General features: G+C 27.7%; 2 protein-coding genes across 10 annotated transcripts in view; one reads left to right on the top strand and one right to left on the bottom strand.

Moving 5' to 3' along the window:
- Positions 1-8264, top strand: part of LOC100208526 (sodium-independent sulfate anion transporter) — a 37942-nt gene extending 29678 nt beyond the window's left edge. For all 3 annotated transcript variants that reach the window (XM_065799773.1, XM_065799774.1, XM_065799775.1), the window contains exon 4: positions 7471-8264. In XM_065799773.1, coding sequence (XP_065655845.1) covers positions 7471-8243 — 773 coding nt within the window. In that variant the 3' untranslated portion in view covers positions 8244-8264. The remainder of the gene's footprint in view (positions 1-7470) is intronic.
- Positions 8265-33459: 25195 nt separating this feature from the next.
- On the bottom strand, positions 33460-59854 carry LOC100206072 (sodium-independent sulfate anion transporter). Of its 7 annotated transcripts, XM_065799768.1 has the most exons (6): positions 59672-59796; positions 45374-45446; positions 38184-39017; positions 37768-38059; positions 33701-34518; positions 33460-33592 (listed from the first exon to the last, which is right to left on the bottom strand). In XM_065799768.1, the coding sequence occupies exons 3-6, from the start codon at positions 39015-39017 to the stop codon at positions 33554-33556; spliced, it is 1983 nt and encodes a 660-aa protein (XP_065655840.1). In that variant the 5' UTR covers positions 45374-45446; positions 59672-59796; the 3' UTR covers positions 33460-33553. The 7 variants fall into 7 exon arrangements, with proteins under 7 accessions (XP_065655840.1, XP_065655838.1, XP_065655843.1 ...); XM_065799766.1 differs by lacking the exon at positions 45374-45446 and having other exon boundaries at positions 59672-59854; XM_065799771.1 differs by lacking the exons at positions 45374-45446; positions 59672-59796 and adding an exon at positions 56787-56887.
- Positions 59855-72089: the final 12235 nt, after the last annotated feature.

Below are 72089 nucleotides of genomic sequence, written 5' to 3'. Positions count from 1 at the left end.
TGTGAACACCTAAATCTCGTTTGCAATTTGTGGGTTTAATGTTTACTTTCATATTTTTTTCTAGATCATGAATATTACAACTATGGAATTTGTTGTTGTGTCCTAAGTGCATTACATAACATTTATCAATGTTAAATTTCATTCCCCATTTTTAAGACCAAGTACAAGAGCGTTGATGCCATTTTGTAATTCTTGCGCAGATTGAGTATTTTCAATAGAACGGAAGATTTTGGTATTGTCAGCGAAAAGAGTAGCTTTTGATTTGATTACTTTAGGAGTATCGTTGACATATATAATTAAAAGTAACGCTGAAAGGTCAGAGCCTTGGGGAACTCCACTTTTAACGGCTACCCAGTTTGAGTAATTACCATAAACAACAACTCTTTGTCTACGGTTTTTCAAAAAGTTTTTATCCAATATAGTATTGATCCATTTATACCATAAGCTATAAGTTTAGAAATAAGAAATTTATGTGGAATTTTGTCAAAGGCTTATTCAAAATTGATAAATGTTGTGAAATTGTTGATGAGAATATTATTATCAAGTGATGATGTCCAATAATTAATTACACTTAAAAGGTTAGTTAAGCAGGAATGATCTGGACGAAATTCATATTGGTATGGACTAAATAAGTTATTGTTAATCAGGTATGTCATAATATGATTTTTTATAATTTTTTCAAAGATTTTTATTGAACTACAAGTTATACTGATAGGTCTATAACTAAGTGATTTTGATCTGTCTCCTTTTTCAAATATGGGTGTAATTGTTGCGTCATTCCATATTTGGGGTATTGATTCACTTTCAAGGACTTTGTTAAAAATAGTAGATAGATGTTTAGACATTTGAAAGCAAGTTTTCTTAAATATTATTGGGTGTAATTCATCAGGGCCTTGTGATTTAGATGAGTTTAGACTTTTGAGGTATGTTTCGATAATTTCTGGACTTAGATCACTATTGTTTGTTAGTGGATTTACATTTTTATATTTTAGGTTCAATGATGGTATTGCTGATATTTTTTTGTTTGAAAAAATATTAGCAAAATAACTATTAAATAGATGAGCTTTATCTAGATCAGTAGTTGGAACAATGTTATTGAATTAGATGTCAGGGAATGCTTCTTTGTTTTTTCTTTTTGATTTGACATACAAGTAAAATGCTTTTAGATTTTGGTCTATGTCTCCAGCAAGTTTTTTTTCAAATTCAATAATTACTTTTTTGCACGTTACTTTTGTTTTGTTTCGTGAAATGCGGTACTCATTGTATGTTTCCTCATTTCTGTTCAATATATATTGACGATATTTCTCTCGTTTAAATTTTAGTCCATTGATTATTTGAAAGTCAATCCATTTTGAGCGTTATTAACATAAAACAATCTTAATCCTTTCAAATATCTTTTAATGTCTTTTTTTCAAATATAAACTCATTTCTTAGACCTCTTTCCTTTTCTCAGTGTTTTTAATAGACTAGTAGATGATATATATATATATATATATATATATATATATATATATATATATATATATATATATATATATATATATATATATATATATATATATATATATATATATATATATATAGTATATATATATATATAGTATATATATATGAGTAGATTTGGGACAGCGTGTCCAAATAATTCCATTTTTATACTCACTCACATTTTGCGTTTGGTCATGGAGGCAAATTTTTTTCATTTATGTCAAGTGCATAAAGAATACTTGAAAACAAAATGGAATGGAATTGCACTAGAAATAACGAGCAAAAGAGGTGTCATGATATTCATATGAACACCAAACGTCTGCAAAAGTTTATATCCGCCATGATGGGTAGCAAAAAAAATGTAAACGATACTAAACAATACTAAAAGTCGATCTGTTGAAATCGATTTAGTCTCTGCTTTGCTTACAATCATGCGATCATAGTGTTACGAGAGTCTTAATTTGGAAGCCAAAAAAAGATACGAAGAAAAATTATCAGTTCTAGAAATTATTTTTGATCCGTATTCTTTATCAGAAAAATACTGTGAACTTACTAATAACATATATTGGACAAATGGCCTAATCCAGCTTTTGCTAATATATATATTGCTACCTAATCAACTTTGCAAGTCAGTTTATTAGTCATAATTTAAAATCCTACAAAGGTCTTGAATGTTACAACTATGTAACCAGTGGTCTTGTTCACAACGTTCCTGTAAAGTTTATTCATGATGCAAGGTCTATTTATATAGTTACCAATCGTGTAAGACATGGTAAGAGCATTTTTGTTAAAACTCCAACAAGGATATGCGTTAGCGTTTAAATAGATAGTGAAGTGATAAATGTACATTGCACATAAATGAATGGTTTAGGCGAAGTCTGTTCTCATATTGGAGCAACATTTTATTGAACGTTAACATCTAATTTTCGAAATAATGATGATGCTTGTACATCTTAATTGCTTGGTTGATGCCAAACCTTAAGGAAGCTTGGTTGCTGCCAAACCTTAAGGAAGCTTGGTTGCTGCCAAACCTTAAGGAAGCTTGGTTGCTGCCAAACCTTAAGGAAGCTTGGTTGCTGCCAAACCTTAAGGAAGCTTGGTTGCTGCCAAACCTTAAGGAAGCTTGGTTGCTGCCAAACCTTAAGGAAGCTTGGTTGCTGCCAAACCTTAAGGAAGATTTTTATTTGCCACTTTCACAAATAAATTTTACAGATTTTATTCCAATTTTAAGTAAGACAGAAATTGGTAACTTTACAGTAAAATATTAGATAACGCAAGAGATGGTGTAGTTCTTTGTATAACTCCTGAATACAGTTATAAACATATACCTTTAGTTGCAAAACTAAATACAGTTGTTTTTAACTTTTACAAAGGAGAATATGAACAATTAAAATCATGAATTCGTGCAACTTTGAAATTATAATTTTTCAGATATAGAAATAAGTGAAGATGAAATATACTGATTTCAGATCATACAAAAACTCAATCTCAATCAAGTTTATGACTTAGAGCACGTGCAGGGGTTATAACAGCTAGTAAATTTAAAGCTTGTTGTCATTTTAATATAGCTATGCTTTCCAAAAATTTAATAATGCAAGTTCGTTATCCATCAAAAAATAAATTTATTATTAAAGCAATAAAATATAATTGTAATAATGAAATTGTAGCCAAAAATTATTTAAAACTGTATCTATAAACAACTCACAAACTCTTGGAGATTTTCGATTGTGGATTGCTTAGAACACGCAGATGGCCATACCTCAGAGCAACTCCTGATGGTATTATGAAATGTACATGCTTTCCTCATGAATACATAGTTGAGATCAAATGTCCATTGAAATGCACAAAAAGAAATATCTTTAAACTGGAAAATAACGATAAAGAGTTTTTGCATGGAAATAAATGACGGAAAACATTCTTTAAAAAGAACTCATTAATGTTATTATAAAGTTCGGCTACAAATGTTAATTTCAAATATTCTAACTTGTTATTTTATTTTGTATGATAGTGAAGCCAGTCTATTTGAAGTGAAGGCAGTCTAATTGAAAAATATTATGTTGATAAAGAATTTCTCACTAAAAAGTTAAACAACACAAGAGGTTTTTTTATCTTAACAATATTGCCTGAACCTCCTTGCCAAATGGTATTCTAGAACTCATAATACTTTTGTAAATATTGAGGCATTAAAGCAAAGTAGCAATTTTAAAATAATATGTACTTGTGATGAAACCAGAGAGAGTATTATAATTAAATGTTTTAATTTAAAAACTATTATAAAAACCTGTCTCATCTTAATTGTCTTGAACTCACAAGCAAACTAATTGGAAAATGGTATTGCCCATATTGTTGCCACAAGAAGACCAGAGTTAAAAAAAAGTAGTTTCAAATGAATAAATAAATACAATTCTTCATTTATGTATGTTTATATAATAAAATAAAGTATAATTTAGTTAACATATTCCATAAAAATATTATTTAGTAAAACATATTAACATATTCCATCAACTGATTAGTTTATTTGAAAGTATTCCTTGCAAAATTGTGACCTCTTTTCTTAAGAACCCAATCAAATGTTTAACGTGTATTCGTAGACAGACAATTTTTTGTTTCCAATCAACTTCTATTTGTGATAACTGAGACTTTCCTTGAGAAAAAGCAGGAAGTTTTAGTTCTAGACAATAAAAACCAACAAAATCTGACATGATGTGTTATTAACTTCAATAGGTATACTATCATTACTTTTACCAACTTTTTATAGAAAAGAAAAGTCAATTTGATTTTTATCATTATGTTTTCTTCCTAAAAAAAAACAACGTATATATATATTATATATATATGTGTGTGTGTGTGTGTGTGTGTGTGTGTGTGTGTGTGTGTGTGTGTGTGTGTGTGTGTGTGTAAATAAATGAGTGCTCTTTTGTTTATGCATTATTTAAACATTTAATAAAAACACGCAAGAAGGCTTGACTTACCAGTAATAAAATGTGCATCGCAAAATATAAGCTAACTCCAAATTTACAGTATGGTGCGCAAAAACTTTTCACCATTTTTACATTTGTTTACATCTTTTTGCCACCCATCATGGCGCATGTAAACTTTTGCGGACGTTCGGCGCTCATATGAATATCATGAATAATTCCATAACATGGTTTCTAAGGGCGTTGCTAAGACTAAAAATCCATACCAACGTTAAGATAAATTGAAATCAATTTCTTACTTTTTATTTTTTTAAATTTCGATGAAAAATTAAGATTCTGTGATAAAATTTGATCTTAAAGCAATTATAATTAAAAGAATTAAAATTTTAAGATTTTCACCTTTTTAATTGTACGTTATTATTCGTGATATCTCTAAAAATAACAATACATGTTTCGACTATTTTATAGTCATCTTCAGTTGCATTTAAAAAAATTAATTTTATGTACAAATATTCTACAGTAATAAAATATAAATTTCAATTTTTTATTGATTACGACAAAATAGGCAATAGAAAAAAAAGATACAATTAAAAAGATATTAAATTATTCAACAAAAGGCTAACATCATCGAATATATAATAAACTTTATCTTTCTGGTTCACAACCTGCTTGCGTTTCTCGAAATTTTGTCTCTCGAAATGCATAATTTATGTCCTGAAAATCCGAACATAAGTTTCAAACCTATCGTTTCGTCAAGCAAGTTTTTAAAAGATTTACTGTCACTTTTAAAAGATTTACTGTCAATTTTAAAATTAACAAAACTGATTTAAGAAACTCTTCATCTATGCAACATCGCAATCGCATATTCACTTTAAAAAAATTTAGAAAAATGGCTAAAATCATAAAATGGAGTCAAGCCAGTATTTTACAAACGTTATGATAATGACATTTTTGCCGCATTCCCATCAGAAAATGATGCTTTCCATTTTCTTGATCCATTCATTCATTTTCCATTTGTTCAGTCTTACTCATATTTCATAAGGTAAGTATTCAGATCTTCATACTTCCTTTAGTAGTTTCATCTTTTTTTCACACAAGGTTAATTTAACTAAATACTTAATTGATAGAACCTTTAAAATTAATAATTTATAAAAAAATATTTTTTTTATAATTTGATAAAAATTTATTTTTAAATAAGCTTGGTTTTTATTATGGCATGAGTAACTTTTTTAACATTCTCAAAAACAGCATGTATCCAACTTGGTTTATAAATAAAATTTATGATTCTTGTATTACCAATTTCTACTAATCAATACAAATCCAAAAACCAAGCACTCATGAAAAACTACTTCTTAAGGTTAGTAATATATCTGATCAAACCAAAAAGAGTTAAAACTCTATCATTAAAAAACATTGTAAACCTATAAACTTTAACTTAATTTTTACCTCTTTTAAAATTTTTAATGTGTTTATGCCAAAGGATTCTCTTTCTGTAGAGTTCAAATCATACGTTGTTTATAGATTTGTGTGCGCAGGATTTAGTTCCTGTTATATAGACGAAACTTCTCGCCACCTCAAAACACGAATGGTTGAACACTACAGGACAGACAAAAACTTATGCATATACAAACATCTCCATACGAACAATAGTTGTTTTAATAATTATAATAATGACTGAACTCATTACTATTATATCGAGAAACATGTTTCTCGATATTGGATTCTGCCTCCAATAAATTCGAGCTTAAGATTAAGGAAAGTTTGTTCATTGAATGGAAAAATCCAGATATGAACAAACAGTTAAACCAATATAAGATAGCACTTTTCACATAATACTTACCATTTTTTTAGCCGTTAACCTTTTATTAAACAATTTAATATCTTTTTAATTGTATTTTTTGCTACTATTTTGTCGTAATTAATAAAAACTGTAATTTATATTTTATTACCGTAGAACATTTGTATATAAAATTAAATAAATTTTTTTAACCCAACTGAAGATGTACTATAAAATAGTCGAAACATGTATTGTTATTTTATTCGTTTTAAAAAAAATTGTTTTTATTAATAAATGGAAAAAAAAATGTCTTATTTCTCAATTGTTTTATTTATATATATATATATATATATATATATATATATATATATATATATATATATATATATATATATATATATATATATATATATATATAAATTAGTAAAAACACTTGTCTAATTTTTAGTTGTCTTTAACAGCATGTTTCTCCATCAGTAGGTTCATTAGGAAGCTTTTTTGACTTCGATTTCACTTAAAGTAATTTTAAATTTAAAAATTTTTGAGTGCAACAAACTAGAAATAAAGAAACTGTTAAATATTTCACTTCACGGTAAAAAATGGCTTCCTGATGAACCTACTGATGGAAAAACATGCTGTTGAAAACAACTAAAAATTAGACAAGTGTTATTACTAATTTATATATATATATATATATATATATATATATATATATATATATATATATATATATATATATATATATATATATATATATATATATATATTTATTATATACAGTGCCGGTTTTAGCACTACCAGCGCTCTGGGCGAGATTTCTACGGCGCCCCTAGCTCAATTTAACCCCATTGAAAAGAAAAGGCAAAGGGTAAAATAACCAATTAGTTTCGCCCCTTTATATTCGGCGCCCTGGACCATCGCCCAACCAGGCCCTACCCTAACGCCGCCACTGATTATATATATATATATATATATATATATATATATATATATATATATATATATATATATATATATATATATATATATATATATATATATATATATATATATATAAACTTCATGGGTTTGGGGAGTGTGGTCTGCAAATATCTAAACAATTCTTAATGAGGTACGATAAAAATGATAAATATCTAAAATAACAACAACGAATGCATTTGTCAATTACGCATATGTAGATTATATAGAATACATAAATATTTTTTTTTACAACTTAATATCATGGTATTATTTTTATATATTAAACTTTTTTATTCGTTTTTTTATGTTTAAAACATTTAAATATTTTAGGAGCATTTTCGTTTATCGTGGTGATAATTGCACTCGAGCTGTTGACCCCAGCACTTTCATATATACCAAAGTCTGCGTTAGCTGCAATGATAATAATGGCAGTTATAACAATGGTAGAAACCCGTGTTTTAAAAAGCATATGGAAACTATCCAAATGGGATTTATTTCCCTTCTTTACAACATTTTGGTTGTGTTTTTATAACTTAGAGTATGGCATACTTGCGGGAACTGGAATTTCGTTGATATATGTAATTGCAAGAGAAGCGTTTCCTAAATATTGCGTTAATAAGGACGAACAAAACAACTCTATTACTATATTGTTAAAAACAAACTTAAGCTACCCTGGTTCAGAGACCTTAAACCGAAAAATTCACTCCATAGTTCGTAAGAATGACGGAATTCAAAACATTTATCTCGACTTGTCCAACACTTCGTATCTTGACTTTTCAGTACTTAAAGCGTTTGAAACATTACAAAATGAACTGTCTGAATTGTCAATAAAACTTTGTTTTATAGGAGTCACAAAAGAATCTCTTCGAAAACAATTAGAGTTTGCTGGATTGACATGTGAACTAGAAGAACAAACAGAATTGCAGCAAATTAAACAAGAGGAAGGAGTTCATAGGCGACCAACAGTTTCACAACCAGTTTTGTTATGTCAAGACACAACACCCCAAAAAGAAGAGGAAAATCATGAAAAAACTGAAACAACAGAAGTTTTTACCTTGCCGTCAATAATTACTGTGGATAGCATACATTTTAAGGATCAATAAAATGATAAATAAATAATAATAATAATAAAATAATAAATCAATAAAATAATCAACTTTTTAAGTAATTAAATCGAAACTTTTTTTTGTTGTTTATAAAATTTTGTACTTTGACTTTTTTATTAAGAAAATTATTTTTATTCTCACAAGAGTTTTTTTTTTTTTTGTATACATCTTATTTTGAATCACAAATCAAAGCAGCACTTGATTAGCTAATCGAATCTTGAATCGAATCATTAGTTTAAGGAAATCGAATTTAAGTTTTTTAATCTCTATATTCTTACAACATACAATTACAAAATTAGAATGTTATTTAAATAAGCTCCTACCTTAAGCCAAAAAAATTGTTCCTCGTTTTGCTTGGAAAGGCTATTGCGTTTACTTTTGATTAATCCTCCTCCCACAGAGTTAACTTTTTCTGATGAACAAGTTGTAGCTAGTACAGCAAGAAAATCAAGTGCAACTTAATTATAGGACAATCTGAACATCCCAATGTTTTTTCTTCGCTTTTTTTTTGTACGCAGTAATTTTAAATTTTAATTGTCGGTCTAAAGTTCTTCTCTCTAGTAGCGTACAATTTTTAGAAACATATTCAAAAATTTTATTTAATTTTATTTCCATTTGTTTTAGATTAGAAGTTTGTTCCCTCGAGTTGAATTTCATCGGGAAATCTGATTTCCAACAGCATAGCAAGATTATCAACAAATTTACTTATCTCTCTTTTATCCATTGAGTGAAAGCAAGTTTTTGAAGTTTTAAACTAAATTAACGCTCACGCATTTTTCCGTACTAAAAATAGAAGCAACTTCAGATAACTGCGTTTAAAATAGGAGTTACAACTATTAATAACTTTACTTGCGTTTTAGTTAGACAAGCCGGTGGCCATTTCATACATTTTTTTTTGTGTGTGCACTTAACTAGAGCTAGTTCTATAAAACCATTATTTTTTTAGTTCATCCAAATAAATCAGAAGTGCTGTTAAAGCGCGTTTTTACATCCATTGGAGGCTTTGACTCCCAGGTTTTCCTGAGAAATCTCAGACACTTTTTGAAAGCTATCTGTCCGACCAATGATGAGTGAAAAAAGTCAAACTTATTTATGACCTTTGCTATTTTATGTCACAAAAATAGGTTGGTTTTGGATAGCTGATTTCATACAAAGTTGAAGCTTATGAGCGCAGCAGCCTAGCCAATCGATTCCAAAAGTTTAAGTGCGCGCGCCATACTAGGAGTAGTGTCAGTTGTAGCTCGTAAAATATTATCTGAAGTCAAGTCAAAAAAAACGACAGCACGTTTCTTATCATTTCTTTAGTAGAATTAGCTTTGTGACAAGCAACTTTTATTTCCAGATTTACAACTGATAAACAGTATGGTTTTAAAACCCACGAGGATGAAATATAGTGACAAGTAGAAATAAGTTAATGCCATTGTCGGCCTTAAAGTGATCAAAAGTGATGCCAGGTTTGGAGATAAACTGCTGTATTTTACTTTGTTGAAACTATTATATAGGTCATTGTCGGTATTGATAATAGTCATTGTCAACCTTAAAGTGATCAAATGTGATGCTAGGTTTGGAGACAAGCTGACGTTTTATACTTTGTTGCAAGCTATTATATAGATCATTGACCATATTACCTAAATTTTGAGATAAAGTGATTGGGTGTGGTGGTAGATCTTGCCTTTGAATAAACACCGAGCACAAATTGATGAAGCCAGATCCAGAAGCTGCCTTAAATGAACTTCCATCTTTAATTATAAATCTAAGCACTGCACGATCATACTTTTTTTGATAACTCTATCTATTCAAGGTCCAATAAAATGTGAGTTTAAATGAAGAGTCTAATGATTTTTCAATTATGTTACCGGATTTTTTTTGAAGCAGATGCGCGCTTTTTAAATGCCTCTTTATGTACTTAGTCACGTTTTTGATGGTTCCATAGATGAAGAAAAATTCCAGTTTTCTAAACAGAATACTTTTTTCTTTCAAATTTTCTGCTTGCATTGCCAGAATGTTCCTTTTTTTAAAGAATTCTTAAACTACTAATTTTTTGAAAGTTTTTTAGCTTGAAGTGAAATAATTAACAGTTTCTTTTTTTTCTAGTTCGTAGCACTCAAAAATTTTTCAAATTTAAAATTATTTCAAGTGAAAGCGAAGTCAAAAAGTACTGAAGCAAAATTATAAACGTTTAACTATAGGGTAGATTAGGGTAATATGAGCACCTCGGTAATATAAGCATCCTTAAAGATTTCTTAGATGTAAGCAGTGAAGCTAAAGTTGCTTTGTATTTTTTGAATCGAATTTATGTGGTGATTACAAGAATCAGTTCAACTAGCGTAAATTTATATGCAGTAGTTAGCGGATATTAGTTCTAATTAAAACGCTGTTAAATTTTATGCGTTGATAAAATAATATCATCACGCATGAATAAATCTGTGGCGCGAAATTTTAGTGCTAAAATAATAAAATTAATTTTTTCATTAAGAAAAACATGTTAACTAAAAATCCAATCCATTTTTGTTTGAAAAACAATGCATAGAAACATTTAGTTTTGACCTTATTTAAAGATGCCATTTTTGTGTAATATGAGCGTGCTTAAATTACCCAGTAATTTTCATTGAAATTACCTAGTAAAGTCCTAAAATAGCGGTTTTAATTGCTTTTTGAATAAAAGTAAAACATAGTAAAAAAATTTTATATTTTAACAAAACTAATCATTTTTCTGTAATTTAAATTCAAAAAATTTAAATTTTTATAGTTCAAAGGTTTGAGTTAATAAAATTGAAAAAATAATGAACTAATTTTTTTGTTGTTGCGGAAAACATAGTAGTATTGTTTTAACAAATAGTGGCTTAAAATTTGATCTTTTAATGATAAGTTTTGTTAATAACGAATCATTATATTCCAAAAATTAGTACTATTTGTCAGGTTGGTATTTTTTTACTTAATTAACGTTAACTTTTTGAGCTAATTTAAAGTGCTCATATTACCAAAGTGTCTGGGTAATTTGAGCACTTTTGCTACTTTTTTAAAACCTCTGTGTCTCCACCCAAAATTTTATATATATATATATATATATATGTATATATATATATATATATGTATATATATATATATATATATATATATATATATATATATATATATATATATATATATATATATATATATATATATGTATATATATATATATATATATATATATATATATATATATATATATATATATATATATATATATATATATATATATATATATATATATATATGTATATATGTATATATGCATATATGCATATATATATATATATATATATATATATATATATATATATATATATATATATATGTATATATATGTATATAAATGTGTGTGTGCATATATATAGGCACACATATATACATATAAAACATATAAATATATGTATGCATAATTTTTATTTAAGATGCAAGCATTAATAAAATAATTTTAAGCAAAAATAAAACCGGAATCATACAGAAATGACTTAAGTCAAAAACTGAGGGTCTTTGAATTGAGAAATTTTTGTTTAAGTATCTTCACACCCCAAAAAAACGCTCATTTACGTTGGAATTTTTTAAATCTCACAACTGCATCACGAAAGTCAATTTTAAAGCATCATTTTATATTATGGCCCACGGTCAACTTTTTTTTTTCATTAAATGTAATACTTATTGAAGTCCACTCTTTTGAAATTTTAACACCTTGAGTTTTAGAAAGCCCTAAGTTTTTTACTTTTTTTTTTTTACGTTAAACACCCTAATTTTTCAGCCCAACATTCAATCCAAGGATATGTAAGTTTTTTCTCAGACCACATATTTATATCCCAAATAAAAGACCAATTTAATGTTTCAGATTTTACTTCCACGGACATGGAATTGGGTAATTGTTCCAAACATAGAATTAAGTTATTGTTTTGATTCTCATTGTAGCTCAAATTTTGCTTGCTTTTCATCAACAGTTTTAAGTTTATTTTTAAAAAAACTTTTTAAGTACCATGGTTTCGTTTCTCTCTCATTTTGTATCTTAAGGCTATTCTCCATTCAGCTTTTTTTTAAACTTTCCGCGCGGAAAGCGACTTCACGCATGCGCATACTGTAATATTAAAAAAAGTTGGCGGAAAATTTTAATAAAAGTTGGAGGAAATAAAAGCTCAACAACGTTGAGCTTTTGAGCGGAAAGTTATTTGCTCCTATAGTATTATCCAATAAAAAACAAGAAGGCTATCACACGATACAAGAAATAATATTTTGTTTTAAACAAACTTTGAACAATAAACGAGTATACTTGGATTAACAATTTTGCTATTTTATGATTATATTATGAAATATTAATGCTAAATTAGATATAGTAAACGGGTAAATAAAGTAATAACTATTTTAGGAATAATATAACTAGACTTTTATATTATTTTACTTTACAACTAATTTGTTTTTGAATTATAAAAAGGTATAAAAGCAAAATGGAAATTAATAACAATGGTGATTTGGCTAGAATAAATGTCACCTGAACAACAAACATATATTTTATCTTTGCTTCAAAAACAAAACAATTCACAGCAACTGTTTTTGTCGCAACCAACGATTGAAACCTCACTTATATGTTCTAAAGAATTAACTAAAAAAAATGTAAATACAACTCTAAAAAGAAAAATTAACTCCAACGATATAGACGAAATCGATAATGAAGAGTTTATTGAGTGAGTTAAAAAATACTCCTGTTTATGGAATACTGCATTATCTTCGCATAAAGATTATGATAAAAGAAAAAATGCTTGGGAAATGATTAATGGAAGTCTTGGTGGCGCTTATACAGGTTAATAAATTTCTTGCATTCAAAGGGAAACTATAGAGAAAAGTTTTAGTTTTGGGCTGATTTATGTTTATAGATCTCATTTATAATTCTAATCAGTTAATAGTAACTGATTATACTTATTTTAATATATCATGGCACTCTAAGTATTGCTTTTTTTAAGTTTTTTTGTTATACTTGATTTTTTGTTATAAAAACTCACTCTGTTCAAATTAACTTTATAGTTGAATCCCTAAAAAAGCTATGGAAAGGTTTACGAGAAAATTTTAAACGATGCAATGACAGACGAGAGAAAGCAACACGGTCAGGGGCAGCAGCACCTATACTGCCAACATGCAAATATTTCAAACAACTACAATTCTTGACAGATACAGTCTGTCCTCAAGACACAGATTCGAACTTAGATTCAATAGTTGAAGAAAAAATCAATATAGAGTTTCAAGTTGAACCAACTATATACACAAAAAATTTAGCTGAACAAGTCGGTTGCAGTTCCACCGATTTGCAGTTCAACACAAAAACTTGCTCAAGTCGCAATAAAAAAAAATATAAAGCAGTCAATGCTATTGATACCTTACTTGTTGAAAGTTTAAAACAATTAAATAAAGATGAAAGTGAAACTATTAACACAGATTCTGATGATTTATATTGTAGAAGTTTGTTTAGCAGGTTAAAAGAGCTTCCAAAAAAGAAAAATCGTTTGGCAAGAATAAGAATTGAAGAGGTTTTATTTACTTTAGAGTTTGAAGAATAATAACTTTTTAAACAAAACTTTTTATATAAAAGTTATATAAATTTATTTATATTTATGATAAAAAACGTCAAACTTTAAATTATTTTCTTTTTTATTCCTTGTATACTTGTATACTATTTGTATTTTCATTAGAAAGTTGTGCAGAGCCACAGTTGCTTTTACAACAATTTTCACATTTTCAACTTTTAATACTATTGGTCTTCTAAATATTTGGAATCTGCTAGCCAATACCCCAAAAGAGTTCTCAATTACTCTTCTTCCTCTTGATAAGCGATAGTTAAACACAATTTCTGTTTTATCGAGATAAGTTCTTCTTGGATAAGGCCTCATCATATGCGACTTTAATCCAAATGCCTCGTCGGCCAAAAAAGTGTAGGGAAATGTTATGGATTTCGAATAACCACTTATACATGATGGATCAGGAAAATTTAACAGATTATTGTCAATAGTGGATCCAACTTTGCTATTATTGTAAATACCACCGTCACTTTGTCGCCCGGAGCCACCTATATCAACCAAAGTGAATTCATATTTTGCATTACACGTTGCTAAAAGTACAATGCTAAATGTTTTTTTGTAGTTAAAATACATTGAGCCACTTCGGGCTGGCAACTAAATAATTACATGTTTACCATCTATTGCCCCAAGACAATGAGGAAAATTCCATCTTTCGTAGAACTCAGAAGATATTTCAAGCCATTCTTTTTGTGAAGATGGTGCTAACAAATATCCTTTTTTACAAATAACATTCCAAACTACTTTACATGTTTCTATGATAATTCTTCCTATAGTTGTGGGGATCATTCAGAAAATCATTTCGATTGTTATCTGAGCATCGCCAGTAACAAGATATCTTAATGCTATACATACTCTTTCTTAAGCAGTTGCAACTGCCCGTCTTAGAGAAGATTTAGATATAAATGGAGCAACCCATGATAGTAATATTTCAAAAGTTTGTGAACTCATGCGAAAACTCTGAAAGAAGTATACACTGTCAAATAGCTTTAAATCTTTTACTAATACATTAAAAAGACCTTTTCGTGAACGTTCCATAAAATTTCTACGCATCCACATATTATGTTTCCTGCGATTTCTCAATAAAATACACTTTTTTAATTTAAGCAACAAAGTCATTTTCTTTTTTAGTAGATTTCTTTTATTTAAAACCATTTTTTTTTTATAATAAAACAAAACAACACAAAATTCAGTGCGGTAAATGGAGATTAAATTCCGCTTGAAGTTTTCCGCCCAAGAGCAAACTATAGCGCGTAAATTTCCGCCAAAGTGCAAAAAATTCTGAATGGAGAACGGCCTTTACTAACGAAAAAATGGAACTAATAAATTTTTAGTTGTAATTAGCCAAGCTGGTTATAGAATGAAAAATGAAATTTTATTCAACCATGGAATAATAATTTATAATTAATAAAAATCAATTCAGTTACAGTATTCAGTTGTAGTATACATTGTTCTATATTAGAACTAACTTTTCTGTTAGAGTTGTTTCAGCTTCGTTTGTATATTAATATGCTATATAATATGCTATATAATATGCTATAAATAGTTTGCAAATATGCTATAAAATTAAATTTTCTGAACTAATTGAAAAGTTTAAAAGTAATAGTAATAACTAAAAATGAGAATACTTCTAACCCTCTGAAATCAAACCGCAAAAGTCAAAAAAAAAAAAGTATTCTTATGTGAAACTATACTCTCTCTGTTTACAAACTTATCATAAGTTTTGTTTTGCATTAGCTCAGAGTGAGTTATCATTTCGTAGTGTATACTTATTTTTTGTTTTTAAGGTAATAAAATCTTTAAAAATGTGTAATGATTGATTTTACATTGAAACATAAAACATAATATTTTATATACATTCACTTCATAAATATTAAGCACTTTTTATTTTTAAATAAAAACTTTGAATGCGTAAGTTAATTTACAAAACAAACTAAGCGCATTGCATGTTTCTGACGATGATAAAGAGTACGCACTTACTTTTGCTTGTACTTCCCCAAGCAATATTGGCATAGTTAATATAACGATGTATAAATGAGTATTAGAGTTGGATTAAAATGGTTTTGTTTAAATAACTTCTTAACTTATAAAGGGCTCCTATATTTTTAGAAACTTTAGTACAAATGTAGTCAATATTTGGTTTCCATGTAAAATTCTCATCAAGATAAATGCCAAGAAAACTAGTAAAAGTTTCCTTTTTTATTTCAACTTCATCAATAAGAATTTTTTGCATGGTTGTTGGTAAAAAACGTTTTTTAGGTATAGGGTGAAATAGAATGTATTTTGTTTTATCAAGGTTTAAGGTCAATTTGTTACATTTAAACCACTCAGATTCGCATTTAAGTTCTTTGTTCATATCAGAAAACAACTCATTAATATTACTGTTTGATAAGAACAAATTCATATCATCAGCAAATATAATACTCTGAAGATTAGCTGCTTTGCCTAAATCATTAATATAAATTAAAAAAACATAAGAGGGCCTAGAATAGAGCATTGTGGAACACCACAGGTTATTTCAATATAGTCACTTTGAAGGCCATCATTATAGGTAACAAATTGCTTTCTTTTTGATAAGTAACTATGAAACCATTTTAGCATATTGTTATTGATTCCATAGTATTTGAACTTTTTAAGCAATATTATATGGTCAACAAAATGATGCTGTACATTGCCATATCTGAGAGGAGAATTTTTAAGCTATTTTTTAGCCAATTGGTTTGGCTATTAATCAAGAAGTATACCAAAATCAATTTTTGAACGAAATATTGATTCCATTTCTTCAAAAATATCATTTAGATGGCAATTACTTGATTTGAACGGATAAAGCATCAGCGCATTATGCTAAAAGAACACGTCTTCTTGGAAAGCCAAAACATCCCATATAATAAAAAAGAGCAATCCGACAAACTTGCCTCAGCGTCGCCCAATTGAAGGTTTTTTTGAATATTTGAGTTCGTTAGTATACAATAACAACTGGAGAGCTAAGAATTGCAAACAATTGATTACCCGAATCAAAAGATGCATTCGTCAAATCAATATAAATGCTTGACAATGCTCCTCTTCCAACATCATGACAAAACTACGTCGAACTGCTTTTAGGTCAATTTCAAGTTGCGGAAGCAATGCTTGAAAATAATTTGATAAATAAAAACTCTAATATAGGCAATTGTTTGCATGGTGATGATACTCAGAAATACCATAAGCTTTATCAAAACTTTCAAATTACTACAACTAGTGGGAAAACTTTATCTTTTGGTCTGTCAGAAGTGGTTGGCAAAGATGCAGCAACTGTTTTGCAAAACTTTACTAATATAGTAGATGACATTTGTGACGTTGTTAGCAACTCAGCTACTGAAAAAGAAATTAATTTTGCTAAACTAATAACATCAATAAAATCAACAATGTCTGATCTTTCTTCGGTTAATCCTCTTTTTAACTCACAGTTAAAAACATTAAGGGAAAAACTTTTGCCTATTGCAATTAGTAACTGGGATTTTCTTTCCTCAAACGTCAAAGACAATATGAAGTACATGAGTAATTTTTTCTGTAAACTTCATTTGCTTGCTAATTTTTTAAAGTTTTAAATTCTTTTGAAAAAATTCTGCTTCAAAATGATTTTGAAACTGTTTTTGCTTTTAGTGGTAAAGAATGTGGTGCTGTACGGTTAGTTCGTACTACATGTAAGGCATTTCATTCAAGGGGTAGTGAGGAAGCTGGTGTTGCATCATGGTTTAATTCTTTTTTTCCTCTCGTAACGATAAATCTTATTTTGTTCCATTTATTGGAAATCGATTTAATATTTTGTATTACAATGCAGCTGCCCTATACTATCATAAGGATTCTATAACAGAATTTCTTAATGCTTGGCCTAACCCTAATAATTTATTAAAAGCAATTAAGGAAGATATCACAAATCTTGTATTCATTGCTGAAGTCCGTGCATTAGGTATTATTGACAAACTACTTACTGGTCCAATGTGGAGAATTATTGAATCACTTTATAGTATATTATTTTTAAACCCCTACCTACTTCGCTTGAAAGTTAGACTTTCATCTCTTTGTATCGATGCATCTTCTTTATTGTTTGCTAATGGAAAAATTTTTGAGGATACCAATCTTCTTCATCAAGATGTGGTTTACACCAAGCTGTTTGAATGCACTCAAAATGATGAGTTTGATTCTTTAACTGTTCAATCACTTGAAATTATTTTCCACTCAATTCTTGTTATTTTGGAACGTCAGTGTGCTGATCAATTACCAGGTGGTAAATATTGGAATCCATCTAATTCTGTTTCTAAAGCTGTTTCTAATGTCCCTGTCACTAATAAAGCATCAGAAAGCGATTTTGCCATTTTGGATTTAATGGTTCGCACAAAACCCAATGCAAATGTTCAAACTATCCAGGCTTTGACAATGTGGTCTCAGAACCAAACATTAGAATGGCTTAATAGTAAATCAGATGAAGAAAGAAAACAATTGCTTGAATATTCAAGAACTAAAGTAACATTAATGAAAAGCAAATATGATGAAAGAAAAGAAGCTCTTAAAAAAGATAAAGCTATGCACCTTCTAGCAAAGCAAGAAGAAAAAAATCGAGAAGAAATTAAACTACAACATAAAAAGGTTGCAGCTTGTAATGATTTGATAAATTTAAATGTAAGGGCATGGACATTATTAGAGGAAGCAGAGAAAACAGTTTCTAATATAGAAGAGCCATTGAAATCAAAAGTACTCCTTGCTCAACTTAATTTTTATCGCATAATCTTATGTGTTAAATGTGACAAAAAACATTTTTGTAAAACAAAAGTAGAAGGAAGCAAAAGAATAAACTTGTCTTCAGAGGAATTATATCAAAATCTTCTTATTGTTATTCAAGCAAATTTAACACCAAACAAACAATCTTTAAGTAATAGTATAAGTAATAATTTAAAGCCTCGTACAATACGTGATGCAGCTGTTGAAAACAAAAAAAAAGAATTAATGGAAAAAATTCAGGATGCAAGACTAAACAAACTAATAGAGCAACAAAAAAAGCACTCCTTATCAAAATATATTAACAATCCATCTGATTTTGTAGGTTTTTCTATACAACATCGTGTTAGAGAAAAAGATGCTCTTAAAGTATCTTGGGAACGTGCGCAAGTGGTTCAAATTGATCAATTAAACGGTAGAAGAACTACATACCTTGTTAAGTATGATAACGAACCTGATGAAGTATGGTCGTTTCCTTTATTGATTGATTTTGAAAAAGGTGATCTTATTCTTTGTAGCTAGGGTTGCGAGGTAATTTTATTTAATGTAAATTTAGAATTATGTTACAGTATATATTAATCTTATTTCTTTTATTGTTATGTTCCAATAGTTTGTTTTTACTGCATTTGAGTTCAGTGGTTTTTATCTTTACAAATAGTATGAATCATATCTGATATGTTTATCTGTACCAATTTTGTTTAATAGTTGTTGTTTATTTGCAGCTTAACTGCACATTTTTATTATTAAAAAAAAAAAAAAAAAAGCTTATGCAAAAATATTATTACTTTTACATTAACTGCCTATCAAGTAAAGGAAAGAATCCAGAAATGGAGGGCTAACCTTAGGCTAATTTACTATTACTTTTACATGAACTGCCTATCAAGTAAAGGAAAGAATCCAGAAATGGAGGGCTAACCTTAGGCTAATTTACTATTACTTTTACATGAACTGCCTATCAAGTAAAGGAAAGAATCCAGTAATGGAGGGCTAACCTTAGGCTAATTTACTATTACTTTTACATGAACTGCCTATCAAGTAAAGGAAAGAATCCAGAAATGGAGGGCTAACCTTAGGCTAATTTACTATTACTTTTACATGAACTGCCTATCAAGTAAAGGAAAGAATCCAGAAATGGAGGGCTAACCTTAGGCTAATTTACTATTACTTTTACATGAACTGCCTATCAAGTAAAGGAAAGAATCCAGAAGGGCTAACCTTAGGCAACATGACAGCTCACGGATGGAGTGCAAAGTCCTATGGCTTACCTTCTCGTTGGTGCACTTCGTTAAGTAAGTTAGACAATTTTGTCTAATTTATGAACGGAATAGCCAAGGCAAATTATGTATAAAATTGTTTGTTAACAATACACACACAGCCTACTCTGAAGTTTGAATTGAAATTCGATAATTAAAATATTTTTTCTGAGTTCAAATAATTTGCAACATATAGTCAAATTTGGGTACATTAATAGTGCGATAATTTATTTCAAAGACAAAACGATTTAAAACATCTATTAAAAAGTTTAAGACAAATAGATAGATAAGATAATCCGTATAAGTATTTCCATGTGTCTGTTAATCTATGTAATCTCAATTTCTTAATACAAGAGGGGGGTAATAAAAGTGGATGGGGGGTTTAGTCAAGATTTAATGAACCGTGGGAGGGGAGGGTCATAATTTACACTGAAAGTTTTATTACTTATCAGTAACTAGTTTGTATTTTTTGATTTTTAAAGCTGATTTTCACTGATTTTTTTTTAGTTTTTAGATATAATTTTTTTGTTAAAACAAGTAAAAATTAATAAACGGGAGGGGGTCTTAATAAGCTTAGTGTGGGTGGCAAAGTTTCCCAAAAATACTAAACGCCCCCCCCCCCCGTGTTGTAAGGACTCGAGAGTACACAATCAAATAAAGCCAAACACAATGAAATAGAACAATTCAACGAGTTTTTCATTCATTGTTTTCAAAATTTTTAAAAAGTTAAAAACCCTAACCCCATTAAAAAATATAACATTTTTTATATTATGATGGTGCTGAAAACAATAAATTAGTCGAATCAGTAGACTATAAGTGGTTAAATCTTTTTTTGAATCTATAGCAATACTGAAATTATTATTAAATCTTTGACTAATTTCTTTTTTTGTTTGTGTAAAAATAAATTTTAGATTTATTTTTATTTTGTACGTATTTTGACGTTTTCGGCGTGTTTTATTTGGGTCCACGTTGTTCAATTGATAACTTATTAAAGAAAAATAAAATTGATTTAAGTTAATATTTATCATCAAAGTTTTGTTACGCTCAACGTATTATAAATTAGAACATTTGAAAATTTATTTTGTGTCAAAAAGGTTTAAAACATATTCAAACATTTTATACAGTTATTTGACTACTTCATGGTACGTCTGCGTTAACCCCCCAAAAATTCTACTTATGAATTGTTCAAATAATTTAGATTTACAATTTATTTTCTAATAAAATTTTATTATAAGTTAGTTTACGCAACTTTTTACGCAAAAAAAAAAAAAGATAAAAAAGTTTTTTTTTTCGGTGCCAAAAATTGAACGAGATACTTTAAGAAAATATTTCATAAAAAGTCTATGAATTGAAAATATTAAAACACGTATATCTTTGGAACTAAATAAGCTACAGAGGTGGTTGAAACCATTTTGAAAAGGAAATATATTAAGGAATATAATGCATTTAATATAAAAAATATTTACATTTGCTATAAATATTGCCTAAACTCCCTATTATTAATCGTAATATAACAATATAACAATACATAAACTTGGTATCTGAAAGAAGATCCAAAAGATCTTGTCGTCAGAACCATATAAAATATATCAAACGTGTATATATAATATAATAAAAATACAATTGATTTAATAATTATTAACAATGTAGAATAAACAAAAACAGAAAATAATTTTACATTTCAAAAATATTTATATATATTGTCAGTAGAAAGAATAAAGTTTTTTAATTTAGTTTTAAAAACAGAAAACGAAATTGACAAATCAAAATTTGGAACAACAATTTTGTTCCATAAATACGGTGCTCGATAGTTTATGCAAAATTGATTAAACTTTGTTTGACAAAAGGGTTCAATTATTAAATTAATATTTCGTAAAGTATATTTGTTTATAGCTTTATGGGTAAAAAGATCTTTAAAAATGAACAATGGTTGTTCACTTTTACAACGAAACATAAAACATAAAACATTATAGACATTGAGTTCGTACACGTTAAGTGCTTTAACGTTTTTAAACAAAATATTAGAATGAGAAAAACGATTTTCAAAACATATTAAACGCATTGCGTGTTTCTGACGATGGTAGAGATTTCGTAACTTACTTTTAGAGGTACTTCCCCAAACAATATTGGCATAATTTAAATAGCTATGTATAAATGAGTAGTAGAGTTGAATTAAATTTTGTTTATTTAGATAGTATCTGACCTTATATAGAATTCCAATACTTTTGGCCAATTTAGTAGAAATAAAGTCGATATGATACTTCCATGTAATATTTTCATCAATGTAAATCCCTAAAAATCTTGTGACCGACTCCTTTTTTATTTCAATTTTATCAATGAAAAGTTTAGGTACCAAATAATTTATTTGGTAAAAAACGCTTTTTTGCGAGGGAGTGGAAAAGGATCTATTTTGTTTTGTCAATGTTTAAAGTTAACTTGTTGCACTTAAACCAGTTGGGGATGTGATTGAGTTCTTTATTCATATTTGAAAAAAGCTCATAAATGTCACTGTTTGACAGAAATAAATTAGTATCGTCCGCAAAAATGATACTCATAAGGTTAGAAGCTTCATTTAAATCATTTATATAGACTAAAAACAAAAGTGGGCCTAGAATAGAACCCTGTGGAACACCACATTTTAGGTCAATTAATTTTTCATTTTGAAAATAATCTCCATAGAAAACAAATTGTTTTCTATTTGTCAAATAACTGTTATACCATTTTATTAATTTGCTATTAATTCCATAAAATTTGAGTTTCTTAAGTAGAATTTTGTGATCGACCGTGTCGAATGCTTTTGATAGGTCAATAAAAATACCTAGTGTATATTGTGATCTACCAAATGAATTGGAAATTTCACGAATGAACTGTGTAATGGCTTGTTCAGTTGAACAATTTTTTTTAAAACCGAATTGATTTTTATATAGAAGCTTATTTAGATTAAGGTAATTGTATGTTCTATTGTATATAATTCTTTCTAAAATTTTCGAGAAGGTTGAAAGAACTGAGATAGGGCAATAATTACTAATATTTGATTTTTTTCCGTATTTGTAAATTGGAGTAACTTTAGCTATTTTTAATTGGTCGGGGAATACACCTTGCTGTATAGATGCCCTGAACACTTTATAAAGAATACATTTTAAATTTTCAAAGCAATCTTTTATTGAAATTTAATTTTTATTGAAATTTTATTGAAATTTAATTTTTATTTTAATTATAAAATTAATTATTAATATTTAATATATAATTAATATTTATATTATTGAAAATTATTGAAAAAAATCTGATAATCACTTGATGTTAGTGTAAATATTTTCTATACTGTAAATTTATTTTCTTGTAGTCTTTTATGTATTGTTATTGTAGGAACATTCACGTGGTTACAAAATGATGTTGTTGGCGAATTCGAAAAAAGTCAATCAACCGACTCCAGCCGTCAGTGAAACTGACTCTGGAAATAAAAAGGATCCAACATTAGAATCTTGTGTGGTTCGTGAAACAAGTGCTAGTGTAGATTATGATATGGATGCTGTCAACGAAAACATTACTATAAATTCGTCATTAATGAATGTGACATTTGGGGATATAGACACAGCTAACATGTCTGATTTAATCAACTTTGAGTCAATTGATGGAGTTTTTGGCTCAACCGAAGACCAGGATCATAGTGAGCTCTCGACACAACACTTGTCCAATTCTGAAATTGTTACGGTAAATAATACCGGTGCAGAAAATGAATCTAGTGATTCCAGCGATTTTCAAGATTCCGGTTCAAACTATTCCGATGAACACGAGTCCTCAGAATCCTCCGACAATGATGAATTAGATGTGGAAAATTCACCGCTCTCTTCTGGTGCTGCCCGCGTATCTGTTGATTCACAAATGTCGGCAACCAGTCACAAGTCTCTTTAACACGACACTTCTTCGAATAATCGCGTGACCTGTTCATCAGTTCATGTGAGTTCAAATGATCAAGAACATCCCCCGAACTTTGAAATACAACCGTCAACAACAAAGAAAACAAAATGCAAACGAGGGCGAGCTGAACCAAATAACTGGGAAAGAAAACGTTCTAAAGAGAATAAAAGGGGAAGAGTACAGAGGTCTGAAAAAAAACCGTGATGGTAATTTTGTACAATCAGAAGTAAAAGCACCACGCAGTATAGGTCCTGCGTGTCAATCTAGTTGCTGTGAAAAAGCAAAGAATCGTTTTTGTCAAAGCTTCGATAAGGGAGATCGAGGAAAAATTTTCTCACATTTTTGGGGTAAAATGGACTGGGGAATGAGGCGATCGTATATTGCAACTCTCGTAGAATCGATGTAGCCAAAGCGAAAGACAGCCGAGACAACACGCCGTAATTCAATTTTAAAGTATTTTTTAAAAAAAGACGATAGAAGATTTCAAGTTTGCAAGAAGATGTTTCTTGCCACATTAGGAATGCGCGAGTGGCAGGTTCGTGACTGGGCGCAGTCCAGTCTAGATGGTAGTGGTATGCACGAAACCCTCAATGCCAAAGCTTTACCAAAGAGAAATCGTTGTAATACTCCAGCTGATAATGAAAGGAAAACATTTCTACTGAATTTTTTGAAAAATCTTCCCACTCTTCCATCTCACTACTGTAGAGCTAAGACTAATAAACTCTATCTTGAACCACCAATAATGTCCGCGATGGTCTTGTATCGCTTATACGAAGAGTCATTTAAAGCAAATTCTCCCCAACTAAAACCACTCTCGAGAACAATTGTAGCAGCTGAATTTGAAGCTCTTAATTTAGCAATTTACCGTCCCAAAAAAGATCAATGTGACACATGCACGTCACATAAATTAGATCATATTTCAGATGAAGTATACAATGTTCATCAGCAACGTAAAGAAGAAGCTCGAAGTCAAAAAGCCGCAGATAAAGCTGACTCCATTGCACATCCAGATAAAATCGCAGTGTTCACTATGGACGTCCAAGCTGTCAAAATGGCTCCATTTCTTAAAGCCAATGCATTCTACTACGAAACAAAATTATGCGTTTATAATTTTACAATTTACTATGAGGCTGATGGTAACGTCACATGCTACTTATAGAATTAAAGCGAAGGAGGTTTTGGATGGAGACGTTTTCGCGAGTATGATATCGGACCATGTGACAGCCTTTATCAACTCAAACCCTACATGTACGAGGTTGATTCTGTACAGCGATGATTGCTGTTATCAAAACCGAAACGCAGTTATCTTGAATGCCTTGTTAGCCTTAGCAATTGAACATAAGGTCACGATAGAACAGCACTACTTGGAAAAAGGTAACTTCCAAATGGAAGTAGATTCAGTCCATAGTACAATCGAACACCGTTTGAGGAATAAAGAAATTTATTTGCCGACTGACTATGTTGGCGTATGTCGCGAAGCGTGCGTTAAAAATCCATACTCGGTGAAATATCTAACCCACGACTTCTTTAAATCCTACGCACCGGTTTCGTACTATAAATCAATTAGACCTGGGTTTAAAACTGGTGATCCAGTAGTAACAGTAACAGACATTAGGTGTATTATGTACACACCATAAGCAATTATGAAATACAAGTTATTGTATTCAGATGAATGGCAACCACTGCCTAAGAAACCAGCACCTGGTCCTTTTCTTCCAACTAGACTTTACTCGCAGCCACGTAAACTTTCAAAGATGAAATTTAATCATCTCCAGGAACTCAAATAAGTTCTGCCCTCATATTGTTGAGAGTTTTATGACAATCTTCCGCATGATTAATTGCGTATTACGACTTATAATATTAGTTGAGATTACTTTTATTAATGAAGATTGATCAACTGTATTAGAATATTTTTTAAAGAGATTGATAATTATTGTCGAGATATTTTTTGATGAGAAATTTGAGCGAGATGTTTTTTGATGAGATAATTATTGTGTCACAGTCATAAATGTTTTTGTTATCGTAAAATTTCACATGGAATATTAAATTTTTAATTGAATATTTAGGTTTCTTACTACTAGTATCAAAACAAGTATCATTTAAATAAAATTAGAGCCCCAAAACTAAATTATTTATCAGGCTGAGGAAATTAAATTAATGAAAGGTGCAAAATATAGTCTATGCAACTTAGTTACATTTTAGAGGAAAAACCTTGTATCTACCAAAAGCTGTCAAAACATGAATTACAAAAACACGTAACTGCTTTCCCCCAACCCCTAGTGATTATATTTTTTTCAAAATATTTGATATCAGTTAGAGACACGATATAACAATTAATAGCAAAAGATTATTATATGTAAGAATAAACTTTTTAATCTATTTAGTTTTAACTCTCTCCTGAACATTTTTCAAAAAGTCAATTACGAGGTTTTGCGGTTTCACTGACGATATGAGACTTAAAAAACACACGTTTTTGCTAAACAACATTTTTGAACTTGTGACCTTAGTTTTTTGTAAACAAACTAAAAAGTCACAAAATGTAAACAATTTTCTTATATAAAAATTGTTTACATTTGAAAAGTTTTTTGATCAGGTAAAGTTTTAATATAAAATGCAAAAGGGAGGAGAAAAAACTACAATAAAAAAATAGTTAGTATAGTGTTTACATCCGGTCGTTATATCAATTAAAGACGATGAAATTCAGCACCCTTTAATTGTTAATTACTCAAAAACTATTTAACAGTTTGTTGTAATTTTTTGACACAAGGAAGCTTATTAAACTATTTATTTATTACAATAATTTTGTACATTTTTGAATGAATTCTTAGAAAATGAATGTTTTGGCAAGTACTTGACATCATCTGCTTAATTTTGCGTTGAGTTTTTTGAAGCTGCTATCCATTTTTTTAAAAACATTTTTATTTGAAACTATTTTCTAGCTTTTCATTTAGATTTCTTCTATAATTGACCAAAAACTTTTAATAATTCGCTGCTTGGAGGACTTACTTATTTAGGTACAAATTCGACGCCTTTTTATTCATATCATATAAGAAACATCTTTAAATAGTGGATTGTAGCTAAATCAGCCCATAATACTGTGGATATATCATGCTTTTTAACAAATGGCAAAGAGCGTTTCTTTAAAAATTCTTTTGTATGTAAATTTGGGTTCTAAGTTTAACGAGTAATGTATGTTGTACTTTTTAAACCACAAAAGCAGAATGCTTGCTATATAGGAAACTTGGGAATTAATGTCTCAGTTTGAATATACTTGAATTTTTTAGGCTACATATCTACTTTACAACTGATGTAAATATTGCTGGCTTGGAAATTGTAAAAAATCTTTTTGCAATAGGTTCCATCGTCTTCAATTATGCACAAGCTTTCTCGGTTTAAAAGTTTACATAGTTTTTTTGAACAACAATTGGCTTTAATTTCTCCATCAATTGATGGCTTTGGAGTTTTCTTTTTATAATATGTTTTATATTCTTAAGATCTAAGTACTTTTCCTTCAAAGCTTAACTGCATTTAAATTTTCCAGCAAGATTTCTCTGCTACTGACAGGGATTTGCCTTTATAGAGCGAATAATTTTGTTTCACATTTATCTTAAAATCCATTATTTTTTCTACTCCGTCTCTTTGATTGAGTCTGTTTATAACGCCGCAAAAAAAAAACAAAAAAAAAAACCAACTGAGGATCGAAAAACACTGTTTATTTGGAAATGTCAACTTGTGACAATGAAGGATTTTGAAGAAAAATTTTTAAAACTTTTTTTCAATTTAATATTTGTTTACTCGTTTGTTTTTTTTTAGAAAAATTTATTCGTCATTTATAAACAATTTACAACGTTCTTGTTTTTTCAAAACTAAAAAATTTTTATCAATAAAATTTAAATTAAAAAAAAAATTAATAACGACATATTCTTATAAATTCTAATATGTTATACTATGTCTAATTTGTTATACTATTAACTTGATAAACATTTTAATGGAGCCGAAAACATTGATATTAAAAACGAAAGTGCAGCAATTACAATTAAAAAATAAATAAAAACTAGCTTCCATGACCCTTAAAATACGGGTCTTGGTAAATCACCAAACTTTTCTAAACTGATTCCTTACTTCAATATGTTTTAGTAGGCGGTAGAAAAATAATAATATACATTTATAAAAACTAAACTTTTTGTTTACTTTTTAAAGCTATAAAATAAATTTGCTATTATAATTAACTTTGAAAAACATTAAACGTTTCGTTAGAAGTTGAGCGAATCGCTATTTATCAACGAATTGGATATCATTACCAGTCTAAATAATATTTAGAATACCCGTTTGAAATGTGTTAATTAATTACAATTGGTATAAAAAGTTTCAAAAAACACGAGACGTGTAAAATTTGTGGTTTAACATGACCCGAGTAATTAATACTGAATATTAATATACTACTGGTCTTGGTAAGTCTATTCCACACCTACCATTATAATAATTTCGCTTAATTTCAATAAATTTTAAAAAAGAGCAAATTATAAAATTCTTTGTTTTGAGTTAAAGATTAACTTATAATACAGTATCGATTAAATTAATTGATAAATATTAAAGATAATAATAAAAAATTAATAGAAACTTATCATAGAAAAAAATAAAAAGGTCCGTCCGCGTTTTTTTTTATTTTGTATAAAGTCTACAGAAGTTGTAAAATACTTCATAACTTCTGTGGACTTTATAAAAAATAAAAATACGCGGACGGACATTTTTCTTTTTTTCTTTGATTAGTTTCTATTAATCTTTTTTCAGGCCATCTACAGCTCATCAGGACTATCTAATTTATCTGATGTTGATGCTTTTTCTAGAGCATTGTTAAAAATAGTCGAAATCTGTAAGAAAAAACATTTATTGCAAAGACAATTAACTATTACATAAAATAACAAAAGCATAACAGCTATCGGTGTAATAAGTTTTGCAGAAAATAAAATTATTCTTACCTTGACTGCGACAAACTAATTTCATTTTAAAATATTAGCTAATGATCAACATAGCATTTTTACATAATTAAAGTTTGCTAAGTTAAAACCATATGCTAACAGTAGATAAAGTAAACACGTACGATAGTTGGTTGAGCACCTGAGTAGAACTAAAAAAATAAAATAGCAACTAAATTTGCTATGCAATGCATATTGTACCTAGTTCTCGCTTAGCCTGATTTCTTTCATTTTGATTACAATTTATCTCAGCTCTCCTAGGCTCATCTCTTTCATTTCGACGACAATTTATCTCAACTCGTTTAACCTGGTTTCTTTCATTTTGAGGGAGTCTAATAATTTCACTCCTTTATTATCGGAAATATTTAAGCATCAAAGGAATGTGTAAAAACAATACCTAGAATAATAGAAGTTGAACTTTTATATTTAGATTGAACTTTGGGTTTTCTTTCTTAAACTTGTATAAAATACAGTGTAAGCAAATAAAACAGAAAATAATAATCTAATTCTATTCTACCTCTATTGTAAGTTATATTTAAATTAGATGTTTCAAAATAATCTGGCAATGTAAAGATAACATATTTCTACCATAACTAAAACTAAAGTTATAAATAAATTGATATAATCTTTTTAATGTTATATTTAAGGCAATTCTTATTAATTATTGACACTATGACAGTAATGTTATATTTAAGGTAGTTCTTATAAATTATTGACAAAATATTATAAGTATTTAATTTAAAAAAAAAAGTAATTTAAAACATTATAAATTTTTTACAGATAAAAACTCTTAAATAAAGCAAATTTAAAAAATTATAAGGCCTGTCTGCTCAGTAAGTACTAGTAGCATTGAACTGTGAAATGTGATTACATTTTACCATTCGATGCAAAAGTTATAATAGCCTCTCTGTTTGCAATATATCCATCATAAGATCCCTTTCATTACTTTGAAATCTATTTATTGCAAGATTTGCAATAAATAAGTAAATACAAAAAACTAATAATAGAAACCCTCTAAAAACAATCGTATATTTGCTTGAAGTTAATAAACTTGGAAATATTAAAACTCCTTGAACTATTTTAATTTCTTTTGTATATTTTTTTAATTTAATATTCCAAAGAAAAAAGGTCAATAAACTATATAGGGGCTGTCCATTAATTACTCAACAAAATAGGGGGAGGGGAGGTCTGGAAATTTTTGACAAGGGGAGGGGGTCAAGAAAATTCGACGTCATTAATGTTACTGTTTTAAATAAATGTAGTTACTTCGTTACTTGTCATGCATACTTACTTAGTAACTAGTCATGCATATTGGGCGATAAAAAAAGTATCAAAATGAGACTATTTCATACCAGAATCAGACGGCCTGCCACTTGCAATAGAAGTTGCTCAGTTAGAGAGAGATCTTGGAGTTCTTATCTTAAATAATCTTAAACGTAATGCTCAAGTTTTAGCAGTTGTGGTGAACGCTAACCACTCCTTAGAGAGGCTGAAAAAAACTATTCGCTGCCGTAGTATTTTTCACGGTGGAAAGAAGTGTACACCACGTATGTTCGTCTTTACCTAGAGTACGCTATCCAAGCGTAGTCACCTTACCAACGGGTAGACATAGTAGCGCTAGAAAAAGTTTAAAACCGTGCTATAAAAACCATTCCTTAGATTAGGCATCGCACCGCCGAGCAGCGAAGAGTCATTTTAGGTCTTACGACATTTTAAGAAAGAAGAATAAGAGGTGATTTAATTCTAATGCTCAATTTCATGCGTGGATTTGATGAAATAAACTTTCATGTATTATTCAATCGTCCTTCGTTGTCAAAGTATATTATTCTTGGTCATAATCGAAGACTTGCACACCAAAGAGTATTTAATTGCATGCCAGGAGAGAAATTTTTCATGAACCGTGTTGTGTTGCAGTGGAATACTCTGTTGGATTTAGTAATTGACGGAACTTCCGTCAACATTTTAGCGATAACTGGAAATAAACTCCCTCCACATACGTTTCAAGTATTCTATTATGTTCTTAAAGTACGGTACTTATGTCGCAGATGTGAACAAGTATCTTAAAACTGTTAGTATAGAGGTGCCTGAGGCAGTACATCTTTGTTGGTAAGTTAAACATAACGAACATTTATGATTTTTTAAAAGTCTATAAATTTATTACGGATTGTTGTAAATATTTTGAATTACTGACCACGAAAATTAATTAAACTAAACTTAAAAAAAAGGAAATTAGGCTGCGTGTGAAGTCTTGTGTTACATACTCACCCAACCTTTAGTATTTTAATGACATTTTCTATATTCTACTTTTTTTAAACCGTGTTGTGCTTCAAAAATACCTGACACATACAGAACTAATGAGCACACGCGAGATTTTTACTCGTAACACTATTATTTTTTCAAATTGTGTGCTTATTAGCCTGATGTAAAAACAAATAAAGATTTATGCAAGTACATAACCTACATTATATTATTTAAATGTTTAAACCAGAATCGGCAGCCTGCTGCTCGCAAGATCGCCGACAATGGTATAAACATTTCATGCTAAAATTTCAATTTTATAATGCGACTCTCCAGCTCCATGCACAAATACTATTATAATATTGAAAACAAGATGTTAGTAGCTCCTTAAAAACTTGAAAATTTTTATAAATTATAAGCTTTGGGTCTTCCGTCTTAAAAGATTGCTAACCTCTTGTTTATACAAGTTGTCAAACGCATTATTTTGTTATGCTACCCTCCATTAGAATTAGTTTGCTTTCAATGTGGAATTGGATTACGTCTAAAGTTAAAGTAAGGAGGATTGGCCTACTCACGTTTTGTGACTCTGAACTGTAAATAAATTATGACAAAAATATTATGATAAATATTTAACATTATCTAGGAGTAGGTCTGTTGACGGGCACATTTTTTGTTAATTTTTTTTAATTTTTGTTATTTAGGTGCCCCAAGAAGACCTAACGGACTTGTCACAGAACACCGCGAAAGTGCATTTAACCAGGAAGTACACGCCTCCTTCCTTACCGTGACGCGAAATATGTCCAGAGCTCGTTTCGAACCTGGATCTCCTGCTTTTAAAGCAAGCGCTCTAACCATTGTGCCACGGCACGTTGGTTACTACCGTTATCCTAAATAACCTAAATACTAACTTTATCCATGCAAAAACAATATATATATATATATATATATATATATATATATATATATATATATATATATATATATATATATATATATATATATATATATATATATATATATATATATATATAATTTAAGTTTGCAATTATTAATCTTAATATAACAACTTAAAAATTTAAACTTGTTTTGTTAAAGAAGATCTTGAAGATCTGATTAAAAATTTCAATGGTAACGTTTTCTTAATTATAGTAAGAATTTCAAAAAACATCGAGGAGTACTCTCCTCCATCAAAGTTTTTTCGAAAACCTTTTTTTAAGAACTCAAGTTAATACTGGATGTAAGGACATGTACATTAAAAGCATTGATAAATTTTAAACACAACGATATTAACAATATTTTGGAGGATGAATATTTAGTGCCGTGGACTGCAGTAACGGCGTTACAACCAATTAAATTGAGAACTGAAAGACTTGGCCGACGCAACGCATCCCTACCTGATGCAGAGGGTGTATTAGTGTTTGTATTAAATGTTTTGTGCAAAAATAAAGATTGTTTTTCGGTTAAAATGCTGCAGTATGTGCAACAGAGATTTGTTGAAGACGGAATAAAAATTTAGTTGGTTTGCTAAAATATTTAAATAATCCATCAAATTATAAACACGAATCGGACATTTCTATATTATTATTGCCTTCCAAATCAGTCCTTCAAGCTACAGCTAAAAAATTATTTTTTAAGCTATTTGTTGAGGATATTGATGGTGGTGAAAAATGGGACTGTAACGTTGTTTATGGCCGAACCAAATTTAAAGACATCTTGAATTAACACTTCGTCAAAAATTGGATGCTACCATTACGAACGTTAGTCGAATTGAGAGTCCAGAAGATGCATTATATGACGTTAAAAATATTGCATAAGAAATATATTTTTTTGATGCAACGAAAAACAAATAAATTAGAAAAATTTTCAGAAAGAGCTTTTTCGACGACAGCTCTTTTTATTACGAAAATTCGGTCATCGTGTGATGGCGCTATTGACAATTTACATTTTTTTTTAAATTATTTTTAAAATTGATATATATAATATAATGTTATTGAAGTTTATATTTGTTTTGAGAGTCTTAGTTTCTAAGAATTATTTTGTATTTATTTCCTTGTTAAGAGTAATAGTATTGAAAAAAGCGTTGTTTTTTTTGTATTTGGTTGAATTTACACATTTCCCCCACCTAATTGGATAAATTCTTACTTGTTACCTAATCCTGGGATTTTTGTCCCGGAATCCCGGAAATTAGATTTTTACGGGAAATAAGAAGCCCTATTTTGAACGTTTTCCCGGGACTAAAAAAAAAACTTGAGCCTTGTACATGAAATACCTAAAAAAGACGTCTTTGGAACGTCCGAAGTCCGACAATGCCAGCTGGGAAGATGTACCTTAAAGTATCACTAAAGCAAAAAAGTTATGATCTGGTGTCAATGCCTTGTAGCGCAATAATAAGCATGATTTCTTATCAAGTTTCTTGTATAACCTAAGAGTTTACTTTTGCAGCAGTTTTAAAAAGTTTATTTTTCAATGGAAAAAAAAATTGTAAAAAAATCGAAAAAAAAGTTTATTTTTCAATGGAAAAACTAAATCGTAATTATAGATAAATATTTTTTACAATTTACAACTTTAATACATATTTATAAATTTGTAGCTATGTCTTCTTTTAACATCATTACCTAAATATAAATATAAGAAATTTTTAATTTAAGAGTTTTTAATTGCCAAAATTATATAATACAATTTTTTTTACTGTATGAATTGTGTTTATCTAAATATAGATTTACCTGATTATTTTCATGTTTTCTTTTTGGAAGTATTGAAACAAACCGAAAAAAACGTGTTAATATTGACGTTTTTAGTATTTCCTGGGTGGGCTCCGAAAGTTTTAAGTTTAAATTACAATTTTCCGGAGATAAATGACAACTTTCTGAAGATGAATGACAACTTTCTGGAGATAAATGACAACTTTCTGGTGACAAATGAAAACTTTCTGAAGGTATATGGCAACCTTCTACAAATGAATTTTTTATATCGCAATTCATTCCAATATTATTTATTTGCATTTTCATAAAATCACTTACAACTTCTACAAAAATAAGCTTCACCGACAACGCAGACAATTCTTTATGTAATGTTTCAAATGCTTTAAGTACTGAAAAATCAATGTATGACGTGTTGGACATGTTAAGGTACAGAATCTTAGTTCCAGGATTTTGTCGAACAACAGAATGGATTTTTCTGTTTAATGTCTCTGAACCAGGGTACGTCAAGTTTGTTTTTAGCATTATAGTAATTGAACCGTTTTGTTCGTCTTTATTGATGTAATATTTAGGGAAAGCTTCTCTAGCTATTATGTGAAGTATAGATACCCCAGTCCCTGCAAGTATGCCATACTCTAAATTATAAAAACAGAGCCAAAAAGTAGTTAAAAAAGGTAATAAATCCCACTTTGATAACTTCCAAATACTTTTCAGAGCGCGAGTTTCAACCATCATTATTACAGCCATTATTATCATAGCTGACAACGATGATTTTGGAACATAGTAAAATGCCGGTGTCAATAACTCAAGTGCAATTACCACCACAATAAAAGAAAATGCACCTAAAAATAATTAAAGTTTAAACTTAACTTATAGACAATGAATGGTAAAACTCATTCCAGTTTTCTAAAGTTAATTTTTTATAACAGTTATATACTATTATGAACATTATACACGATATTACTAAATTAAAAAAAAAAATATTTGAAAAAAAAAAATTTAGTTTCATATTTTTATTCATCTTTTACTATTTATACTTCTAAAAACTTACATTTGCTATATCAATAGTTCATCAGTTTTTTTTTAAAAATATTTCATTCTTGCAGATAGTTATAAATAACTAATATAATTTAACAAGAAATTTGTAATAAATGTGTAAAATATTTGTAAAAAATTTGTAAAACTTGTTATAATATTTGTAATAAATTTTCTTATATTTGATTGAACTAAATATTGATTGAATAAAATTTGCAAGAAATTTGTAAAAAATTATAAAAATAAAGTCTAATGTACTGGAATGATAAGATGCATCGTATCATCATTTCAGTATATTAGATTTTACTTTTCTTTAAAAGTTTTTTTTTTTTACTTATTGCAAATATATAACTACAAAACTTCTTATTGTGTTTTGTAATTTATAAATCAATCGGACTGAAAATTCAACATAAAAATTTTTTTTTTGCTTTTTTTTTATTTTTTGCTTTTTTTTTTAATTTTTTTTCTGCTATATAAGTTTTTTTTATTTTGGCTTCTATATTGGTATATATCATTGCTTTGGGGATGTCCATAAGTTAAGCCACGCAATTTTTGATTATTTTTGACCCCCTCTCAATAACAAAGTAACTTTTTAGTAACAAGTTCTGTACGAGTCGTCACGAAAAACACTGACTCCTTCCCCCCTCTAGAGCGTGACCTGGTTTATGGACGATCCCTTTGTAGAAAATAAATTTTTTATGTCTTTAGTTACTTAATGTAGCTACGTCACAACTCATATTAATTAACTACAATTTATTTTAATTTGCTACAACTCATTATAATTTGTCAAAATTTCTGTTTTTATAACAAATTTATATAATATTAAAAAGTGTAAAAATTTTGAAATATTTTTTTCAAATTTAACACTTGTATTTTAAAAAACACAATTCATTGTAATGTTCTATAGTGTAACATAAAGATCTAGATTTTTAGCCTAATTTTACTAATGCATTGATACTTTGAATAAAAAATATATAAAATGAATGGAAAAACCTTTAATATTAAGCTAAAATGCAAAAAAAGATATTTGAAATCAAATTTTTTAACTTAATTTTTAAGGAAATTTGATTATCCAGATGACAAACTCATTTCTTTTTAGGTATTTAATTTGTTGTACAATTAGGGGCCACAATAAAAATTAAATTTTTTTTTTTTTTTTTTTTAATAGTGTAATAAGGTTTCCTGTTTCTTTCATGATTCATTTATTGATATTATCTTTATAAAAAAGCTACTTATAAAATGATGTAACCTGACCTTTATATTTGTATTTTAGCATTAATAAAACATTTTAATATATGTTAATTTGATAAATGTTTACCACTTTTAGTATTTCAAATAGGGATTGAGCATGTAAAAATTTTTCTTTAAATTAATCCTATAGTGTGTTTTTGACATCGATATAGAACTTTTAACTTTTTATATGCGTGCTTGCCCAAACCTATATTTGTGTATATGAGGTAGCTATGTATAAAGAAGAAATAAGTTTTATTTGGCAATGACATAGGTTTTGCCTTATAAATACCTACCTATGTTTTTGTTATTTTAGTACTTATTTGCACTTTTCAAGAAATATTTTTATCAATTACAACTCCTAAAAACTTTTAATCATTATTATTTTAATTTTTAAGAATGCTAAAAATATTGATTATGCGCTTCTCTGCTGATTTGAATGGGATGAAGTATATTTTATTTTTAAGTGTTTGGTAATGACTTATTTGTTTTAGGCTATATAATTACTTTTTGAAACTCTTTATTCACATTTTTATACAAATCATTGATGTTTGTTGAAGAGTAAAATAAATAATATATCGGCATTATAACTTAACATTATAACTTCAAGTTGTTAGTGACTTTTGGAAATTCGTTTACATAGATTACAAAAGATGAGCAAAAATTGAACCTTGAGGGACACTGGTTGTTAATTTTAGTAATTTTGAGAAATAATTTTTATCTGTAACAACACACTCTTATCTATTATACGGGTAGCTTTTAAACCACTGTAGAGTTTGGTATTTTATTCCACATTTTTGGAATTTTTTTTTTCAAGTAGGATTGAATGTTCTACAGTGTCAGACATCTAATACGTTTTTTTTTTATAGAATCATTCACTAATTCTTATGGTGAGATTTAAGATGTTATTTGAAATACAGCACTTAACTCTCCTGAGTGTTGTATTTCAAAACTAAATTTATTTTATGTCAGGATTTTTTTCTGGTTCAGTATTTATATAATCAATTGTAAGCAATTTGTTTATGGAGTTTTAATAACACAGAAATGATTAGTATTGATATGTAGTTATATATTTGGAAGTTTCTCTAGATTTTTAAATCGATACAATTTTAGCCATTTTTAACTTATCAGGTACTGTTGCTCTAATAGTCAAAGAGTTATATATTTGGAGAATGGGTTTAATTATTTCAGGTAAAACATTCAAAAATACGTTGGTAGAGGTATCATTGATACCTGGGCCTTTTTTTATCTTTATTCTTAATGTTTTTATTGCCATTTTAAAATTTTAATTATTCAAGTTCTCCGAATACTAGAGAGCCATAAAAATTCTTAATGTAACTCCAAATACAGGGAGCCATGAAAGTTCTTAATGCAATTTTTAAAAGAATTTTTTATAAAAAGGAATTTAGAAGTAAGTTTTGGACCTATTTTTGCAAAGAATTTTTTAAATTATTCAGAGATTTTTTATAAGAGTTCATCAGACCTTTTTATTATGATCTTATCAACTCTTTTTTATCTATGAGTATTTTTTGAGTTTAAAGTAAATTTTACTTTTGTTAATTATTTCTTTAGTAATATTTTTTTTTTATATTGCTTATACTTGAAGAAATTATCTACTCTTCTATTTTTGAGACTTTTTGCTTAGCTGATGATTTTCTTATTTTGTTAGAAATCCATTGTTAAAAAAAAATATTTTGCTTCATTTCTGAACAAATATTTTGCTTTATTGAGTAAGGAGTTTGAATAAATTATGATAATTTTAAATAAACTATGATAACCTATGTTAATAAATTGAGATTTCCTTAATGCATATTTAAAGTAAATACCTGCTAAAGGTGTTTGGGCGCCACTCATTGAATTCACTGCTGATCTAGAGAAACTTCCTGCTACAGGCCAGCCTCCATAAAATGATCCAGCTATATTACACATACCAATTGCAATCAGTTCTTGTCGGGCACTTACTTTATAATTAAACTTGCGTCCGAATCCCTTTGTAATAGAATATTGTTCAATAAATTGAATCATAGGCAAGACGATGATGGATATACCAAAGTCTCGTGAAAAATCGCTTGCAGACATGGTCTTGTTTTCATTTATTTGAGCAGTTGAAAAAGGATTCTAAATTTATATCAAAACCAAAACAATAAAAAATGAATTACTGTATGCTTATGCTTTTATAAAATCATATCCAATAAAAAAAGATAAAGCAAAATAAAAAGATTAAAAACTAAACTCCTTTTACCTTCCATTTTGGCATTCCTTTAGGCAAATATCCAGATATTGTAAACTTCCCATCATGTCCATAAATATGAAATATATACACAGCAATTGTTGCAAACACGCATATTAAAACTAATCTAGCCAAACACACAAACCACAAAATTTTATTACAAATTATGCGAGTTTTAATGAAACGGTTAGATGATTTTTTTATTTTTTTTTTCGATAACCACAAAAAAAATGCAAGGTAAATTATGCAAATTATTCCTAATATTAGATCGTATTTATTGGTTAATTTAATTTTCCGCGTCAGATAATTAAGTATCGAAAATGAGGTCGTGGGTGCACCCTTTATTCCTAAAAAATTAGGAAATTGCGATATTGCAATAGTTATGGAGGCAGCAGAAACAAATGCGCTAATTACGGTGAAGGGAACAAACTTAGTCACAAATCCTAGTCTAAAAACTCCAAGAATTGTCAATACAACACCACACCAAAATGCTAACAGAGAAGCTCCTATTGGACTTTTTGTTGTGTTTATTTTATTTGTAAACAAAGCCATTGTCGCCGTAGGACCTATATTTGTGTCTTTTGATGTTCCAAAAATACAATATATTAACCCAGGGGTTAGCGACGAGTACAAACCATATTGCATAGGAAGCCCAGCTACGTTTGCAAAAGCAATACCTTGTGGGACAACCATTATTCCAACTGTAATGCCAGCTATTAAATCACCTTTTAACTTGGTCAAGTTGTAGTTAGGAAGCCAAACAATAATCGGGAAAAAGGATCGGAGAGTCTTCATACATGAAAAATTTGAAAAATTAAATCGTTTGCTTCTACTCCGCAAAAACATCTAGAAAAATATATAAAATTAGTTTATAAATATACATAGTACATATAGCTATACAACTATACATATTACATACAAATATATTTTGCTTATATAAATATATGCATATATATATATATATATATATATATATATATATATATATATATATATATATATATATATATATATATATTATTCAATAATATAAAAACCCTTAAATTTAATCAATTTGAATTTGTCAATGTAGAATCTTTTATATTTTTTTTCTTGAAAAAAAGTTACTTTTCAAATAACACAATTATCGAAATGAAGTTAAAGACGCTAAGTAACCATAAACTCAAGTTTTAATCGAACATCCCATTCCCCACATCACCCACATCATACTTCAACAACACTTAACAGTATTTTTGCAAAACGTTTTAACCTATATATAGAAATTCTTTACTAGGAATAGTTCTGTGGGCTGCAAATAATATTTTTTATTCACGTTTTCTTTTGTTGTAGAGTTTTTTAGTTTTTTATGATTAATACAAGCCCACACAATATTACAGCAAACCAAATAACTATAAATAAAAGCAAAGTATAACTTTTTTAAAGATTTTTTATTTAGATTAGCTAAATCTTTATATAGCATTACGCAATTTTTGAGATTTTTGTTCTTATCGATTGTAAATTGATACGAATATTTCATTGCTTTTATTAGTTTTTAAGTTATTTTAATTTTTGAGTTAATTATGTGCCTCCTGTAAGATAATCTCTAACTTCAAGAAGATTGAAAATAAGATGAGAATAAGTTATCATGATGTTATCTTAAACCTCTAAGATAACCCACTGTAAAATAAACTTTACCTTTGAGGAAAGTCTTTAAAGAATTGTGCTTTTAGTTTGTGAGCAATAATTTTGGTGTTCCAAAAGTACAATATAGTAACCCAGAGGTTAGCGATGAGTGCAAACCGTATTGCATTGGAAGTCGAGCTATGTTTGGAAAAGTAATTCTAATGAACATTATTTTATTGGATTTTCATTGGATCTGGAAGAGAATTTCTTAGTGGTTCATTGCAGTTTTGCTTGTCGGTTACTTAGTGGACCATTAGTGCCATAGTAACCATTAGTGCCATAACTGGTCCACAGAATAACCGATGAGAAAAACTACATTGGTCCGGTAAAAATGCCTAAAAGGTCTACTAAAATTCCGGTATAGAATGTTTGCTGGGATAGCCTGCAGGACAACCATTATTTCAACTGTAATGCCAGCAAATCACTTTTTAACTTGGTCTAGTTGTAGTAAGGTAGCAAAATGGCTGGGAAAAAAGAATGGAGAGTTTTTATAGATAAACAAATTTAAGAAACAATAAAAAAATTTAAAAAGTCTAGAAAAAAAAACAGTGATCAAGTAATGACAATAAGAGAATCCACTTTAAAAGAATAGGTTAATTCATAACTAGCTATGAGAAAGAATTATAATTAAAAAAAAAATTATTTTTATTAATAAGTTTAACACTCATTATGTTAAAATTTAAAACCGGTAACAAGTTGCCTCAGCAACATTCTTTCATTTAATATGCTAATGGTAATATATAAAATATGAATAGTAATAAACATAAAATAATACAATCAAGCGGCATAAAATTTCGAAATTATATTTTCGAAACTCATTTTGAAAAGGTAAAAGCGCACTCTCAAAATAATAATAAAACTAATAGGCAACAATGAAGAAATTAGTTATGCTGCAAGTAAATGCGTCAAGGCATCAGGCCTTTATTTGCTTTTACTATAAGTTGTTTATAAATCAAAAAGGTATTTACATCAATCATGGTGCAAAGATAATACAACTGGCACAGTAAATACTATTTTTTATTATTTTTATTATTTTTTGTGGTTAATAAGATGCTCCAAGAAGTCCTAATGGTTTTATCACAAAACATCGTGGAATAGTATTTAAATAGAAAGATTACGCCATCTTCTATCCCAATGTCGCTTGTTGGGCTAAAGCCGGCGTTGAACCTCAAACCTCTTAGTTCTAAGCCAGAACTCTAACCACCACGCCTAGGCTGCTTAAAGTTTTCAGGTTAAAGGTCAGATTTGGAACGGACAAAAAAATTGCAGTTTATTGAATGTTTAAAACAGATATATATCTTTGCAGTTAAAGCAATTGAAGTATAACACATTCTTGAATTAAGTGGTTACAGCACTTATTTTTCATTGAACATTATCAAAATATGTAAAAGAAGCAGCGTTCGTTTGGTCTCATTCAAGTCATAATTTGCAACCACTAAATGCGGAAAAATATTGTCACGTTAAAGATATTTGAAAAAAGTTTATTATGAATCATCAAAATAAAAAGTAATTAAAAAATGTTTTTTCCAAGTTTAATAAAAGTTTTTATGAGTATGGCCTTTTCTTTTCTAAAACACCGTCAGTGCATTCGACAAAACAAAGTTATTTGATTTCCATTAAGCATATATTGATATATTAAAATAAAAAGTAACAAAACATTTGAATAACCAGTATCAGAATCAGCATCGAATATATTGTCAACTGTGCAGTGTTCATCATCACAAAATGCAATAAATACAACATGCAATTACATAATCGCAATATGTAATTGAGAAAAAAAAAGTTGAATGAAGAAATCGTAATATGTAATTGAGAGTACATAAACTTTTACTGCGAATGCACAATGTAGGCTTATAGGTTATTACCTATAAGCTTATTATCTCAAATGATCATCAGATAGTTTAGTTTGATGAAACAAATTTTAACCTCTTTTATAGAAAAATGCAAAGACAAGAAAAAAAAACAATAATGAAAATACCTGCTTTAAAAGATTCAGACATACATTTGATTGCAGCTATATACAACAAATATTGTCGTTATAGAAACTTGAGCGGATATTGGCTATGTTTCAAAAGTAGGTTACATCTGAAAATCATTTAGCGAACTTGGTCGTTGTGCGAGACAATGCTCCTTGTTACGCTTTTTTTCTTCAATAAATCATTTATGCTTCATCTATTATTCATTTGAATTCTTAATTAAACTAAAAAAATGACAGTTCTAATTAATACCCGATGGAATTTTTCCAGTTGCCACCACATTGCCAAAAGTTTTTTTTATGTAACTTTTTTATTTGATTGATAATATATTGTTATTTATTGAAAAACTAACCCAATTGATCAACTTGGCTAGAGACGCATTTACCTTTAAATTACAAGTTAAATTAAAGCTACAAAACAAAAAAATACCAAGTACTTTATTCAGATTATTTATATTAAAACCTAGTGGGCATGCATCGTCTTGAGGAAGTCCGTCGGACATCTTACGAACGTCTAAACGCCCTTGAAACGTTCAGTCGACAACGCGTGTCGACTGAAAACCTTTTCTTAATTATAAATATTATGTTCTCAATTACATCTAACGTTTCTTAATTACAACTTTTGTGTTCTCGATTACATCTAATGTTTCTTAATAAAAACTTTCATGCTCTCAATTACATCTTGCTTTTCTTAATTACAACTTTTAAGTTCTCAATTACATTTTAAAAAGGTGTTTATACAAATCATTGTAATAATTTGTTTTGAAGTTAACATTTTAATGTAACTTATGAAAAAAAAATGGCTTGTGGTTTGTAGGCTGTAAACGAAGATATGAGTCAAAGGGTATCATCTAAGATATTTGGCTTTAAAAGATCAACCTTAAATAATAGAATTAAGGGCAAGCATACTAAAAAAATGACATAGGAAAAAAAAAGGCAGGCTAACTAAGTTCAGTGACAACAACGGGTACATTATACATACCAAAAACTTGTTCATACTTTGATGACATTCTCAAAAATTATAATATAAATCACTTAAAGCAAATTAATAAAATAAAAATTTAAATATTTTGCAAATAATTTTATTAAATATCATAGTTCAATAGCGCTCAATTAAGTTGACATTAAATAAGCAAGTGTTTCTAACAAGAGAAAGAGAAGAAGTGAGAAGTGAAAGAGAAGAATCAAATTAAACCCAATATCACTCGTAAATACAAAAATCTTGCATTTTTTAAATTAAAATTGGTTTAAAATTTGCAATGAAAACGTTTTTGCAACAAACTAATGCATTTAAATATGTCAACAATTAAGCATAAGCATATAAGCATATAAACCAAACGACAAAAAATGGCCCCCGCAAAATTTTAATCCGGGTCCCTAAATAGTTTCTCTACTCCCCTCCCTTGACAAATAAAGTATACATGTAAACAAAACCTTTATTCTAAAACACAATTTTAATTTGATTACACAGAAACCAGTATGTCGAAAATCTAATACAAAACTAAATATATAAAAAATAGTTTTAAATGGATAAAACAAATTAAAGTTTGATTGTTTTCAACCTTCTTTCGTTTCGTTATAATGAATGATTTATATACCACGTTGTATAATATACATACCAAGTTGCTTCCGCAAATTATTTTTTAATTATTTTCATTTTAACAAAAAAAAAAAGCATTTGGAAAAGTTTACATGTTGTTACTATTTATGAGAAAATATTGTGGTACTTGATTACGTATTACTTATTCTTACCAAAATCATATTTGTCGAATTACGCATAAAACCTTTTCTTAATATCATATATTGTGAAAACTTTTTTCATTGTGTCTGGTAAATGTAAAATAGTTTTGTGAAGAAATTGCAAGTTATTCGAACTAGAACATGTTTGAAAATAATATTATTTTTTTCTTTGTAAAATTTAGTTTTGTTTTCTTTATAAATTCACTTTCATTTATTTTACTTATTTTTAGACATAATGCACACATTGTCCAAACTGAAGTTTGTATACGCTTATGTAAAATGAGAGTGTTATGTAAAATATTGCGGTGATTTGAGCCTGGTAACAAAAATGCCCCAAAATTGTTTACCGTTCCTTTACCAAATTTGAGGGCAGTAAGTCAACAAAATATATATTTTATCTTAATCTAAATTTAAACTTATCAACGGTTTTGAATTTCATCAAGTAATCTTTTAATGTTTGAAAATAATGACCACACCTTTTTACGTTTAAGTTGGCCAATTTTCACTTTAATTTGGCATTTTTTCATTTAAATTTGGTAATTTTCACTTTAATTTGCAAAGTGAAACTTGCCAAATTAAAAGGAAAAAATGCTAAAAATTAAAGTAAAAATTGGTCAACTTTAACCTAAAAAGGTGTAGTTTCTACCCTAATCTATTTAAAATTGCGTTGATTTATTATCAATCATATCATCGCAATTTTCTATATACTATACTCATTTGGCACAAACTTATACAAACTTAAGTTTGGAATGTGCACAAAAATGTCAAAAATGTCTAAGAGTGTCTAAAACATCAAAAGCCTCTTCAGCCAGGACTAATATATAATAAAACAGTTTTCAATGCTACTGTTCAACTGCCTTTCCTAATGATACTTCTTTAAAACCATTGCAGAATTTGAGTCACGCACATTTTGGATCCAAAATTTTAGACCGGGTAAATAAAAAAAGCAATCGACGTCTTCACAGTTCCGATAATTTCATGCGCGCGTATTTAATAGTACGTCATGGTTCTTTACGCGCAGAATCGCATGAAAACAAGTAAATATACATATCAATTAAGATAGTAACCTTGGAAGAAACAGTTGTTTACTTTACTTTTTTTATTTTTTCATTACAAAAAGACATCGATTTAGCTTTATATAATTTTATTTTAACTTTTTTAATGTATACATGTATGTATGTATGTATGTATATATATATATATATATATATATATATATATATATATATATATATATATATATATATATATATATATATATATATATATATATATATATATATATGTATAAATATACATATATATGCATATATATACATATATGTATATATATGTATATATATGTATAAATATATATATATATATATATATATATATATATATATATATATAGATATATATATATATATGTATATATATATATATATATATATATATATATATATATATATATATATATATATATATATATATATATATATATATATATATATATATATACGTATATCTATATATGTATATATATAGATATATATATACATACATATATATACATATATATATATGTATACGTATATATACGTATATATACATATATATATATATATATGTATATATATATATACGTATACATATATATATATATATATATATATATATATATACAAATATATATATATATATATACAAATATATATATATATATATATATATATATATATATATATATATATAAATATATATATATATATATATATATATATATATACATGAAAACCCCTAGTTTTTTTTGGTATATATAAATAATTCAAATAAAACTTCTAACCTTATAAGTATCATGTAGGCAGATGATACCAATTCATTCCTCTCAAGAAGTAATATATATGAACTCTTTACCACTATGAATAAAGAATTAAAACATATATCAAATTGGTTTAAATGTAATTAGCTAACTTTAAATATTAATAAAACCAAATGGGCTCTATTCCATTCGTATGCAAAAAAGCGATTTTTACCATCAAACTTGCAGCAACTTTATATAGACAAAATTGAAATAAAAAATGATTCCGTTACAAAATTCTTTGGCGTTTATCTCGATGAAAACATCTCCTGGAATCAACACATTAATTATGTATCTACTAAAGCTTGTAACTACCTTAATAAAAATTGCTTAAGCCAACTTTATTACTCTTTTATCCACAGTTACATAAACTATGCTAACACTGCTTGGGGAATACTGTAAAAAGTTAAAAATTCTTTATCGTCGTCAGAAACATGCGATCCGCCTAATTATCAAATTTATTTGAACTCAATGTTTTTAAAGTTTTATGTTTTGTATGCTTATGGAGAAATAATTTATCCCCTACCGCTTTTAATAACATTTTCAAACTCAAACCTTACAACAAATACGATATGAGAAACATAAATTTTTTAAATAAGCCGTTTTGTCACACAAAATTTAGTCAATTTTGCATAGCTTCTAGAGAACTCCACCTATGGAATAATATTGTTCTGCGGAATTTCGATCAAATAATTACTTTATTTCATTGTATTTTATACTTGTCTTTATTTTGCTTGCTTGTATTTTATAAGGTTCTGACAACAAGATCTTGTGATCTTCTTTCAGATCATAGCTTATGTTTAATTGTTAGCTGTTTATATATGTGCGCATCTTTACATGTGTAAGTGTATATATGCTTATATTTATATATGTGAGTGTTTTTTTTAATTTTAATTATGTTGATATTGGAATTTTTTTAATTGTAACACCATATATACGGCATATAATTGTACTATTACATTTTAATGTAAGTTCAAATGAAATTAAAAAGTTCAGTTCAGCCACCCAGGAGTCTACCTTATTAAATGTCATTGTAGCAAAAAGTATATAGGCGAAACAAAAATGCAAATAAAAGCAAGCAGGCAACAACACAAAAAACTAGTACAATAGGAAATAAAACAAAACAATCTGCATTAGTCACACACATAAAACATTGTACACAACAAAATTAAATGGGACAGTTGCAGAACTCTAAAGGTTGATGCTACAAAGTTTGGTAGGAAAGTTTGTGAGGCACTTGAGATACAGTACCACAAATGTGCCCCTCAACAAAATGGTATCAATCTAGATGAGGGACAATATGTGTCAATAAAATTTTGGACACCATTTCTGGCGCACTTACGTCAGAAAAAGATGAAACCATCCCATTGACATAAAATGGAACTGCTGTTTTAAAAATAAGATATAAACAAAAAAACAAAAAAAAAACTTTTAAGCTGAAGACGCAGGGCACAACAATCCAGCGAAAATTTCTTTTAAAAAATAAATTTAGTATCGAGAGAAATTCGTATTCATTGATGTTTATAAAATAATAATAATAATAACTATATATGTATATATATATATATATATATATATATATATATATATATATATATATATATATATATATATATATATATATATATATATATATATATATATATAATTATTATTGTGCATTTTCACACTCTTTAAGAGCTTTCATATATATTCTATAATACAAACATATAAAGAGTATAAGTTTTAGACTTGAAATGGTTAAAATAAATTTATAAAGCAAAATGAATTTTTTTATCATGAAAAAAAGATAAGAAATCTCATGTAAACAACTGTTTCTTTTTAAAATGTTTTCATTAAATATCTGTGTATTTACTTTTTTTCATGCGATTCTGTGCATAAGGAACCATGACGTAGTATTAAATATGCGAGCGCACAAAATTTTTGGTCAAATTTTTATTAATGTTAAGCTAAGCAATTACTCAGCGTTTATGGAGTAAATGATGTGAATAAAAATATGAGCGGTTTTCCTCAAATTTTTATTCAGGTAAAGTTGAACAATTACTCCAAAAATGCTCAGTAAAAGCAGCTGCTTTTTCTTATTCACCCGGCCTAATAGCGCCAACCAAACGTGTACATCATACCACATAGTACGCTATATTAAAAAGTTTTGAAAATAATTTTTGAGGAGTGATTTTATTGTGGATTAATGTAGGTAAGTTAAGTAATATTCAACCAAATAAATTTTTTAAATATTTTTGTTTGTTTGTGAAAATCAACTCGAAAAATGTAAAAAAACGAAAAATCTTTACGACAAAAATATACAAAACTGTACTAATGTTATCTAAACTTTTTAACTTTTGCCTTTTATTTTTCTAAGTCCATTTGTATTTGTAATCTATGAATTATAAAACCCAGTTACTTAGTCCTAGGTATTTGTTTTATGTTAGTAGTGAATTTTATTATGTGCAAACAATACCAAAATGTTGTTATTTTCAGGGTCGACGTCACAAGTTTCTAGGTGGGAAGGCACAATCGTCAGTTTCTAAAAAAAGTCCTCTGTATCTAGAAATTTCGGGCGAAGAGAGGAGGGAGTAAGCTCTAGGATCGCCGGCTCTGATTTTTGTTGAATTTTTCTTTTGGTTTTTTTATATAGTATTTTTAATATAATATTTAATATTAATATATTTTCTTATATATTAATATAAAAATCCTTATTGCTTTTATTTTACAATGAATAATAAATATTGTGTTGTGGAGAATTCAAAATTGAAACAAACTACACATTCTTCATTAACTAATTCAACTAAATATCTTGTAGTAGGAAAAGATTGGCTGTAAAGTGAAGTTCCTACACAGAGAGATGTACCAAGGAAAGGTCTACATATTTAGAAAAGTTTGCTTCTTTTTGGCGATTTTTATGGGGAGCTTTTTGACACGATATTGAAAAGTAAATTTTCAATGAATACCTAGTGGGCACAGGACGATCGATGACATCCATAGGACATCCATTAAACATCTGGATGTGTGCTGGGCGTCTTTGGACGCTTAATGTCCACTGAGTAAAAAATATTACAACATCAAGTATTTCAAAAAAACAATCTTATAACAGAATAAATTATATCTTTTTTGTAAGAGATACTACCTATCTGTAAAATTCCCCATATAACACCAATTTTTAAATCTTGAGATAAGTCAAATATTTTAATTACAGGCCTATATCTATATTACCTTGTTTTTCAAAATTGTTAGAGAGAACAATGTATAATAGATAATATAATCTTCTAACTGAGAAAGACACGTTGTATTGCAAGCAAATTGGTTTTTAAAAAAAATTCCACTGAACATGCAGTAGTTGAACTTTCCAATCAAATATCTAACGCCTTTGAAAATGACTGTTTAACGTTAGGAGTTTTCATTGTCAAAAGCTCTTTTTTTAATTCTTTTTTTTTTGATATGTTTATTTATCTAAATGATAAATAAACATACCAAAAAAACGTTTTTTGTTTTTTGATATGTTATTTTATCTACGATGAATATAATTTTCATATATATATATATATATATATATATATATATATATATATATATATATATATATATATATATATATATATATATATATATATATATATATATATATATATAAAAAATCGTGATTTATAAATATCATAAACAAGATATGCAAAGTAAAAAACAGATATACAAGATATACAAAGTAAAAAACAGAAGGAAGCTGCAGTTGCAAAAAAACGATTATATACTTGTAATAAAAAAATAAAAAAAAAGTGATATATATATATATATATATATATATATATATATATATATATATATATATATATATATATATATATATATATATATATATATATATATATATATATATATATATATAGTGATATTTATATATTTATATTGAGAGAGTAATATCATTAATTAACTTTTTTATGGTGGATTGTGATGATAACGTTCTTTTAAAAGAATTTTAAAATAATTTTTTAAAGTTATTTTGATTTTTTATTAGAGCTTTACTTTATTTAAAAAAAACATTTAAAATCTAGCACAGTGAGATCCATAAATTAAAACAACCGTTTAGATTCTTTTTTAAATTGATCAAGAGTGGTTATCTTTTTAATCATAATATCTGAAAATAAATTCCATAAATATGGCCCACGATACTTATTTGAGTATGAACTCAATTTTAAACTATACCTCGTAACAGCAAAGTTGTTGACTGAGAATCTTGTTCTATATTTATGGCAGATTTCACTAACATAGGATTCAGATATTTTTGGCGACATTCCTAGCTTAATTCTACATAAAAACTAAAATTTCATGTAAATTTATTTTAGAAATATTTAAAGCTCCAAGTAAACACAATAAAGGCTCACAGAATTCTGTTCCAAACATAATTTGACATGCATGTTTTTGTTTACTATAAAAATTTTTTAATTTTGTATGATTGGTACTTGCCCATGCGATATTACGGTATGCTAAGTAACTTTGGATAAAATCAAAGTATTAACCTTTCAGCGGTTTAAAATTAAGAAATGGTTTAGCTCTATAAATTATTCCTATATTTCTAGAAATTTTTTTTTCAAGACGAAAAATGAAAATTCCATCTTAAATTTTCGTCCAATTCAATGCCTAAAAAGTTTACCGATGATTCTCTTTTAATGGTAGCTTTATTTAAAATAAGGTTTGGTAATATTAATGGGACGTAATCAGTTTTATTCAATTTTTGGAACAAAATAAATTTAGTTTTATCAACATTCAGAGAAAGTTTGTTTATTACAAACCACTCTTTAACTTTATCAAATTGTTCTTTAACATGTCTAAAAAGTATTTCAATATCTTTGTGTGAGTAAAAGAGATTAGCGTCATCTGCAAATAGAATAAAATTTATAAGATTAGATGATAAATAAAGATCATTTATGTGCAGCAGAAACAACAATGACCCTAGAATAGAGCCCTGTGGAACCTCACAGGTTATTGAGCGTTTAACTGTTTCTTTTCAATCGGTATTCAATCGGTAAGGTAAATCTTATTATACTAATAATCAATCGGTAAGGTAAATCTTATTATACTAATAAAAAAAACTTAAATTCTGCGGAATGAAAAATAAAAACTTACTTTGTTTCAAAGGGTTTTGGTTCTGAAAAACTATCCAATTTGTCGGCATGAAATACATACAAACGAACAAGTTGAAAGAAAACATTACGTTATATCTTCACCAAATGACAGAAGAAGAGTTACTGAATGTGTTGAGCGAGATGACAATTGAATGACTCTGGGGCAAAATTTAGGTGTCAAATGTAAGTTAGCTTTCAATTGGGTTTTCAGCAGAAATTCAAATTTTATCAAAAGAGGTGATTTTAAACCAAAAAAATTGACTGAGGATCAAAACATAGATATTATGACAATTTATCAAAGCCAAAGTATGAAGACAGTTTAATATTAGCGTCATAACAACAACAACCGCCAAGGTAGAATTTACCTAGAAGGCAGATTGCTTTCATTAATAAAAGTGCTAACGGTACTTTCTACAACAAACGGTAGTAAAAACAAACAAAAAAAAGCTGAGCATGTTAGGAAAATTAACAAACAAATCACAAATAATCATCAGATAGTATGGTTTGATGAAACAAACTTTAACCTTTCTTGTAGAAAAACGAAGGGACATGCCAAGTAGGAAAGAAAAGCAATAATAAAAATGCTTGCTTCAAAAGGTGCAAACATACATTTGATTGCAGCTATATCAATAACAAATGTTGCCATGATGGAAACTTGCAGAGAATCATTTAATGCAGAATCTTGCAGATGTTGGTTATGTTTTACAAGTGGGTTATATTCGTTTGGAAAGGGTGTTTAAAAATTCTTCAGCTGCAGCTAGGGTCCTAAACGTTTCAGCGTTTAGGACCCTACAGTCCAATGTTAAACCCGGTGGAAACAATCTGGTCTAAAATTAAAAGTCATGTTAAATATGCAATCCGTATTCCATTTGTATTTGCTGCTGGGGTTGTGGGAATAATGAATACATTATTTGGAAAGAATTGGTGATGCGGCAAAAAATAAAATAATAGGAGGGATTGCGCACATGCTGCTGCAACATATTACGAAGCTTTACGCAACGGTTTTAAATATGGAAGATGCCCAAGTTTAACTGTGTTTTAACTGAATATTACAATGATTTAGTAATGATTTCATTACAATCAGGTGTTTGACCGAATATTACAATAATTTTTAATGACATTGTTTAAATTCAATTTAAATCTTTATATTTTTTTGTAAATAAGTTATTTGTGTTTTATTTATTATTCATCTGATTTATTAATAATATATCATTTATCAAATAAATTTTTCAAAAACAAAACAAAACAAAAAAGAAAGTTTTAACTAACCTTTTTTCCACTTACCACCAAAACCACAAATGCCTTTTTTATCACTTTTTTATTTTATTGATAATATATTATTATTTACTGAAAACCAACCCATATGGCTACCTTGGCCAAATTAGGGTCCAACCATAAATTACAAGGTAAACTAAGGCCACAAAACTAAAAATACAAAGAGCTCTTTCTAATAATCTATTTTATAAACTTTTCTCAATTACAACTTTTATCTCCTTAATTACATCTTACGATTTCTTATTTATAACTTTCATGTTATAAATTACATCTTACGTTTCTCAATTACATCTTTAAAGTTCTCAATTACATCTTGAAATGGTGTGGTTCTCAATATTTAATTAACATTAATAAAATCTCTATGAAAATACACGATTTTCATAGAGATTTTAAAAATGTTATAGTACAGATATTTAGGTTAAAGATTTGAACCTAAATATCTTTACAACTTGACGTGATGGTAAAAAATGAGTTTTATATTTGAAATCAGCATACTTAATTTGTCTTAAAAAACCACCCAGTTAACAAGGTTTCCACAAAAAAAAATTATTTGTTTATCAGTGTTATCTATTACATTTACTTGTTGGTTTTTATTTTAATTCAATAACATTTATTAAACCATATAAAAAATTGTGTTGAAGTACAGATTGTTTTTCTTTTCCTCTTTTTGGTGGTGAAAGGTCGGAGAGTAAGAGGCTAGAGAAGTCACGTGATTTGATTTAACGTTTATGATTAGTATATTGTTTTAAACACGCGAGTTTAGCTCGTAATAAGATTAAGCAAACATTCTCTTTAAAAAATATCTAATTAAATAATTAAAAATTAATAATAATACAAACAAGTAAGTAAATAATAAAAAACGACTATTCTATATATATATATATGTATATATATATATATACATATATATATATATATATATATATATATATATATATATATATATATATATATATATATATATATATATATATATATATATATATATATATATATATATATATATTAATTGAGTAGGTAATTAATTAAGTATAGTAGGATTGCAATAACTAATACATATTAATTATGGTTATCCTACTATAGTAGCAATTAGTTAATTATTTGTCGTGAGTTAAGACATCATATTTTTTATGAACTACTTAACTGTTTTTGATGTTACTAAGTTATTTGGTAAATTGGTCCAACAAGGCATTTTGTGTGAAAATATTAGTTTTTAATTTAGAAAGTGTAACTTAGTTTGAAAAATTTTTCTAATTTTATGTAAAGTTAATAACTTATTTTAAATATATCAAATTACACTTTATTTACTTTCATTTCTCTTTATACCTTCCCTAGCCTAGATTAAATCAAATCTAAGATCTGTATATATCATTGCATTTTTATATAAATATATATTTATTATATATATATATATGTATTTTATTTTTTTCAAGGCAAAAGGATTGAGAAATATGTCCTTCATGATAATAAATTGCTAACGGCTCACAGAAAGGATTAAAGTCAGTTGTGTTACGTTACTCACTGTGCCCCAGTACTGGGGTACAGTGAATCAATTTACACAACTGTGAGTTAATGACAGTGAATAAGGGTATAGCCAGATAACTATGAGCCTGAGGGAGTAAAGACACTGTACAATATACTTTTGGCATAATTTTATTCATTAGATTAATATAAAATCAAAATATAGACATTTTGAAAATTAAGAAGAAAAAAAAATTTTTATTAATAACAAAACTTATAAAAATATTTAAAAATTATTAAAATATTATCATTCATAACTTAAAACTATTAAATTTATTTTCATGTAGTTTGTTTGTTAAAAATGCATAAATTTAATTTTTAGGATCATTAATGGGGCATAGTGAATCAACCTATTCACTGTACCTCAATTCATTGTGCCCTACCATAACAAATTAAGTTTAAGTCTAATTTCTTGGGACATGAGTGTTGTTAAAAGAAAACCTAAACAACTAAAAGGAAGCATAAATATCATTAATTCAAATGAAAAACCTCAACTTTTGAAATTATTTGAACCATGATCTCCATAACAAACATAAGGACGGTAAGAAAATTTATTTTAGTTAACTAAAAACAAAAATTACCTAACAAAAATTGGTAGTTAAAAATTATATGGTTTCAACTATAAATAAAGGTAGCTGATATATGAACACATAAAATGATTACATTATAAAGATGAACATAATCCTAATCTTTGAGAAAATGTCTCTTATTCACTGCGCCCTTCGATCCACTGTACCCCAACTTCCCCTATGTATATACATTATATAATTCAAATTAAAAATTTATATTCTATTTAAGTACTTTATGTACTTAAACTAAAACAGACAACTATGTGTCACTTGATTTTACAACTTATTGATAATTAACTTATTTTAACAATCTAACAAACACTAGTATGCTTAAAGAAATTTAGTACACATCTTTCTAGGTACAAATCTTTATAAGAGCAGAAAGCAGCAGTGATCAACGATTTGTTATCAATTATTAATCTATCCATTGTGTTGGTATTTTTAGTATAAGACAGTAAAGACTCAAGATCAAGACCAAGACCAATACGTCAGGTTTTCAATACCAAGATAAACACCAAGACTCCAAGCTTCAAGGCCAAGACTGCTGGTAAACGTTTACTTTATATACATTCATTATAATCATACCTCTCGTTAGGGCTTTAGTTTACTCCCCCATTTTTTTTACTCGTATATAATTCTAAACGGATGTTTTTTCAAACTAAGTATTTTTTTTAAGTTTTGTTGGTTGTTTTGTTGGTTGGTTCCTCATATAATATCGGCATAGTTAATAAAGTTGTTTTAAAAGTTAGTAATACTAACTTTTGATAGTAAATACTTAATATGGGGAAGCTAAAATGAGTTGTTGTCAACAAGTATTCTTAAAAACTTTATATAGTCTTGCTTTTTATTTGTTTTTATTTAAAAATTGATCTGGTAATTTAAGAAGGTTTTCATTTTTCATATTTTTATGAAATAAGACATACTTTACTTTTCCAACTTTATTCGCTTTAAACTAATCGTTTATCATATTTAGATCAAAAATCATGTTGTTTGATAAATCAAACTATTCAACGCGAAATGAAGAAATGATTGTCCGTCATTTTCATTATGCAGTAAAAAAATATTGAAGGAAATTGAATTCTTTTAAAGCAAAACAGACACTAAATCAATGTTTAAAGTTATCAAAATATGCTATTTATGTTAACAATGACTTTAAACAAACTTTTGTACGATATATGAGTCTTGGAGCTACAACTCCTAATACTGAAGTAATTCACTGTCGAACATTCAATTGTTACCCAGAAGTTCAAAATTTAATCATTTTTTAAAAAGAAGTTTCCCAGTGGGCACGGGACGTATAAAAGACGTCTTTTGAATGCCTTTTAAACATCTTTTAAATGTTTTGGACGCATTTTGAACGTTCAAAAAACGTCTTTTTAAGATTCGATACCCACTGGATTAACTAGAAATATGAATAGGGGAGAGTGGGGTAATGGCGAACGCGGGGTAACTCCGAACATGGTCAAAACAGCATTGTAAAAAAATAAATTCGACAATTTTTTTTTACCTGCTGAGAAGGGATCCTATGCTCAGTTCCAGACGTGCAGTAGTGTAATGAAGCTGCGGATGTTGTTCACTATAATTTGATTTTAAATTTTTCTGATAATTTTATGCAACTTTTTTCTTGAGTAACACTCTGTTGTAGCTTCTATGGAAATAAAGTCACTCCTTTTTTTTGTTTTTGTTGCATAATATAGTTTTTAGACTTAGTTATTACAATTAGCTTTTTATTCGCTATTACACAACAGTGCTTGTGATTGCCCCCCAATGTGTTCGGAATTACCCCACGTAGGCAGGGTAATTCCGAACACCAATGGTTTTATTTCTGGCATAAATTTTTATTTTATAATAAGATTTTTAAAAATTCCTTTTGAGGGTTTGTGACTGAGTAGTTAAACTAATTGATAAGCAATAAATATGATCAATTTTGTATAACTGGTGTCTTTAATTCGCATTCCCGCTTAGGTGTTCGCCAATACCCCACTCTCCCCTATATAGACATAAAGTATACATTTTAGTTCTTTAAACGTCATAGTTACAGCGTTAGAACAAGAGTCTAGAGGTAAGAGCAACCTCTGAAATCATCACACTTCAATGCCTGCTCTAGGCATTGAACTATGATGCATCGGTTAGACTATGGTTAAGAAAGCAGCGTAAACTTCATTGTTTAAGACATTTTTGTGATGTTCTTTAATGACCCAAAAAAAAACTGTATATTTATTATACATCTATGATGAGTGTTTCCAATGTTTTCATAAAAAATTATATAAAAAAAATTAAAATTAAATAAATGAAATTATTTATAGAGTTTCTTAAGTTTTTGTTGTTTAAAAAAAAAACTTTTAAATTGTTAAAATATTGAAAAATATTTATTAACTTTCCTAAACAAATCAATTTAAAAACTTAACTTGGTTATCAGTAAAAAGCAATTAAAAGTTGAGGCGTCTGAATAAATATTTAATTTAAATCTTCAATCCAAACATTCAGTTATTTTAGATTTTTTTTTAAGTTTAAAAATGGCAATTCATAAAAATTTTAGATTTTTTTTTTAAGTTAAAAATTTTTTTTTTTTAAATTCATAAAAATGAAGCTTTAACTATTATGTTTTAGTTGTTTTTAATTTTCAATTTTTTGAAACATTTTCTTGAAATATTTAATTTTTCATCTAGTTTTTATTTAACACTATTTTAAAAATTATGTATCGAGAATATATATCTTCAATTAAAAAAAAAAATGTATTTATATATATATAATATACCTAGAATATGCATTTTTGAATTTGTGGTACTGGATCCGATGATGAAAGAAAAGCAATCGTTTTTAAAAAGTAAAATAAAGAAAAAAATAAAATAAGCTTAAAAAAAACAAAATAAATAAATACAGGAAAGGCTTTAAAAATAGAAAAAAGTATATATTTACTTATTTTGAATATAAATAAATGTATTCAAAGCCATTAGACAAAATCAACTCAAAAAGATTCCAATCGGCACTAATGATTTTTTTTTTCGAAGTATGTTATTAAACATGTTGAGAATTAAGTATACATAAATATATACATATGTGTTACGAACATATTAAATATATATTGTGTATGCATTAAACATACATATATTATGTATGTATTAAAAAATCGCTATATTTTAAATTAATTTTTGATGATTTTTTATCTATAATTATAATTAGAAATAAGTATAATAAATTACATTAGTTAATATTAACATTTACTTTTGCGTATTTATTTCTGTTGTTATTAAAACTTATTGGTTTTTTTTATAAAACTTAAAATTTTTTATATAAAAATTATCGGTATGCTCTTAATCAACTTTTGTTAACTTTTAGTTACTTAGATAATTTAGATAATTTTTAACCTTTAAAAGTTTAACATTTTTTATTAGATAATATTGGACGGAATGTTTTGTTTTTTTTTGTTTTTTTTTTTGTTTTTTTTTTCAATTATGGGAGAGTAGAATTCCATAATCAGGTTTTTAGTTAAACTGAGATGAAAGCCAAGAAAAAAGCTTAAATGATAAGAATAAATAAGAAAATTAAATAGATTTAACAAAAAGAAATATTTGGTTAAAAACTACAGGGATTTAAAAGAGCATTTAAATATTTTAAGTTAAAACACATCCGGAAGATCAAAAATTAGACAATGTATTATAGTCTTTGAAGATCGATTTCAAAAATTAATTACTTTTTAGTAATAAAGTTTATGGTTAGACAAAGTATTACTTTTACAGCCAAAAAAAAAAAAAAGTTAATAAAAACAGCCAATATTTTATATATTTACATAAATTTAAAATTAGAATTCTGTAACTACAATTTTTATTGTTATTACTACTACTACTACTACTACTACTACTACTACTACTACTACTACTACTACTACTACTACTACTACTATTACTACTATTATTATTATTATTACTATTATTATTATTATTATTATTACTACGACTACTACTATTTTTATTATTATTATTATTATTATTATTAGTAGTAGTAGTAGTAGTAGTAGTAGTAGTAGTAGTAGTAGTAGTAGTAGTAGTAGTAGTAGTAGTAGTAGTAGTAGTAGTAGTAGTAGTAGTAGTAGTAGTAGTAGTAGTAGTAGTAGTAGTAGTAGTAGTAGTAGTAGTAGTAGTAGTAGTAGTACAAGTGACGTTAGTAAATTATTAAACAAATCAGCAAAGTTTAAATAAAATAAGGTGTTTCTACAAAAATCATTATATTAAAAAATTATACTAGTGTTACTTCTTTCATATAGCAACTTATTACGTCAAATTAATATCTAAAATTACATGTAGTATTTCACAACAAGTAATTTAATTACTAAAAATAATATAGTCACAAATAGCATTTTGATAATGATGTTTTCATTGTCATCATTATTACAAATTTTGTTGACCATACGGGTAAAAAAAACTAAAATAGTTAGTATTCTTTGTAATAAACTCTGAAAATTATGTTTTTATAAGTTGTTCAGTGAAGTGAAAAGTTGTTTTCCAAATACAGAAGTCATTTTTATTAATAACCTGTAAAAAATTAAAAGTTAAAAAATTTTTTGCTTTAAAACTTAATATACCATTAAATTTTAATTTATAGAAATGAAGCAAAATGATATTTTGAATGTTTTTTGCAGATATTCCTTTTTCTATAAATTTTACGAGTTTTAAAATGTTAAAGATTCTAACAATTGTAATCTTTATAATTTGAAAATATTTTATACAGACAGTAGCTCCAAGAAGACAAGAATAGCATAAATACTACAATAATGCTTTTAAAAACTCGTTAAAAATAGTTAAGGTTTACAATTTTGTTTTCTTTTCAAAATCAGCAAAGAAATTAAGGGTTATTTCCTATTAGGGGGAAAGCGGGGCAAGATGGAGGAAAAGACAAGATTGCTTTTTGTATAACGATGACAATTTTGGGTTACTTTAGTTAGAGCAGTTGGTAGTTATTATAATTTTTTTTAAATTAGATACAGAGTGTCATCTTACCTGTTCACGTGACCAGATTACATATGAACTTTACATTTTAATTTTTATAACAAAGTTTTCTATTTTCAAACTAAAAACTCGTGCAGGTAACCAATTATCATAAAAAAAACAGTAATACTGACAAAGTATTATTGCTTCATGACTAACAGTTTTGCATAAACGCTGGATTTTCAAAACGTTTGCATTCTTTCCCCGTTTTATACTACCAAAATAACTGGAACTTACAAATTATATCTAGACATTCTGGCTTTTTAAATATAACTTTTTTCTGTTATGGCAGGAATTTTTATTTAAGCTGCATAAAACGTATAGATAAGCAGTACCTTCCTCAAAAAAGTATTCTCGTTTATTTTCAAAAATAAACATTATTTTATATGTGGTGTTCGCATCCTTTAAAAAACTGTCACCGGTTTTTTTGTTTTCATTGTCTTTAAATTTATATTGTTGCATCTTATGGTAAAAACCTTATAAATCTACAATTAATGTTTATGATAATAAATCATTACTTATTTGTTTTTCGTTTTAAAACGTCTACTATTCAAGGGGAAGATTAATCGTAAACTTGGATTTTTCGACTTAGTAAATATGTGTCAATTAACTAATGGGCAAGCAGTCGATTAAAGATTTTGATTAGTATTAAAACCTAACTTACTTGCATTCTTACTAACTTACTCGCTATTTTATAGACTAGGCTTATAGAGTCCACAACCATTGTGAAATTTTTTAAAACGTAGCACAACTGTTAAATAAAGTTTTAACTAAGACTACTTTTATTTTATTCAGATAACTAAAAGAAGAATGACTTACATTGTTTATCAACATCAAAACTATATTTGTTGTAAGTTAAAACTTGTAACTATGAGAACTTATGCAGAAATAAATTATTTTAAATAAACAACAAGCGAACGTATTTTACTCAAAGGAGGTGTTTATATTGAGTCTCTGTTTGGTATGATACTTTTTGACAGCTATTTATGTATCTCAGTTTACAAACACATTTGTTTATCTTACGCAAAAATCAAAGAAAACATGAGAAATTTATTTTTTGTATGAATAAATGAACTAAATACAGTTTAAAATTAAAATTTAAAAAAATAAACAGTGCGATATTATTTCATAATCTATTACATCCAATTTATTATTAACCTATTACAATGTTTTATCGTATTTTGAGATAAAATTATAGATAAAATCACTGTAACAGATAAAATTACTTAAAATGTAAAACGTGTACATTTGCTTCCTGCAAGTTAATATTCCATTGATAACACGACCTATAGTAAAGTTGCAAATGTTAACACTTTTTGCTGACAATTAATGCATTCGCAGTATTTAGGAGGTAGAAATATATAAATTAAAATACAAAATTCCTTTGAATTTTTTCATGAAGTTCAACAAATACATGTTTATTTTTTTAAATTTTCTCTCTAATCTTAATAAGTTTTTTCTAAAATGTTTAAAAATTAATGTTTGCTTTCTAACCTTCTAAAAATTAAATCATATTAAATGACATTTTATAATTATTGATGACAAATAAAATAGATGATTATGATTTTCTGATAACTTCGTATTTAAACTCTTTTTGATTATCTTTTGAAAAATATTTTCAAATGTTTAATTCAAGTTAATCAAAGTCAAAGAAGTCAAATAAATCAGTTGATGATATAAATGGTAATGTTGTCATTGAGTCGTATGAACCCTTAAAAGATACTATTTAAAGTTTTACATTGTTCAATAAAACAGGGAAATTTTCCCAACCATTTAAAAATAGCCAAAGTTCCAAAATAACCAATCATCATAGTAGGTAATACAACCAATGTTACAAACTATCGCCCCATCCCTATTTTGTCTAATAAAGCGGCCCCTTTATGTTCTTGCATTTAAAATACTTTTAAAGCCGCATTTATATATAATGAAGTATATATCAGCTCAATGTTTTTATTTTACTTTTTTTATGTACAAATGTAAAACTAACTCCTCTCCAGTTTCTTTCCATAATTTATATTATTTTATGTATATTATGTATGTACTGAGATTTAATGAGGTTTCTAATTTTAACCAAAAACTTGTTAGTTTCAGTAGTGGAAGCACTTTTATTATAGGACATTACGATGGAAGATAATACTTGAATATATTTCTGAAAGGCAAAAATAATAAATATATGTTCTATTGTACTTCTTTGTTGGCTTTACTTGATCAAATAGATTATATAGTCTAAATCTTGTTAATTTCCATAAACTTCAAGAAGACTCTAGAATATTCTGAAAAGTTTCAGAGATATCTAAAAAATATATATATATATATATATATATATATATATATATATATATATATATATATATATATATATATTATAATTCCTTTGTCATTCTGCCTTCAAGATGATCCAACAAGAATTGTTAATGTTTGTCAATTTGTGTACTACTCTTTTTTAAAGGATGATATTGATGCGGTCCATGCGTGGCTATAATACTTAAAGCATTATCCCCCACACTAAATAAAAAATGAACGCCACACTATATTCGTAACGTGTCAGCTTAACCACATTAATAAAAAACAATCGCCACGTTATACTTTTACAGAAAAATTTCACTTGGGCTAGATAAAAAAAAAAATTTTAATGACCTGTTTATACAAACAATTTCAAAAAAATGTTTTAGTTTTCCCATTTAACTTAAAATAAATTTTAAAAATGATTTGGAAAATCCGAATAGAAGCTTCAATTCAACTGCAGAAAAGTTCCAAATAAATTCCAACATCGTTTGTCATGTTATTTAACGTTTTTTTCCTAACAAAAGCGATTAAATGCAAATCTGGTAATGGTGGAAAGGAGATTTTTCAAGATATAAAACTGGTTAGAAAACTGGTTAACAGTTTTATGAATAATCCAAGCCTCTCACTACGGGAACGCGCAAAAAGATAAGAACTTTCTCATAGTTTGGCTTAAAAGTTCAAAATAAACATATTTTTTAAGCTTTCAAATCACAAAAGTGTCTAACCGTTCTGAAATTCAAAATAAAAGTGCAAGAACCCGCTAAAGAAAGTTTTATGACAGGTATATATCTAATTATTGACGATAAAACTTATATGAAGTACAATCATCAAGGTGCTGTCTTAAACATGTCTGTTTTTAATGCACAAATATAAAGGAAAAGCAGATAAGAAACTTATATACACAAATTATGATAAGTTTGCTAAAATTGGTTTGATTTTGCAAGCAATTTGCAGGTATGACAAAAAATTAGCACCCTACATTTCTGATTCTACACTTTCTGGTAAAATTCTTGTATACAAAAAAAACTTTTGATAAAATTTATATCTTATTTTTTCTACACACCGCCATAATTTGATGAATTATGTAATAAACCGATGATGGTCTATTTAATCTTTTCATCTTTAACAACGTTATGTCATGGAATATTCTTGAATTTTCCACAGTGGAGTAACAGATTACAATTTTTATAATCTAAAATGTGGTTAAAATTTAAAATTTAGCAAGTTGATGTGTTTTATATGAATGGTCTATATAAAATTATACAATAACTATATACGACATATAGTAATTATATGTATGGTCCACATCTAGTTTTTTCAAGTATTTAATTAAAGATTATTTCGACACATTGAGCATTACCGACCAACAACTCGTCTATAGTTTCTAACCTTTTTTTTCACTTATACACACTATGGCCACGTGTGGGTCACATATACTTTTCTTATCTGGGTTATTTAATTTTTTTTTCTTATGGCAGGAACCCAGTCTCTTTTTTTTTTGAAACTTTGTCTCTACTAATATGAAACGGATAGGACAGAAAAAATGGGAATCGGACAATCAAGAGTAGGAGAAAGCGATTTTCATAATTTAGGTCTAATTGCACTTGTATTACAACTATTGTATTATGAAAAAAAGGAAGAATCTGATATTCTGATATGATAAAAAAATATTCAGTAATTTCTTTTCATTATTCAGTCCAGGTATGAAGGCAAAGCATCAAGTTTTTCTTTATATTCGAAAGCAATCAATTTTGCTTCATATAACCCATTCTCTCTTTCGTAATGCAGTTCTTTTTTGTGTTATATGTTGAGATATTAGTTAATTTTTTAAAAAAAATTTATTAACTTTTTTATAAAATATTAGTTATAAATAACAACCGTACAATTGATAATAAATAATTAAAAGCAGTTGTATTTATACTTGATATAAAATAGAGGCTGCATATACGAGCTTTACCTAGTTTTCTATAATGTAAATTTATTTTCTTTTATTTTACTTATTCCTTAACTACTTCTTTTTTTTTCCTTTTCTGTTGCAATGGTAAATGAAACACGGACCATGTTCCATTTACAACTATTTATTTTATACTAAAACCAAAATTAAGGGTTAGGGTTAGGGTCATTTATTATTTGATTATAAATTAATTATCAACAAAAGGCATGAAAACCTGGATTGAATTTAACATTCAATGGATTCAATTTAACATATAAATGTCATATTTACAATGTAACATTTGTCAATAAACAATTTACAACATCGAACGCATGGTGGAACAACAAAACTAAAGATTCGATTAAAGTACTGTTTTCTAAACTCTTATTGTTCAGACACGATCTGGGTTCAAAGTAGTCATCTGCCAGTCAATTGTCATTCTTTCCAATGTCATCAATTTAATGCATTAAAAGAGAAGTGTTTAATTGTATAACCTTTACGGATACAGTTTAAGCTACGTTGAGGCACAGACAAGACAGCTGTATGTTGGATTTGATGGTCCCAAGGTTTTACTCCTAGTAAAATAAGTACCATATTACAGCATTACCCAACAGTAGATACACGTTTTCAACATTTAGGCTACGTAATTTAAAAACTTTTTAACTATATTATAATGGAGTTTAATTTATAAATTACGTTTTTTTTTTGTTTTTTATTCTGTTCTTTAAAAATAAACATAAAAAGTATAGCAATAAAAGCGCTGTAAAAATTCAGTATTGTCCCCAACAAACATGGCTATTAATCGATCTGTTTTCAGGTACAAATGCTTCACCGCGTCATTCAAAGGCATATATGAAGAATAATGAAATCATTATGTCAAATAACAATTGTTATTAAATTGTATTATAAAATAAATGTAACAAAAAATGAAAGAAAAATATAATGTCTTATTTTTTAACACTATTGTCGTCACTGTAAATATCTGCTTTTTCATGATTAAAAACTAAATAATAAAACAAATCATTATTATCTCAAAAAATGCTCGGAGATGTTATCCCTACGGGCGTTTGTTTTTAAAAGTTACATTCTGAAACATCCTGTAAACGTTTTCTAAACATTCTAAGATTTGGAACGTTTAGAAGAGTTTTTAAAATTGTTTAAAAAACGTTCAGAGCGTAACTTTTAAAAACAAATGCCCTTTTTCCTTTAAATGCCTTGGGATTTAAAAGAAATTCAAAAATAATTTAAACACACATTTGAATAAAAAAAAGACCATCTGATTTTTATAAACTCAATAAAAATAAAAAATTTTCTAACTACTAACTATAAACTAATTTTAATTGTAATTTAAAAAAAATGTAAGGTGGACAATTCATTTCAATTTTTTTATTTTTTGGTAAAACATAACTGAGATTTTTCATGAAAATTGGAATCAAATCACTAAAACAAGTTCTTTTTTATGAACTTTGGATATTAAAAGTTATAATACAGTTAAAAGACATTGGAAGCCAAGCACAGCAACTTAATCTAACATAAAATCAATATAAAAAGCAACTCATTTAACATATTGCAATAAATAAAATAGCCCTGCAGACCTTTTCCCATCTTGGAGAGAAATTCCCTCTCAAACCATCTTATCAGTATATTTACCAACATTGAATCCTGGGAACAAAAGCTGAATGGGGTACAATTGGGACGGGGTACGATTTTATATTAAAAATTATTTTTTAGTCACAACTCGGTTACAAGTCTTTAACTCCGAAGCACAAAAATCCTAAAACCATAATGTTGCAAGTTTTAATGTGGTAATCAAATTAGGTGAATCTATGTAATGAAACTTGAACCTTCTGCAGAACTACCGCATAACTTGGTTTATGAAAATTACTTCTTGCATATCACTCAGAAAAGGCTTCAATAAAGTATTTTAAAGGTGAAAAAATTACCAGAATCCAACATACCTACCAAAAGTTATGACATTTAAGTATCGATTGATATATAAGGATTTGTTGATAAAACTGTGATCAAAATTGAATTTTCCTTCACTAAAATTGTTATAACTTTGTCATTACTTATCTAAAAAACTATACACATAAAATTTTTATACGAAAAAGGGGATATTAGAGGATTTTAAAGGAGGTATTGCATTTAATTTAGAGAATTTCGTTTGCAAAGCTACAAAATTTTGAATAAAAATAGAGAATATTAAAGGATTTTTAAAAATAAGTTTAACGCCCGTGTTTCCACATAATTGGGGTTTGGACAGGAGTCAGCAATGTCATTTTTTATGTCAGATGACATGGATTTGCTTTCAAATTTTAACTTGTTTTGCAGACCATGAATTTTGAACATTATACTACTATCAAGAAATGAAAAAATAAAAAAAGTTTAAGAGGAGATTTTATCAAATTTTTTAACTTTTAAGAGAATTATAGAGGATTTAAAGGCGATCTTTGAAAAAAAAACTTTAGAGGATAATAAAGGAGCTGTGGCCACCCTGCTATATCTTGGTATCAAAAAGTAGGTGTGTGAAAGGACTATGTTTTTACGTTGATCACTAGTTTCCAGGGAGTTAGAGAGGGCACTAAAACACCGCCTTTACCATCCAATAAATGCAAATTTTATCCATAAAAGTGTGTATTTAAATGAAATGGTAGGGTTTGGAAATTAAAAATCAAGAAAAGAAAACCATTAAACGTAACCATTAAATTGTGCATAATGATAATGTATACGTTATTACTAATAAATTATTAGTACAAACGTATAATGTAATACATAATGTATTACATAATGATTATTATATACATAATGATTATTAAATAATGTATTACTAATACATTGTTGCTAATAATAGATATTTTAGATAATAATAGATGTTTTACAATGTTTTATAATATATAATACAATAACAGTAATATATATCTACTACAGCATATTTATGTAAGCATTTGCTCACTTTTTTTGCTTACTAAATCGATACGTTTTTTTCAAAAAAAGAAAAAAAAAACAAAGAATAATGAATGAAAAGATTGCTGCCCCATGCCAAACCCTCAGTTGATGTATTAGCACTCCACTGTGAGTCAGGCTGTTTGTCAGTCCATGTATGTACAGTGTGACGTCATACTGAAATAGCCTGCTGGTCCGTGGCAGCTGGCTTTTTCTGTATGACGTCACACTGCTCACCAAAACCAATATCATTAATATGATTATATTAGGAGTCAAGTCAATAACAGTGTTTTGGTCTAAACATGTCACATGAGATTCTCAATCTAATACCGCCCTCTCGCCCAATACAGAATTCAGAAAAAAGGATTTTAGGTACCAAAAGTGCGACACTTTTTATGGTACCTGCTAACCATGAGCGAGATCTCGTCTCGTTCTCGTTTCTCGTGAGAAATGGGACTTCTCATGAGAAACGAGAAATAGAAAATTCTCGCGAGAAGTAGAACGAGACTTAAATATTATACTATTTTCCAAATTAAAAATTATTATAACTTACAAAATGCTTAATAATTTGTTTTTTTAATTAATTATTATTTTGACTCCGTGATTTTAATTAGATTTTTAATTAGATTTTAAATATTTTTATAAAAATAAATACAAAAACTTTTTGTATAAAATGGTGCACTTTTGATTTAATTTCATTAGTTTACCAGTGGAATTCAACTTGACACATATTGTTCCAATTGAAAAGAAATATTCTTGCTTCATTTCAACGATCAAAAATTTCACCAAGAAAAAACAAAATCTAGAGATATTTTCAAAAAAAAAAGTGACGGTGCTGAATGCAAGGCGTGCAAAAAGTCTTTGAAAACAAAAGATGGAAACACAAACGGACTTCATCGTCACCTCGAAAAAAAACACAGCCAAGATTACGTTGAGTATTCTGAAAAAACGGACGACTCTCTTCTTTCTCCTCCTAAGAAGAAACAACGAACCATGGTCGAAATGCTTGAAACAAAGTCCATATATGACAAAGACAATTCCATTCAAAAACAGTTTGACTCTGCAATGCTGGTTTATTTTTGCACTGATCTGGCATCCTTTTCAGCAGCCGAAGGAAGAGGTTTCAAGAAATTGTTTGGCATTGCAAACCCTAAACTGAGCCTTCATCACAGAACAGCATATTCAAGAAAGCTTTCAGGCTGGAATGAAGAGCATAATAACGGAGATTACGCCAAATCTAAAAAGTGCTGCATTTACTTCTGACCTTTGGACTTCTAGAGCTCAGGACAGCTTTTCTTAGACTTTTCATGCTATTGACGAAAATTGGAGATTACATCACTGGACACCCCATGTCCAACAGTTCCCAGGCAGACACGCAGGTATCTTAATTGAAAGAAAGCTCCCCTCAATCGAGGGAGCAGTAGAAATTTCAGCACCACTTAAAGAAGCTACAGAAACGTGGTCGCCTGAGTCCATTCCAACAATTAATACTGTCGCCGATTCTCTTTATATAATTCATGACAAAATTGATCAATTTATTGAGACGGATGGAAAAAATGGCTACGGTGTCTTGTATGTAAAAAACTAGAAAAGCTGCATTGAGAAAAGATTTCCTCTTTGTCACAATGGAAACTTATTGAGTGCTGCAGCAAACTACTTACATCCTGCTTTAAAGGGACTTCACTTGAAGCTCTTCAAAAAGTTTCAAACAACAAAAGAATGGTTAGCCTCACAGGTTAAGGATAATGTTGAGTGCCAACCTGTTGCCAGAGTCCTTTCAGCAGATTTGTCCCCTAATTCAAAACTGAAGCGCAAGTTAAACGTCAGACTTGAAACACAAGAGCCAACATCTAAACTAAATCCTATTTTGAGCAAAATGTGCCAGTATGAATATCTCCCTGATGCCAAAAAAGACTTTCCGATTCTTGATTGGTGGAAATTGCATTCAAATACATTGCTAGAACTCTCTTCATTAGCTAGACAAATTTTAGCTATTCCAGCAAGTTCAACTAAATCAGAGAGAGTTTTTAGCTCAGGTGGAAATGTCGCCCGATCATCCAGACACAACTTACACCCAGAAGAAGTAGAACAAATCATCTTAATCAGAGAAAACATTGTCTTGTTGGAAAAGTTTGGCAAAAAAATTCTGAATTAATATTTGAAAAAGTTGTTTACATTTGACAAATGTCATTTGTGTCTATTTGTCAAAACCATGTTTACATTTTTTTTTTACTTGGATTTTAATAAATTTGTTTTTAAAAATTGTTAAGTTTCTCGTCTCATCTCGTTCTCGGTCTCACGAGAAGTACTAACTTCTCGTCTTGGTCTCGTTTTCGGTTTGAAAAAACCTAGTCTCGCTCATGGATAGTACCTGCGACTAAATATTCTTTTCCGAAATTTAGCAAGTGCTTAGATAAAGTGTATAAAAAATTATCCTAATATTTTTGAAAAAAATCTCAACATTCCTTCAAAATTAATTTGACATGAGAACAGCAACTAAATTTTCAACCATACATAATACCACATTAAGATCAAGCTCCACCTTTCCATTTTTCAAAAATGATCTAAGTTAATATACATTTCTAAAAAGAAATACCACAAAAAATTGTTTCTCTAGAGCTACTTTAAAAAAAGTTCAAAAAACGATGCACAGAATTTTAGCACTTTTTTTGGCTCTGTAAAATGCAATATTCGCGTACATATATATATATATATATATATATATATATATATATATATATATATATATATATATATATATATATATATATATATATATATATATATATATATATATATATATATATATATATATATATATTTAAAGATATATATATATATATATACATATATATATATATATATATATATATATATATATATATATATATATATATATATATATATATATATATATATATATATATATATATACATATATATGTAGGCAGACTTATATTTCAGGCACCCATTTTAGTAAGTCCATAAAAACAGTCACGTTTTACATATAACATTTATTTAAAACTACACTTTAACCCTGAACCCAAAACTAACGTTTATTTTATTGAAAGTCATGTCTTGACCAAATCCTTAGCCAAACCCTGAGCCTAACCCTTAGGATCAGGGTTAGGGTTTGGTTAGGTTATGGTTAGGGTATGGTTTTCAATAATACTTGTTTTATATAAGACTTTTTAACGGACTTATTACAGAGTGGTGCCTGAAATACACGTCCGTCCATATGCATATATATATATATGTGTGTGCGTATGTATATATATGCACATATATATGTATATATATATATATATATATATATATATATATATATATATATATATATATATTTATATATATGTATATATATATATATATATATGTATATATATATGCATATTTACATTCAAGCAGAGTCAGCGTAAAACTCTAAAAAGTTACAAAACTGCACGAGAAAACACTAAGGATACAGCTAATTATTTGATTATGACATCTGATACGTACCTCTATTGTAAAAAAAAAAAAAAAAAAAGTGGAAAGGCAAAACAGTTTTAAAAAAACAAAGTGACAGTTCTTCTGATAACTGTTTAATACAAAGGTAAAATAAACAGAATGCTATTGTTTTTTGGAATGTTATGCTGTTGTTAATAGTTTTGGCTATTTTTTTTGTTTTTGTAATAAAGAAGTCTCAATATTGTTTATAATAACAACTCAAAGTTTTGTTGTTTTTTTGTTTTTAAAAAAAATTTAAGAAATAACTTAACAAATTTTAATTAGTTATTAACTAAGAAGGCCTATATCATAAACTAAAATGTTATACTGATGAGCTGTTCTGCGTTGAATTTTTTGAAATACGGCTAATTACATAGCCACAAGTTATTAAAAATATCTATTAGAATAGAATGTTGAGGAACTTTGTAAAAAACCATTAGAGCAAAGAATTAGATGATAGCAGATTTGTTTATTATTTTAAAAAGTTTATATTCAATAATTATTGTTTATTATAAAGTCGTGTTTATGATGTAGTTTGTAAAATTCTGCGGACTTACGTTTACCGGATTAGTCTGGAATTAGTCCGGGTATACCGAAAATAACACAATAAACAATTATAAATAATACAATAAACAATTTATAAAACCGAATATTTTTATTTAAAAATTAGAAATATAAACAAAAGTTCGTTGTCTTATAAAAAAATCAGTTCAATATGTTGAATGCTTCTTATTTATAAGCCTATTTCCTCGTTTTGTATTAGAGCGACGCATAGTGCGATGGCGCACAGTGAAGCGAAACGACCAAAAAGTAGCCAAAACTCATATTTTGTTAATTAACGCATTCAGAAAACTATTGTCCCAATTCAGCAATAAACTTAAAAAATTGGTAATTTCAAAATTTTCAAGTTGTGGATCCCCCTCTTACTTTTTTAGAGTCTAGAAATTTTTAGAGTCTAGAAATCTTTAAAAAAGTACTCAATATGTGATCCCGCTGATTTTTATATACTGATAGGTGAATTTTTACCAGAAAAAGTTACATTTTAAAAAGATTACATTGGTTAAGAAAAAAACAACAATTCATCTGAGGAGGTCATGTACATCAGGATCGCTCTTTGTTAGTAAATAATGGAATTAGTTTCGCATCACATTAATTCTAGATATTTTGCATGTGTTATTGAGTCTTGCATTTCTAATGGCCTTATTTTGTGCTTCCTTAGCTTCATTAGAATAGGCTTTAATAGGAAAATCCAAATGCTCAGCTATTAAAAATCCATGCTCCAAAATCTTGTGAAGCATAGCTGACATAATGTACCAAGGATATGTTTCTACTATCAGCTCTGAGGTTTTATAGCAGTATGCTTTAAAAGCATCCAAGTTCAGGTGGAATTCACTGCAAACGGCATTCAATATGTTTCTTAGCCATATAATGATGTCCAAACTAACTCCTGTTATTTCAGAGAAAGATTCTGGTGCAAGAAATGCCCTCATTGCAGTATTTTCTGCATTTATATTTTCAAATCCCTGCTTAGAGTATCAACCACTAAGTTTAACTCCTTTCTAAACTTTCTTTTGATTTCTTTTTTTCGAGATTTTACAGATAACTTATCTTCTGGAGACCGGGACTTGTATCTTTGAGTGTCCATTTTACATTCAAGTGTAGAATGAATTCAAAAATTCGTAATCGTACAAAAATATTAAGGAAATTTTGCCTGGGAACACGAAAAACCCAACTTTGGGAGGGGGACAGTATTTTTAAACATAATTATTTTGAAAACTTAAAATAATATTCAACTTTATCGATAGAATTTAAATTTCATAAAAAAATCTTTTGGCGTTCAGAAGTAACGTCCACGAAAACTTACAAACCCATCTTCTTCTTTTTTTAATTGCAGGGGGGTGGGGGGGGGGGAGGGGATATATTTTACACAGATTTATATTTTTCATACTCTTGCCCAAAAATCCACTTCGGACTATTTGAGACAGCTGATTTTTTTTTTACGTTATTCATGACAACGTCCCCAAGGATAAGAAATTTAATTTTTAGTTTTCTTATCTTTGGATAAGAAAATTAAAAATTAAATTTCTTTCTCAAAAATAATTAAAGCGAACTTTTTTTACCTTCTACCAGGAAGAAAAAAGAAAAGAAGAGGGGTTTGTAAATATTAATGAGTAGGACACTAGACATAAGAGAACCGAAAAAATATTTTTTTCTCATCATTTGACATGTTTTCTAATAAATTGTAAAAAAAAAATTGATGAGCATGGTGCATCAAAAAAAATCCACTTATGGCCACTTTTTGATCTTTTCGCTTCACAGTGTGGCGGCGCAAATTATTTTATCATAAATTATCATAAGTTTTAAAAAGATTTTCTTTAGGGTTAAAGATATTCTTTAACGGGATAAAGATATTCTTTAACAGGGATAAAGATATTCTTTAACGATTTAAAGTCAATTTATTTTTAAATAATTTTTTTTATAAATTCAAATGGTTTATTATTTGCTGAATGTTTAAATATATATAACACGGCGTAATTTTTGGCCGAAAATCTTTCAGCCCGAATAGTTCGCGCGACTATCAAAAACTAA

This window comes from Hydra vulgaris, chromosome 06 (genome assembly GCF_038396675.1).
Source record: "Hydra vulgaris chromosome 06, alternate assembly HydraT2T_AEP".
Taxonomy (NCBI): domain Eukaryota; kingdom Metazoa; phylum Cnidaria; class Hydrozoa; order Anthoathecata; family Hydridae; genus Hydra; species Hydra vulgaris.
Note: the sequence above shows the minus strand (reverse complement) of the source record. Positions and strands in the feature narration are given on the sequence as shown.

What these genes read in the sequence shown, in the direction of transcription:
- LOC100206072 (XM_065799766.1), bottom strand. An exon ending in AAGGAATGCCAAAATGGAAG is followed by an intron (nt 38,060 to 38,183) that starts GTAAAAGGAGTT and finishes ATATAAATTTAG; the next exon opens with AATCCTTTTTCAACTGCTCA. An exon ending in GAAAACATGAAAATAATCAG is followed by an intron (nt 33,593 to 33,700) that starts GTAAATCTATAT and finishes ATTTATATTTAG; the next exon opens with GTAATGATGTTAAAAGAAGA.